The sequence below is a fragment of the Camelus bactrianus genome, chromosome 24 (assembly GCF_048773025.1).
Source record: "Camelus bactrianus isolate YW-2024 breed Bactrian camel chromosome 24, ASM4877302v1, whole genome shotgun sequence".
In the NCBI taxonomy this organism is placed as follows: domain Eukaryota; kingdom Metazoa; phylum Chordata; class Mammalia; order Artiodactyla; family Camelidae; genus Camelus; species Camelus bactrianus.
Window position 1 is genome coordinate 22,776,920 of NC_133562.1, and position 72,089 is coordinate 22,849,008.

At 36.7% G+C, this 72,089-nt stretch overlaps 2 pseudogenes; one reads left to right on the plus strand and one right to left on the minus strand.

The window, feature by feature from the left end:
* Positions 1–15,542: 15,542 nt before the first annotated feature.
* LOC123612592 (transcription factor Spi-C pseudogene) lies at positions 15,543–19,405 on the minus strand (annotated as a pseudogene).
* Positions 19,406–34,109: 14,704 nt separating this feature from the next.
* Positions 34,110–35,394, plus strand: LOC105072096 (very long chain fatty acid elongase 5-like; annotated as a pseudogene).
* The last annotated feature ends 36,695 nt before the right edge of the window (positions 35,395–72,089 follow it).

A 72,089-nucleotide genomic window follows, 5' to 3' on the forward strand; every position in this document is an offset into this window, starting at 1 on the left:
CAATAAAATTGGAGGCAAAAGCCTGTTTACCCTGGGTTCTTACTGGCTTGGGAATGTGGGCAGGGCTGGTCTCACATTCTCACATATAAATAGATTATGAAAAACAACGCAAGGTTAGAGCTGGTAGAGAGCCCAAGCTTTGGTCAAAGAAAAAGGAAGAGAGGCAAAATTCTCCATGGTGAGAGCAATGTAGTCAACTTGGGTTAATTGCGCAGCAGAAAATCCTTGCAACCCTGTTAGAATTTTCTTAGGTTGTTGCAGGGAAGTAGTACAATGAAAATTATATAATGAATAAAGGAAACCTTAAAATATCTATGAGTTGGCAGGACAAGGCAACACTGCTTTTGGAAAAATACAGTGGAGGAAAAGACTTTCTTCTATTCGGCAAAATTATCAGCTTGCCTTGGAAAAAGAATTAAGGTGGAACAATTTCCACTGAGATTAAGTAAGAAACCAAGGAAGGTATTTCATGCTGCTGCTTTTATCACGGCCACCAGTGGACCCTGGATTTTATGATAGTTACATGTTCAATTTATTTTAAAAACTGCCCAACTGTCTTCCAGATGATGTCCAAGTTTATATTTTTAACTAAATATGCCTCAGTTTCACAGGATCCACACCAGCATTTGGTAGTGTTATGATTACTCATTTTGGTCATTCTGATGGCTGTATAGTGGTATCTTACTGCTGTGTTAAAATTCATTTACCTAACGGCTGATGTTGAAAATATTTTCCAGTGTATTTGCCAATCTGTATGTTCACTTTGGCGAAGTGTCTCTTCATGGTTTTTGCCCACTTTCTAATTGGATTATTTCATTTGTTTTCTACTATTGAGTTTTTTTTAAACATTTTTTATTGATTTATAATCATTTTACAATGTTGTGTCAAATTCCAGTGTAGAGCACAATTTTTCAGTTATACATGAACATATATACATTCATTGTCACATTTTTTTCTCTGTGAGCTGCCATAAGATCTTGTATATATTTCCCTGTGCTATACAGTATAATCTTGTTTATCTAGTCTACAATTTTGAAATCCCAGTCTATCTCTTCCCACCCCCCACCCCGTTGGCAACCACAAGTCTGTATTCTATGCCTGTGAGTCTATTTCTGTTTTGTATTTATGCTTTGTTTTTTTGTTTGTTCTTTTAGATTCCACATATGAGCGATCTCATATGGTATTTTTCTTTCTCTTTCTGGCTTACTTCACTTAGAATGACATTCTCCAGGAGCATCCATGTTGCTGCAAATGGTGTTGTGTTGTTGAGTTTTGTGGCTGAGTAGTATTTCATTGTATAAATATACCACATCTTCTTTATCCAGTCATCTATTGATGGACATTTAGGCTGTTTCCACGTCTTGGCTATGGTAAATAGTGCTGCTATGAACATTGGGGTGCACATGTCATCCTGAAGTAGGGTTCCTTCTGGATATAGGCCCAGGGGTGGGATTCCTGGATCATATGGTAAGTCTATTCCTAGTCTTTTGAGGAATCTTCCACAGTGGCTGCACCAAACTGCATTCCCACCAGCAGTGAAGGAGGGTTCCCTTTTCTCCACAGCCTCTCCAGCATTTCTACTATTGAGTTTTGAGAGTTCTTTAAATATTCTAGATTTTAGTCCTTAGTTGGAGGTATGAATATTTGCCTTACTGGTTTATTGATTTATATGGTTAATGTATTTGGCAGAGTGAAATTTTTTAATATTGATCAACTACAATTTACCAGTTTTTTTCCTCTTATAGATTGTGCTTTTGTTATCAAGTCTAAGAATTCTTTGCCCACTACATCAAAAAAATTCTCCTACTTATTTTTCTAAAAGTTTTATAGGTTTACATTTTACATTGATCCATTTTGAGTTACTGTTTGTATAAGATATGAGACTTATATCAAGATTTTTTTGTTTGTTAATAAATTTTGAATTTCTCTAGCACAATTTGCTGAAAAAGCTCTCTTTCCTCCACTGAATTGCTTTTGCCCTTCTGTCAAAAATCAGCTGCGTGTATTTGAGTCTACTTTCAGGTTGTGTCTTCTGTTTAACTGATACGTTTCTACCTATTTATTTGTCAAACTACACAGTTTTAATACCATAAGTGTGTTAAATGTTGTCACTTGCTTTTTCTACATAGATTGATATGATCTTGTAATTTCACTTCTCTAGCTTATTAATATGATAGATGCCAATACTTGATTTTCAAATATTGAACCACTCTTGCATGCCTGGAATAATCTTTAATTGGTCATGGTGTGGAATTCATTTTGCTAGTATTTTGATAAAGATTTTTGCATCTATATTCATGAAAAATATTGCTTTTAAAATGACCGAAATGGTTTTTAACTACTTTTTCTTCCACTTTTATTGAGCTGTATTGACATACTACACTATATGAGTATAAGGTGTACAACCTAGTAATTTGACTTGCCGCCATCATGAAATGATTACCACAGTAAGTTCACTGAATATCTATCATTTCATATAGATACAAAATAAAAGAAATTTTTTTTTTAATTTCTTGGTGATGTGAACTCTGAGGATTTACTCTCTTAACATCTTTCGTATAACATACAGCAGTATTATAAGTCTGTTGCCTCCTGTATCCCTAGTGCTTACTTATAAGTAGAAGGTTGTGCATTTTGACCACCTTCATCACCATACAAAGATATTATATTATTATTGGCTTTATTTCTCAGTCTGCACATATCGTCCTCATGACATTTGTTTCTAACTGGAAATTTATACTGCTTAATTTCCATCATCTATTTCACTCATGCCCCCCACTCTCCTCCTCTCTGGCAGTATCATGTCTGTCCTCTGTATCTCTGAGTCTGTTTCTGTTTTATTATGTTTGTTCATTTGTTTTGTTTCTTAGATTCCACATGTAAGTGAAATTATATGGTATTTGTCTTAGCCTGTCTGACTTTTTCACTTAGTGTAGTACCCTTTAGGTCCATCCATGTTATCCCAAAATGTGTGTGCGTGTGCGTGTGTGCGTGTGTGTGTGTGTGTGTGTGTACACACGTGTCCCAGCTCTTTAGCCATTAATCTGTCCATGGGCACTTAAGTAGCTTCCTTATGTTATGAATAATGCTGTAATAAACATAGGTGTGCATATATCTTTTCTAATTTCTGTTTTTGTTTTCTTTGGAAAAACTCCCTAAACTGGAATTACTGGATTATATGGTAGATCTATTTTTCACTTTTAAGAAACCTCCATACTATTTCCGTAGTGGCCACACCAATTAAGATTCCCTTCAGCAACGCACGTGGGTTTCTTTACCCCCGCATCCTTGCCAACACTTGCTATTTGTTGGTCTTTTTCTAGTTCCTGTAGATTCAAGGTTAAGTTGTTTGAGATTGTTCTTGTTTTCTGAGTTAGTACGTAATCACTATAAACTTTCCTCTTAAAACTGTTTCTGTTGTGTTCTATAGATTTTGGATCTTTGTGTTTCTGTTTCAGTTTTTTGTAGATTATTTTTTTAATTTCCTCTTTGACTTCCTCAGTGACTCACTGATTGTTCACTAACACACTGTTTAGCCTCCGTGTAATTGTATTTTTTGCACTTTTGTTTTCCTTATAGTTTATTTCTAGGCTTATAGTGCTTTGGTCAGTGGATGCTTGATATAATGTCAATCTCTTAAATTTATTGCGACTTGTTTTGTGGACTAGTATGTGATAGTTTTGAGATATATCAAATACATACGTGAGAATGAGATACATATGTGAGACTGTTCTGAGTGCACTTGAAAAGAATATGTATTCTGCTGCTTTGGGGTGGAATGTTCTTTATATATTTATTAAGTTCACCCACGCGCATGTGTTATGAAGGCCAGTGTTTTCCAATTTATTCTATCTATTGGATAACCTCTCCATGAAGGTAAGTGGGGTGTTAAAGCCACCTGCTATTACTGAGTTATTGTCAATTTCTCTCTTTATGTCTGTTAATATTTGCTTTATATATTTAGGTGCTCCTTTGTTGGGTACATAAATTTATAATTGTCATATCTTCTCGTTGGATCAATCCCTTGATCATTAGGTAATGTCCTTCTTTGTCTCTTGTTATAGTCTGCTTTAAAGTCCATTTTGTGTGATATAAGTGTAGTTACTCAAGGTCTCTTCAGTTTCATTTGAATAGAATACCTTTTCCATCCTCTCACTTTCAGATCGGAAGTGAGTCTCTTTGATAATTTTTGTATTTCTAGTTGTGGACATTTCCTTTTTACTTAGAGAAGTCGCTGTACTGTGCATTGTGAAGCTGTTTTGGTGGCACTAAACTCTTTCAGCTTTGCTTGTCTGTGTAACTCTTTGTCCCTCCTTTGCTTCTGGGTGATAACCGTGCTGGGTAGGGAATTCTTTTTTTTTTTTTTTAACATTTTTTATTGATTTATAATCACTTTACAATGTTGTGTCAAATTCCAGTGTTCAGCACAATGTTTCAGTCATTCATGGACATATACACACTCATTGGCACATTTTTTTTCTCTGTGAGTTATCATAACATTTTGTGTATATTTCCCTGTGCTCTACAGTGTAGTCTATTCTACAATTTTGAAATCCCAGTCTATCCCTTCCCACCCTCCACCCCCCTGGTAACCACAAGTCTGTATTCTCTGTCTATGAGTCTATTTCTGTCCTGTATTTACGCTTTGTTTTTGTTTGTTTGTTTGTTTGTTTTTGTTTTTGTTTTTTAGATTCCACATATGAGCGATCTCATATGGTATTTTTCTTTCTCTTTCTGGCTTACTTCACTTAGAATGACATTCTCCAGGAGCATCCATGTTGCTGCAAATGGCATTATGTTGTCGGTTTTTATGGCTGAGTAGTATTCCATTGTATAAATACACTGCAACTTCTTTATCCAGTCATTTGTCGATGGACATTTAGGTTGTTTGCATGTCTGGCTATTGTAAATAGTGCTGCTATGAACATTGGGGTGCAGGTGTCTCTTTGAATTAGGGTTCCTTCTGGATATATGCCCAGGAGTGGAATTGCTGGGTCATTGCAGTCATTGTGGAAAACAGTATGGAGATTCCTCAAAAGACAAATGCTAGTGCTCTTGATGTTGTCTCAGAGATCACTTAAACTGTCCTCATTTTTAAGAATTCTTTATTCTTTTTCATATTCAGCTTGGGTGATTTCCACTACTCCGTATTCCACTTTTCTGATCCATTCCTCTGTATCGTCAAATCTACTGTGGATTCCTTTTAGTTTATGTATTGACTTATTTATGCATTTATGTATTTATTTATTTGTTAAATTTTAGTATTATATTTTTTAGTTCTGCATGGTTCTTCATATTATTTAACTCTTGTTAAACTTATGTTTATCCATCCTTCTCCCAAGTTCATTGAGCATCTTTATGATCATCACACTGAGCTCTGTACTGAGTAGATTGCTTATCTTTACTAAGTAGATTGTGCTAATTAGTCATTCTTTAGGCACTTTATCCTATTTCTTCATTTGGAACATACTTCTTTGTTATCTCATTCTGTCTAATTCTCTGTGTTTATTTATATGGTTAGGTTGGCTGGCTACATTTACACGTCTTGGAGAAGTGATCTTGGAAGTAGGAGCTTATGGGACTCCTCTCTGACCACCCTAGCTACATGCTTAGGGGTGCCCCCTAGGTGGACTGAGTGGGCCTTTCTGTTTTATTGGGGCCAACTACTATGGGAATGCTGGTGGGGGGGCTGATCTTGGCTCTGTTGGTTGCAAGGCCCTGCCTTTTGCAGAGGCTACTGGCTGCAGTTAAGCAATATTGGGTCCTGGCATGTCTAGCCCCATGAACCATCCTGCTGGTGGGTGGTGCTGGTCCCTGGCATGGCTGGCAGTGGGTCTGGTCATTCTGGAGCTGGTGCAGCCCCTCTTGTAAATAGTGCCAGGTCCCAGGGCAGCTGGCTGTGGGGCTTGGGCCTGGAGGTTTCTGGGGGCTGGTGCCAGCCTGCTGTTGACTGGACCTATTTCCAGTATGACTGGTTGCAGGGTGAAGGGATTCATTCTAGCATAGTGCTGGATCACTGAGGGGTGGAGCTTGATGCTCATGAGACTAGCTCCTCAACCTGGGTGATCCTAGGACAGATGCCAACTGACTGATGGGCAAGGCCAAGTCTCACCTCTAATAGTCAAGACAGAGGACTCCTACATGACACATGTTAGCACCAGTGTCCTTGTGGTAGAATAAGCTTGTAAAAATCCCCAGGGGCAATCTCAATTGCCTCCTGCCTCTCTGGGAGTCTTCTCCAAGATCAGCAGGTGGGTTTGGACCATTGCTCTTCTCAAATTACTGCATCAACCCTGAGTTCATAAGATTTCACATGTGCCTTTTAAGAACAGAGTTTCCATTTCCTACAGCCCACCATACACAAGCCCTGCTGGCCTTCAAAACCAATTGTTCTGGGGGCTCCTCTTCCCAGTAAAGGACTCCTCTCACTGTGGAGCCCAATGTGGGGCCTGAACCCCTCACTCCTTGTGGAGAAGCTCTACAGTTGTGATTATTCTCCCGTTTGTGGGTTGCCTACCCAGGGATGCAGATCTTGACTCTACTGCATCTCCTCCCCTCCTCCCCATCTTGTGGTTCCTTCTTTATGTCTTCAGTTACAGAAAATCTCTTCTGCTAGTCCTCAAGTTTTTTTTTTATCTTAATAGTTGCTCTGCAAATAGTTGTTGTTTTGGTGTACCCATGGGTGGAGGTGAGCTCAGGGTCTTCCTACACCACCATTTTCCCCCAAATCAGGAATATTATTCTTTAGTTTTCTTTTTTTTGTACAGCCTTTTCTTAGGTTTGGTATCCATGTAGTCCTAGTTTCATAAAGTACATTGAGATGTATTCCCTCCAGTTATATTTACATATTTGATGTCAATTCTTCCCATGGTATTTTAAATGTTTGGTTGAATTCCCCATTGAAACCACTTCAGCCTAAATATTTCTCCTTGGGGAGGGTTTTAAACTGTAAATATAATTTCCTTAGTACTTATAAAGCTATTCAAATTGTCTATGTCATTTGGGTGAGTTGTGGTAGGTTTTTTTTGTTTGTCAGACAGTAGAAGTTTGTCGATTTCATTCATCTTTCATGAGATAGCTTTTTGTCTTACTGATTTTCTCTATTGTTCCATTTTTTAAAATTCATTGATTTCTATCCCTTTCCTTTTGCTTCCTTTGTGTTTGTTTTGCTCTTATTTTTCTAAGTTCTTAAGATAGGAGATTACATTATTAATTTGAGACATTTGACTTTTCTAAAGATGTATTTAGTATTATAAATTTTCCTCTCAGTACTGCTTTAGCTGTCCCTCACAAATCGTGATATGTTCAATTTTCATTCAGTTCAATATATTTTTGATTTCCCTTAAAATTTCTCCTTTGGCTTATGGTTATTTTAAAGTCTTTTGTTTAGTTTTTAAGTAGTAAAATATTTTTCTGTTATATCTGTTTGATACCAGTATAGTTATCAGTTTATACCAGTTTCTTTTTCTGTTACATCTGTTTGATACCAGCATAGTTTGAGGACACACTCTATATAATTTTAATTGTTAATATTATTGAGGTTTATATTATAACCCAATATATGGTCAAACTTGGTATATGTTTCATAGGCCCTTGAAAAAGAACATATAGTCTGCTGTTGTTAGATGAATAAATCTCAGATAGTGTTGATTGATAACATTCTGGGGTTCTTCTAGATCCCTGCAGATTTTCTGTGTCATTTTATCAATTCATGACAAAGGGCTATTCATACTTTCAATTATAATTGCTAATTTTTTTATATCTTCTTTCAGTTCAATCAGTTTTTGCTTCACATAGTTATCAGTTCTATTTTTGGACATACACATCTAAGATTGTAAAGTCTTCTTAGTATATTAACCTTGTTATCATTATATAACATGCATCTTTGTCTCTAGCAATTTTCTTTGCTCTAAAGTCTACTTTATCTGATACTAATGTAGCCACTCTGGCTCTCTTTATTAAAATTTACATGACATGCATATTTTATGTTAGAACTGCTTATAGCATTAGATTTAAAGTATGTTTCTTATAGACAGAATATAGGTGGGTGATATTTTAAAACACTCTGCCAATCTCTAATTTTTTATTGAACTACAGTTGTTTTACAATATTACACAAGTTCCAAGTGTACATCATAGTGATTCATAAGTTTTAAAGATTATACTCCATTCATAGTCATTGTAAAATATTGGCTATACTCCCTGTTCTGTAAAATACACCACTGTAGTTCATTTATGTCATTATGTAGCACATATTCATATACAAAATTTGTGCCTCTTTTAATTGATGCATTTAAACAGTTTATGTTTAAAATGATTATTGATTTTTTAGGGCTTAAACTTGTGCAAGTTTACTTTTTGCTTTCCATTATTTCCTCTTTTTTAAAATATTTCTTTTTCCCCTGTCTTCCTGTACCTGACTTTTTCTTATTTTTTAGAATTTAGAGAGCCTTTTTTCTGTTCAGTTTGAGATCTTCCTGTTTTGTAGTATGATAAGTGCTTTTCATTTAAAACCTGGACATTTTGAGTATTATGTAAGGAGATACTGGGTCTTGTTAAACCTTCTGCCTTAGCTGGCTTTTTGTAACATTGCTCCAGCAAAGGCAGGGGAGGGAGATTACAGCCAGGTATGGAATAACTCCAGGTTCTTCATTCCAACCTCTGTGCTGACATACCCCTGGGGAAGAGCCCTCACTGCTGCTTGATGGAGGTGGAACTTTCTAGATCCCACTAGACTTTTACTGGTACCGCCCTGGCTGTGAGGAGCAGGGAATTCTCCTTAGTGCTCTCCTCTTGGCCTCCCCTAACACCAGGGAAGACGTGCTCTTTTGCCATTGGGCAGCCGTGAAAGTCCTGACTCTCCACCTGGCCTCCTTTGACACCTCCCCAGCAGGGAGGGTAACGGAGACACCAATTTAGTGGGATGGATAAGGGCCGCCTTGTTACTGACGGGTGGGTGTGCAAGGGCGGTCACTTGGCATGGTCTCCACGGGCTTTGAGCAAGGGGACCATTGCTGGCTAATGAGAATGAAAGCTCTAGTACCTAGTTGGTCTTGTCTGGTAGTGCTCTAACAGGGGTACGGGATGCTCTGGTACACCGTGGCAAGATGGATGTCTTAGCTCTCCACTCGCTCGTGGTAGAGTTAGGGTCGCAGTGCGTGGGGGTGGTGTTTGGCTGAAGTAGAATTGTTATTTACCTAAAGTAAACTTTACATAAATTTTATCTAAAAGTTTTCTGTCTTGCTAAGCTGCCGCTTTTCTGGTTCTTTCTCTGAAGAGAGCAGGCTTTTTAAGGGCTTCATTTGTCTGTGCCTGTCATTGTTTCCAGGTCCGCTGGCTCCTCCAGCTCCAAGTCGAGTGCACACGCAACAAAACGAAAGCCCGGGGAACTAGTCACCAGGTCAGATCGCCTCCACCGCCAGCATCATCTTGTGATTGTTTTGTATTGAATGTCCAGAGGTTTCAGCTGTACTTGGCAGGAAGAATGTGGGAAGATGTGTCTACTTCATCTTGTCAGAAATGTTACTTATTTTTAACCACAGTCTGATGTGACCTGAGAGAACAGGAATTAAATAGCAATTATATAGTCAATTCATTCCTACCTTCATTGACCTGACATTCATTGGAGATCTGCTTTAAGCCAATTACTGTGGATTACGTGGGCAATCTGGAGAATGTGTTAGCAGACAGACCCTCAAATTGGAAAACCCACCAAACATGTAGGCAAGCCCCCCACCCACCCCAGATGTGTGGATCCCTGCCCACCAACTGAGAAAGAATTCTCAATAGAGGCAGAGGGACAATGTGAAAAATAATGCTGCTTTATTACTCAGAGAGAGAAGGAAACAAAAACTGGGACAGGGAGCTGTTGGCCAGATTGCTGGTTGAGATGGCCCCAGCTCCCAGCCAGGTATCTAATGGAAGACTCTGCCACTGTTATCTTCATTCTGGTGCCAGTCTCCTTCTATTCCTGGCTCTTTCCTCCTGTGGAGTCCAGCCCTAAAGCAGAAACTTCTGTGGGGAAAAAAAGGAACAAAGAAAAAGGTCCTGGGCTATGTCATTGGGATCAATGCAGCAGTTGTGGGACATAAAATGTCTTATTGTATGGCTATGTCAGTGGAATCAAGAAGCCAGTTGCAGGATAAGAGAAGCAATCTGTTTTTTAACAGCCTGGCACTTTCTTTCCCTTGTGGTTAATCAGCCAGGATCAGTAAGCCTGCCTAGTCACCTCTCTCAAATGTACAGTACTTCTTTTCAGGGGGTCACATTTTTGTAAGAGAAGCAAAAAAGAAAAGCAACAATTAATCATAATGCATGTAAAACACTGTTGAAGTGGAGACTTGAATGGGGCATTATGGAAAAGAAATAAATTTCATACAAAAGAGGGAGGCATAAAGAAGGAGACATTTTAGCAGAGAATTATGGGACAAATACAAGTTAGCCAGATGGCCTAGGGTAGGGGTGACCAAGATCACGAAGGGCCATCCCTCCATGTAAAGTTAACAGACCTACAAAGGCACATAGACATGAAGGAACACGGTTGGGAAATGCAAGGGTCACTAGGACATGGGAGAAGGGTACTGAATAATATCATAGCAGAGGAGAAATTAGAGATCTCATAAAAAAGAGCCATCTCTATATATCATGTTACCGTGCTTTGGGTTTCAAATGTCAGCAATAATGAATTTCTGGAAAACTGTATCCATTGTATCAACTTAATATTTCCCCAAAAAAGTGATATACAAGTAAATAAAGTATATAAATGTATGTGCTAATCTAAGAGCACATAGATATATAAAAACAACAAAGTATATATTCTACTCTCCACTGTTTAAACTGGAGATGTCATCTTGTCAGAAAGGTCTTTTCTGTGTCCATTGACAGATGACTGGATAAAGAAGATGTGGTATATTTATACAATGGAATACTATTCAGCTGTAAAAATGACAACATAATGCCATTTGCAGCAACATGGAGTCCCTGCAGAATGTCATTCTAAGTGAAGTAAGCCAGAAAGAGAAAGAAAAATACCATATGAGATTGCTCACATGTGGAATCTAAAAAAAAGAAAAGACAAGACAAGAAAAAGACAAATGAACACAAATACAAAATAGAAAAACACTCATAGACATAGAATATAAACTTGCGGTTGCCAGGGGGAGGAGGGTGGGAAGGGACAGACCGGGAGTTCAAAATTTGTAGATACTGACAGGCATATATAGAATAGGTAAACAGTATTATACTGTACAGCACAGGGAAATATATACAAGATCTATGGTAGCTCACAGAGAAAAAGAATGCGACAATGAATATATGTATGTTCGTGTATGACTGAAAAAGTCTGCTCTACACTGGAAACTGACAAAACATTGTAAACTGACTATAATTCAATAAAAGAAAAGAAAAGAAAAAGAAAAAAATAACAATACAAAAATTTTAAAAAGGTCTTTTCTGACCACACTCTGAATTCATTTTTTACTATTATCACTGTTCATACCTGTCCGTTCCCTGTTTATTACTGCTGCAGCTTGTAGAATCCATTTGCTCGCTCACCTATTTACTGTAATATCTTTGTTGACTACTCCTGTCCGTGACACTTAGGACATGCCCAACACCTATCAGTGTGCTGGTGTGCAGTGAACCGCTGGCAATGATGATCAGAGGAATCCAAGGCACAGGGATTCTCTACTAGCTTGCTCAAATTTGGATCATCATTTTCTCTTTGTTAGCACCTGGAAATTGCTCTTCTCTCAACTGAGCAAAATGGCATAAACTTCCCTTTATGTTATGGCATGGGAGGTCAATGTGAATAACATAAATTTTGCATAGCTTCCTTGCCTTTTCATTGTTCTCAGAGACCCCTTAAGGAACTACCGTAAGCTTGTTATTTTGTTAATCTAAGAACATATAATGGCATCATTAAAAAACAGGTTTAATGAATGAAGGATCAAATTATGTAGTTGGAAACCACTTGGGCACATGAAATAAAATGGCACAAGCAAATATCATCTTGTGCCTTTTATTTTACTTTTCTGAGTTCCTCTTCATGTCTACCTACTTGTCTTCCACTGTTAATTCTCCCCAAGGAGCAAGCAGACTTTCTGGCTCCAGCTATTTTTCTACAGCCAAGGAATAATCAAATTTTTATTTTAACTTATCTCCAGACTCCTGAATTCTCCCTCTAGGAGTCCCACATGGCTAGAGAACAGAAGGTGCCTTTCCAGAGTGGAAGGGGCAGGGTTAGTGTCTGTAAGGAACAGGTCAGCCCCTGAGAACCAGCACGTGACCCTTTCAGAACACTCGAGGCTTAAGCTAATGTTGGCGGCCTTAACGCTTCATTTAGAAGTTGTATCAGTTTGCAACACATACAGATGCCTGATTACAATGTTGTACACCTGAAATTTATATACACTTACGTACTAATTTTAGTCTTACCTCAAAAAAGGAGAGCTGGTAATTTTAAAATAGCTTTTAAAAGGTCACTCTTCTTCAAGAGAAATTATCCATTAAATCTGCAATTCTCAGGATCTGGCTTGGGAAAAAAACCCTCTGGAGCTTATTAAAATATAGAATCACAATCTCCACTACCTCAAATTCTGTGGGTCTGGGTTTTCATAGGTCCACTGCTTAGAATTTTGCTTATAAAATAAGGACTTTAGTGATATGATGAAGTGGCTCAGTGCTCCATTGGAGAAACAATAAAAGACTAATTTTAAATAGTTTTAATTTTCCAAACCTAGTTTTAGGACAGTGATGCATGACGTATGAGTTTCAGAGCGGAAGATGGAGGTGGGGATTTGGAAAATACAAAACGGTAAATAGTTATTAACCAATGAAAGCATTTTCTTAAGAAAAACAGCACTATTGCTAATTATAATCAAATAGGAACCTTTGGCTTTAATGTTCATATTAATTTTTTAAAAGCTAAAGTATGATTTTTTCCAAAATATTAACTTATATAAAAGACTTGTTAATACATAGTTGGCATAGTCAAGAAACTAAGACTATGTGAATGTAAAAATTACAACAATTAGTTTCTCAGTAAAAACCCTTCTGAGGAAATTTAATCAGCACTTCACTTCCCCAAATATATTACATTTGCCAGGTCATTCTTGGGAAGTGAATGAAACCAAGTATTGGAAGGTAGAAATGTGGTTAAATTTGTTTTTCTGGGAATGGAATATTTTGGCATATTCTGAAGGCCGTATGAAAGCTTTCCACAGCAGTCCAAGGAACTTACCCTTTTGGTGTATTTCCCTGAAATTTACATCTCAATTACCTTTCATTTCTCTTCCTGCCAGACCAGACCCTTTCACAGTGGTCATTATATAGAGAATATGAAGAAAGTTGTTCATATTTCGGTACATATATTATTTATTTATATTATATACATATTTATATGTACCGAGATATAACAGAATTTTCCCCCTAAGGTCAGGCTTTTTGCTTTTTGGTGGTGAGTTTTAAATTACCTTTCCTGAGACCACCATTTCAGAAGAATGAGCTGTGAATTTTTGCAAGAAAACATCAGGAAAAAGGATTGCTATTCAGTTCAATAAGAGAACCCACTAAGGCTCTCCAAGGGGCTGCAGGTTTTATTTCATAATTAAACAGATATTTACTGAGCACCTACTATGTGGAAGTTTACAGGAGGTGATCCTGGTGAGACTGAAACCATACTAACTTGAGGGGCATTTAGTTCAATAAAGGGAAATACAGAAATTTCTACGCCACAGGGGAGAAAAGGTAATTGTCATATGTCACAGTTATCAAAGCCATCTGGTGGTGCAGGTGAGTTTCAGTAAGGTTACTTTCGGGAAGCATGCATGAGTGCAGTGGCATTTTTTCAGGACTGTTGATCATGGTAGGTATAAAGAGAATAGGGACCACTAAAGAGGAAAAAAGGATAGCATTTTCTGAGCATCTTCTCTGGGCCACCTTGTAAAAAGCGCTTTTCCTATACATACACAAGTGCAGATGAAAGGATGCTTAGGGAAAGGAAGAATATTTAGACTCAGCCAAAGTACATGAAAGAGATTTAGCAGTAGATTAATTTGAAAACACTTAAGGGTAATTCATAGAGTATTTTGAAGTCTAAGCTAGAAATTCATTCTTTCATATATTTAATATGGTTTCAATGTGTAGAATTGATTAAAAAGGATAAAAAACTGAGTAAGGGGGGTGACCAGTAAGGAAGCTATAAATATTGTCTTCAAACAAGAGAAGTAAGGGAAATGATAGTGGGGAAATGGAAGCATATGTGTGAAAAGATAGATGAGCATGGAAAGTAAAAAGGACACTGTCATAAATACATTACCATCTTTACAAATATGTCATGATTGACCCTAATTTAGAAACAGGAGTCAGGAAGAATTTGGAAGTATATCTACAGAATACGCTAGAGTCCTGCCAATTCAAGGAGTTAATTAACAGCCATTAACAGTTATCTGACATCTTTTAAACCCAGCTTGACCCAAAATTGATAAATCTAAGGTTGCTAAACCAACAAGTTAACAGGCACCTGTTGTGTGTCTCGTCTGTTTTAATAATAGAGACATAGATCCCAGATCTACAAAAAAAATGTTGCCATTCTTACTTTCTGGAAGAAAGTTACATTTTGACCTCCAAAGCCAAAAATACCCCAGTCTCTACTAATAGTTTCAATAAAGGTAAAAATTCAATGTCAGTATACTCAATAATCTTTATAATCAGGATGTTTTTAATCATTGACTTTCCTTAAAAAAGGCTATAAATGCAACATGTATCCCCTGTATTATATTTATCAAATACAAGTAGGTAAAGTGAAGTGAAACAAAAAAATAATTCTGTTACCCCCCAAAATAAACAAAAAAACCACAACAAAACCACTGTTAACATTTTATGTTCATCCTTTTGGGGTTTTCCAATTTAGTTCTTTGTTCACTGTGACTTACAGCTCTAGCTCTCAGCACAATTGGCCCAAAGACTTTCTATACTTTAAATTATGTTAGTTCTTGATACCAGACTATTAACGCATTCATACCCATTAAGTATTTTGTTTTTGTTTTTGTTTTTGTTTTGGATCCTAACAAATAAAAAAGGTTTTTAAATTTAAAAAATTTTTCTGTGCCTACAGCAATTCAGTTGGAATATTATAAGTCAAAATGCAATTACTTAACATGCAGAATACACATGCCAAATTGGATAATCCAAATTTTATAATCCACCACATTAAACCTCTAAAATGTAAATTATTTATAAGAAAAAAAGTAAAACCTTGCCCACATTCATTTCCTGTCCATATTAAAAATGTGTTCTTCTACAACATTTTTTTAAGAATACATTTTTTTGCTGCATACTGAGATTTACAAATTATTATCTATGCATACTAAGCAAATGTGAACCTTAATCTTATTAAAAGGAATATGTTTAAATTTATCCTAGCTCAACTGAATAAGCCAAGTAAATGAGAGAAAATAATTTCTTTTTTTTCATTTAAAAATGTTTATTTATTTAGTTTTTAAAAATATAGTCAATTTACAATATTAGTTCCAGATGTACAATATTATGTTAGTTTCAGGTATACTACATAGTGATTCAATATTTTTCTATATTATGCTCCATTTAAAACTATCATAAAATATTGACTATATTCCCTATGAGGTACGTTGCATTCTTGTATTTTATTTATTTTATACATAGTGGCCAGTACCTCTTAATCCTCTACCCCTATCTTGCCCTCCCTTTCCCCCCTCCCCACAAGTAACTAGCTTGTTCTCTGTCTTTGAGTCTGTTTCTATCTTGCTATATTCATTTATTTGCTATATTCATTTGTTTCCATTTTTTGATTCCACATATAAGTGATAATGTACAATATTTGTCTTTCTCCATCTGACTTATTTCACTAAGTATAATACTTTCTAGGTCCATCACATTATTGCAAAAGGAAAAATTTCATTCTTTTTTATGGCTAAATAATAATCCATATATAATATCTTCTTATATTTAATATATTACATCTTCTTTATCCATTCATCTGTCAATGGGCACTTAGGTTGCTTCCATATCTTGGCTATTATAAATAATGCTGCTATGAACATTGGGGTGCATTATCTTTTTGAATTAGTGTTTTCATTTTCTTTGGATTTATACCCAGAAATGGAATTGCTGGATATGGCAGCTCTATTTTTAGCCACTGAAGTTTTTAAAGCTATGAATGTTATTTAGCCCGAACACTATCACAGGCAATCATTTTTTGTTTTGTTGCTAAAGCTGTTGGTTATATGTATTACAGTGATTTGTTTGTCTGAGTTTATGACAGGAAAACAATGTTTAAATCAATATATAAATCAAATAATCTCTACTGGCATTATTAATCTAGAAGGAAGAATTGCAAAGACAATGGTTAGAGGAAGGACATTTAGTCTATACTTTCAAATGGGACTTGATCATTTTAAAGTTGTTCACTGACAAAATTTCTCAAATTAGTAGAGATTACACACTAGTTCACAAAAGTCAGCAATAATAAAGTTAGTTTTTTCTTCAGTATTTGCTTTAAGTGAAAAATCCTAAAATTTGTAGGAATTTCCAATGCTAGAAAATTGAAATATAAGAGTGCATTTAGCAATCAGGGTGACTTAGCTCAGGGTAATTTGCATATGTATAATTATAATTTGTATTCCAGTTATTTAAACTGAGACACCCTTGATCGGGTTGAACATACTGTGAGTAGAAGATATCTTTTTCCAAGAAATAAGATGGAGAAAGTCTCTGGAGAATGGCCTCACTGAATTGGTAAATTAACTTTCTCTGGACTTTGATGATTTCCCCAGTTCTTCCATCATTCCTCAGGGCTCTGGCCATTTTCTCGTAAGTCATGGTCTTCCGGTTGCCTTTCCTTTTCCCCCAAAGTAGGGCAAGTTTTTCTTTGTTTTTTGATACAAACTGAAAGATGCCTTTGGTTTCATCTGTCCACTGAACACAAGATGCCATCTCAGGATTTCACAGGGATTCATGAAGGTGTTCAAACAGTCGGAGAGTCTTCCTTCTATTACTGTTCTCCAATTATAGATGGGTTCCTCTGTAGGCAGCACACCACAGCTGCTGAAGTTTCCTTTGACATGAGAACGGTGGTTGATGAAAGCCAGGTAATTTTTGTAATCTGAGGAGTACTGAAGATCTCCAGGTGAATTTTGCCTCAGTACTTCAAAAGCATCTTCAAATGCTTGACCCAGCTTGTCTTGTTCCAGCCTGCATGCTTCATTAATAAACTGGCAATCCTAACCATCAGAGGCCAATCCAGCGTCCGCGTAAACTCCAGGTGGAAATAACTTTCCCCTCCCGAGAAAATAATTTCTTTGTCAAAAAGAATTTTAAATGGAACAAGTAAGAAATAATCTATTTCAGGAAAAATATATTTGATATGTATGCAGGTGTGTGCTGTTATTTTTTTAGTAGTTTCAGAAAGGAGAGTCTGAAGGCAAAGGAAGTAAACAGTACTATATTTCTTCAGGAGTAGGCTATAAACATACATGGTCACTGTAACTTTACCCTAAGTTGGCATAGCCTTAATTAAGTAGTAATAAGTTTCAAGAGCTTGAGATGCTAACCTGAACTCTCTGGAGTCATGCAAGTGACAGAACATAAGATTTAACCAAAATAAATGGTGTCTTCCCCAAAGGAACATGCTAATTAAATGTGAACTGAAAAATGGAGTTATGTTTACTTAAGCATTAGACAGATTAAATTTCTGTTTTTCTCTTTGAGGGTGATTTTCAGTGACTCTGTGTATATGCACGCACAGGCATTTGTGTATGTGCGTGTGTGTGTGTGCGTGTGTGTATATTGTTATTCACATGGCTAGCCTAAAGTTGAAGTCCTTCTATTATTTACCCTAAGACCGTGATCTAGGAATATATCTCACAGAGTGCTACCTATGGACAAATGCTAAGAAAGGTAATGAAGACCTTTTTTTTAACAATTTTTTATTGAGTTATAGTCATTTTACAATGTTGTGTCAAATTCCAGTGTAGAGCACAATTTTTCAGTTATACATGAACATATATATATATTCATTGTCACTTTTTTTTTTTGCTGTGAGCTACCACAAGATCTTGTACATATTTCCCTGCGCTATACAGTATAATCCTGTTTATCTATTCTACATTCTGAAATGCTGAACTTGTCAATCCAAATGTTAAAATAAAAGAAAGAAAAGGAGAAACAGGAAAATGATCACTAGTCTCTTTTAAAATATAAGAGGATAAAACATTCATACTTTGTATCACCTTGAGTTGAAAATAGTGGAAAACATTCTTCACTAAGTTCTTGTTCCCCCTGAATCAGTTTCAGGCAAAGCAGTTGATTGCATTTTAGACAATTCTTAACCACTACCACGGGCAGGAAAAGGAGGGATGAAGAGAGTGGCTACATTAAAAACAAAACAAAACAAAAACAAAAACCCTATTCCTCTCGTGGAAGATAAACCCACACAGATGGAGAAGAGAACACAAAAGCACATCTGTGGAAAACATCATGAACTTGATGTATAAAAACTAACATGATACCTTAGAAATGGCATGAGTTTCCTCACAATTGTACTGTCTTCTTTAAGCATGATCCATACTCCCACACATTAGTGGTTCTTAGAAGTGTGGTCCCTGGACAAGCAGGGTTGGGCTCGCCTGTTCCTACTCCAGGCCCTACTCCAAATCCTGTGAAGCCGATACACTGGTGGTGGGGTCCAGTAACATCTGTTCTCATAAGTCATCCCCAGGTGACTCTGACACGTGCTCATGTTTGACAAATGCTGCCTTTACCCAGACCCATGCTCTTTCCCTGCAGCACTGAAGGTTTCCATAGTGCACTGTACCTCAGAGAAAATGTCAATTTATGGCAAATTTAGGTAGAAACAACCAAACACAAAATACTTTTAACAGCAACCGTGAACATCTGCCTATACTGCATCTCAAGACAATCATAAAGGACTAGGGGAAAAATAGTTATTTATCCCACTGCAAATGAGAGGAATTACTTGTCTCAAACATCTGAAAGGGTGGAATGATGGCAGATATTAACAGGCCCTGGGTCTGAGCAGAGCCTGCCTTGTTTGGAATGATCAATTGCAGGCTACTGGACCCTCAGGGTTCTCTGGCCTTTTGAAAATTAACATCACAAGCCCTGTTGGAAACCATCTTCCTGCCGTTCCTGTAATCAGATGACCGCTCTCACTAGGACAAAGGTGTTCCCCTGTGGCTGCATGAAACTCTCCAACTTCACCTCTGTAAGAAATGTTCTAGAGCAGTTAGCAGATTATTTGCTCTGAAACTATGCCAAATGTCGCACCAAACCAAGAATCCAGAGTGGTTTTTCTCCTCTTTAGAACGTTCTTTAAGATGCTTCTCCTCCTGGTGGGATCCTGGACTCATTTCTACTCAGCAGTGATAAGCTTATGGGCAACTCAAACACTGGAAGTACTGTGCACATTTGAAGAACAAGAAATGTGTGATGAACACTTTTTAGCTTTGGAAATTTTCATGTTCTCATTCCCTCATCATGGTGTCTGTTGGTGGAAGACTGCAGTTTCAAAGCTCCAATTCAAAATACCCTGTTAATTGTACTGTTTTACTGTTTTCACCTAGAAACGTGAACAATGGTAAGCAGTTATCCTGGACACCCAGCATTGTCATAAAACTTGCTTTTACCTATTCTGACATTAGGTTAACATTCAGAATCATTGTGAGAAATTTAAGCTCACAACACTCTTCTTCTTTTGCTTTATCAATTGAAGAATGTTGGAAGAATTAGAAGGTCACATTAGGTTAGAAATCAAACATTGATTGAAAGGTCATTTCTCACATTCTTGTCTGATTTTTACCCACAATTGCCACCTATGCTATATGACAACCCACGAGTAATACAGCCCGGATAAACTGATAGCAAATGGACTTGAACTTCAGCCATTAATACATCTGGGATATTACTAATTTTTTTTCCAGTACTTTTCACTGCAATAGTTCACAATCTGTATACACTCTTTCTCTCACTGATTTCTTATGTGCTGGGGGCCGAGGGAAATCATTTCCAAATGTTTCTTTACTAAGGCACAGCTCCTTTTATGACAGATAAGATAAACTCACCAGGTTGCCAGTCTCACTGGCTTACTTCCACTCTGTGTATATGTTTCACTTACATACTTCTCATTTACTTGGTTAATCATACAATCCATAAATTTATATTAAGTAAAAATCACCTCAAGGAACTGGATTATGTGTTAGAGAAATACAGACAGGAAAATAAAATACTCTCATATTTCTTCTCACCCGACAGAGTCCTTTGTTTCCTTAAGAATTCTTACCCTTTTGATGCTGAATTCCACTATTATTTTTATAGTCAGCTGCTTGTTCCTGGAAAAAAAGTCTCTAAGTTTACTTAACTTATTATTTCTTTAAAAAAAAAATCCTGTATGACATTGCTCACTTGGCCTGGCCACCTCATTCTTGTACATACATAATCTCTATCTAGAGAGAAGTTACATATTATTTAAGCCATACATTGCAAATAATATTTTATAGACTAACTCAATTCCCATTTGCTTCCAGATCATTCTTACACTTTAAGCCAAATTCTGAAGTGACTACAAAGATAACAGACTCAGATTTTGTTGTCTAGGAGATTCTGATCTGAACAAAAATACAGTCAAGTAATTTGAACGGAGCCATGCAAGTAAATTCTCTCATAGATCATTGAGTCTTACCCACTTTTGAAGTCACGGAATTTTTAAGATACTGATGAAATATTTACAACTGAAAATACATATACACACAGAATTGTGAATATAATTTAGTTTCTACCAAAGAAACTTTGAGTCCTATTCATGATCTTGCATTGGAAGAAACAGACAAGTGCTAAAGAAACATGATGAGCAGTCACTAATTTCACTGGGAAGACGAGGCAAAGGTTTTCTGATAGAATAGATTTAATGTGATCTTAAGAACATGTTAGATTTTTTTTTTTCCAGGCAGCTATTAAGGAAGCAGAACATATTTGGGATATATTCAGGGAAAGGTAAAAGGGAGTATGTTATGGAAGCAAATACTGCAAATTTCAAGGAGATGCCATCTTTGATAAGAATTTGAATTTGTGGTATGTTTATATAATTAAATACTACTCAGCTATAAAAAGGAATAAAATAACACCATTTGCAGTAACATGGATAGACCTGGAGACTGTCATTCTAAGTGAAGTTAGCCAGAAAGAGAAAGAAAAATACCATGTGATATGACTTGTATGTGGAATGAAAAAAAGACAAATGAACTTATTTACAAAACAAAAACAGGCTCACAGACATAGAAAATAAACGTATGGTTACCGGTGGAGGAAAAGGGTTGGGAAGGGATAAATTAGGAGTTTGAGATATATATAAAATAGACAAACAGCAAGCTCATATGGTACAGCACAGGGAACTATATTCAGTATCTTGTAGTTACTCATGGTGAAAAAGGACATGAAAATGAATATATGTATGTTCATGTATGGCTGAAGCATTGTGCTGTACACCAGAAATTGACACAATATTTTAAACTAACTATACTTTAATAAAAATACATACATATCAAAAAAAACTTGGTAACAGTGACATATTATACAGCACAGGGGAATGTAGTCATTATTTTAATAACTTTAAACAGTGTATCATCTATAAAAATACTAAATCACTATGTTGTGTACTTGAAACTAATTTAATATTGCAAATCAACTAGACTTCAATAAAAAATAAATTAAAAATAAAATACTACTGTGTCTTGGAGTATATAGAAATAAACTTGTTCTTAAGCTTGTATCCATCACTTTTTAATAAATACTTGTCTCCTGAAAACAGTTAGGAATCTATGTGTCATTCCCCGCCACACATATTTTATATCTGTATCATGTCACATCTATATCACACATATGTATATCATGTGACCTCTGTTTGTATGATCAGTTCTGATCTATTCTGTTCTCTTCCATTCTATTCTGTTCTTTGTGTTGTATTCTATTCCATTCGATCCTATTCCATTACTTTTCAATAAAAAAGTAGAAAAAAAAAGGCATACTTCTAGAAGCCTTGGTTCTTTTCTGCAGAAATGTGTGTTAACCAAATGGAAGTAGACTCATCATATTTTCTTACCCCATTAAAATATTATCATAGTTATAAACATTGATAAATTCAACACATTTCTGGACTCTGAGCTTTGCCAGAGGGTGTTTAGAACTGAATCTGATGTTCGTATGAAAAAGATTCTAACATCTATTTCACCTAGCAGTGAGGAGAGGACTTTGAATCAACCTAAATATGTCAAAAAGAAAATCACCTGCTTGTCTTTAAAACTTGGCTGATGCCGCTGAAATGAAAATGTCTGCATCTGACTGGAGTAAAACACAGAGTTGTTGGAAGAGTATTAATATTTCATATGCTGTACTTGTGAAAAGCCTCAAAGGACTCTGCTCAGATTTCAAGAGAAGAAATTTGCTTTGAAATATTGATCAGTCATTTTATAAAAAGATTCCATATTGCCACCTTAGAAATATCATAGAGTTGGATTCTACATTCTTGCAATGGTTATTTAAGTTTCAGGCTGAGACAGATCTTTCCCATATCTGCTTTTGCTTGGCATAGCTACAGTGAAGTGTTCCCAGCCAGCCTGTTATATAGATTCCTTAGATGGCACTGATTTAGTAAAATATTGACATAGCATAACAAAAATGACATCATTTGCATCTTTTTTTTTAAACTTGGAATTTCATTTTTGGGTCAAGAGAATTTTTGCTTTGGTGGAGATTGTGTGTGTGTGTGTGTGTGTGTGTGTGTGTGTGTGTGTGTGTGTGTGTGTGTTTCTTTAAGGAATCATATCAGGGTTTATTCCTAGCCCCAAATATAATATTTAGTTTACTATAAATGGTGTACTTGAAAAAGACAATGCAAAATATTCTAAAATATATATAAATTGATAAAATATGTAAAAAATAATAACCTATTAAGCAAATGCATAATATCTCAGTCAGGAACTATAGAAAGCCTTTATCTTCTTTAAAATCCCTGCCTTATTTTCGTACAGCAATGTACAAGGCAAAGAAACACCTTTATGAAGTCAAGAGATTTAGATAGGCTTCTCTGATGAGATTAATGCACAAATACATAGAAAAATGTGCAAATCAACAGTGACAGATTGGCAGGATAAATTTGGAATTTGGGATTAACAGACACACGCTACTATATATAAAGTAGGTAAACAACAAGGACCTACTGAGACTGTGTGTTTTAGCTGTTGAACTAAACAGATTGAGGCACAAAACGTTATTTTCATCGCTCATTTATCCACAAAATTTTGGGTTTGGTTAACTGAAACTTACTGTGTAATACCATTTGCAGACTGCCATTTTTCAAAGAATTAGAAACTGACACAATACAGATATAATGAGTACCTATCTCTCAGACCATTAGCTATGGTTAATGTTCTTTAGGACAAAGATAGTCATTTTCTATCTTTCTGCAACAAAATAACTCTCACCTCTCTGTTCCACTTCCCTACCCTAACTAAAATCTCCTGCTCTGAGCAAGTGACAGCCTTATTTCAATACTGTAGTTTAAGAAGATCCAGACCACATTCAGAAGATAAGACCATCATAGAATTAACTTATTTTTTAAATGCATTTTGTCTTCTCCCCTCTGCTAGACCTTAAGTGCAGTTAGGGCATAGATCTTTGTCCTTTTTATTCATTGATGTATTCTGCAGACATAGAATAGTGTCCATACTTATTTCTAAAAGATTTACAGTATTTCTTAATATATAAAAAAATATTGATGATTGTTTTCCTTATAAATTTTTCTCAGTTCATAAATTGACATTTTGTGTGTGTGTGTGTGTAGAGTACTTTTATTTTTTAACTAAATATATCAATCTTTTCTTTTATGGTCTCCATTTTCTGTCTCCGGTATCCCCAAAGAAATGTGTAATCTTACCTCAGCATTTTATATTTCATTTCTTCCTGTGTGTAAGTCACTAATGCGTGAACCCAGCCAGCTGCATTAAATCATCCCAGCACTTTTTAGATGTCTGATATTTCATACAGTATGTAAAACACACTAAATGTTTCTGATACATATTCAAGGAATAAATGTGAAAACTATTAATATACAGGAGACAAAACTGATGATCCTTATAGCCGATGGTGCATTGCCAAATAGCGATCTCAGTTTCTATACGTTTATCATAAAAAAGAATGACAGTGGGCTACAGCAAGATGAGAAATTTAAATTAAACCTTAAAATTATCTGAACAATTTAATCTGTCAATGAAAAAATACTAATTTTAGGACACTAAAGCAACAGACTTATTTTTCTTAAACTCCTAGAAACTAAAAGGCTTAGAATGAACTGTGCTCAATGTGAGCGTCTGAAACTTTACAAGAAAGGAGGAAAGGTGGGAGAGAGAGAAGGAACGATGGAAGGAAGAAGGAAAGAAGACAACATTCAGAGAAGCCAACTAGATTTGTTTGTTCCATGTAAGATTTCCTGAATAGCTCCCACGGTGTTGTATATCCTAGGTGAAGTAATGCATCTAATGCATCTATCTGCTGATAACAATACATTCCTTGATTAAAATCCTTAATTTGAGAGTAAGGGCTATGAGTGCAGGGAATCACACATGCCCACCTATCCTGAGAAATCTGAATAGTTATGCTGGGGAGTGAGGTTATTCCACCAGGCTCTGAATCAGCCAGGATGGCCAATGATCCAAATTGTTATGGGGTGCATTTTAAAAGGACAAATGAGTATTGGCCAACATGTCTTCACTGTTCCTGGAATAGCTGTTAAATGATTGATTGAAATAACCACTAAGTCACAGAAAAAGTCCATTCTCACCCATGCCTCTTATGCCTACAAACAATGGAAATGATACAATTGATAGAGGCCAGACTTGATTCTTCTGGAATTAGGCATGTCTTAATGGTTTGCTAAGTGTTTACAGTAAGTCCTATTTACTGTAGCTTTGCCTAGACTGTAGTGATAGACTTTGAAAGCAAAGGACAATCAAAATAAAATTGGTACACCTTATTGCAAGTTATTTAGTGAATAGAAATAACCTAAGAGAGGGAGGGAGAAAAAGAGTGAGAAATAGCAGAAAGGATGGTATATTGCTGAAGTCACGTTTATCAAAATGTGACAGTCATCTGCACTTTTGTGTATTCTTGTTTATTCATCCCCCACGTTTTATAGAGTAGAAAATATTCATGTGGTTTACTGTGTGCTGGATCACAGAAGTGGAAAAATAAATAGGCTCAGCTTCTAAACTCACAAAGCCAAGTATGGTGAGGGAGACAGGGATATAGACAAGTAACTGTAATTTAATGTTCCAATTTATTTAAGAGATCCTAGGCAGAGTGGATTAAGTTAACTCTAAATAAATAATGATAGACTATAATGAAAGAGAGTAGAGAGTATTTCACAGGAAAATTAAGTTGTGAGTTGAGTTTGGAAAATTAGTAAGTTTTCTAAGTTAGCAAGTATGTGCCAGTCTACAACCACACCACCCTGTGCGCGCCCGATCTCATGTGATCTCGGAAGCTACGCAGGGTCGAGCCTGGTTAGTACTTGGATGGAAGAAAGTATGTGCCAACCATTTCAGGACAAAGAATCAGGGAATAAATATGTGCTACGAGACTGACCACATTCCTCGTTTGCAGAAACCCAGAGAGTTGGATGTGAAGGGACTTAAAAGTCAGCAGGGCACACAATTAGGAAGATTGAAAAGACAGATGAAGCTTGGAAGTTTGGTTCAACAAATTACTTCAATCAAGTCATTTTCACTTTGTGATGGAAGTCTGTATAGTTTCTTGATTGCTCTTCCTCTCCCTCGTGCCTGGTGGCGTTCCCCTTTTGGCACTCCCCGCTTTCCTTGGCCCAGAGGACTCCACGTTGCCCTTGGGTAGCCCAGCAGAGCTCATGTGACTTTGCCTTCCCAAGGAATTCTCACCCATCTTCAGCCAAAGGCATAAATTATGTGTGCTTCCTTTCTTTTACTTAGGTCTGCATAACTCGTATCTGGACATACATAAAAGCATAACTGAAGGCATAATGAACCATTGTAATCTTTGTTTTAAAAATAATAGGCATTGATGAAGGCAGAATAGAAATTCAAAGCCGTGGTATAGTTGTAGGCATAAGGAGCATCTTCAGACAAAAACATCTTTCTGCACCTCCGTACTTTGTTCATGAACTTCCACCTACTTCATATGCCCCCTTTGGCATTTCTTCATATTGAAAGTGCACCATCCTTTAGTCTCAAGCATCACATCTTCTTTAAGCTCCCAAAATGGGAAATGTGGCTTTTACTTCTTTGTGGAGCTTACCATGTTCTGCCCTTTATATTTAGGCACTTGACTACTTTCTACGCTAGGCATCAAGCTCCGTCCCATCACACACTGTTTCCCTATAAACCTCATTATGCCTCATTGCATTTGGCACTCGGCCCTGCACAGTCAAATAACTGAAATGAAATTGGATTTGATCTTGGTGAGGAAAAAGGGAGCAAAAAGACTCATATAGAAGGAGGAAACACTACTCCTGGGTTATAAATTATACATTTCCACTCAGAGATTGAACATTCCTGGCCCACTCTAAGATGCAAATTTCCCCTGCTGGTCTGAATCCTTCTGTACTTAATAGGTTGGAAATGATTCAGAAATCTTCATGCTTTCTAATCACTGGAAGTGGTGACTATGTGGTTAGAGCGTCCCCCAGCCCATCAGTAGCAACAAAAGGAAACACAGGTGCTCAATGAAAATAATCCCCTGGCCATGCCAAGTCAGGCCTTGGAGATAGATCTTAGATTAATGACTTACATGAAGATTTTTTTTTCCTCCTATATTGAGAGGCCCAGTTTATTTTCTTAAATGTCAAAAACTCCTCACCAAGATCCCCATGTCAGCTTGAGAGCAAGCTTGATAAAGAGTAAAGCTGAGTACACACTCAGATTACATAAAGGGTCGTCATGAATGCAGTCGTTTCATAGCTTTTGTGCTCCTAAGACTTGTTGGTAATTAATGTTTATTTTTGTACTAGGCAATGAGACCAGTGTGATGGGCTTTTCCCCCAGTAGATAAGGAAATGAACTTCAACTAGCAATGAATGAACTTTAAAATGAGAATGTAGCATTCCTTTAATTCAGATAACAAGTTGGTACTTTCAACTGTCTTAAAATTGACCATTCTAGGCCCATCTCATAGATTCTGTTTCCAATATTTCAAAAGAATTATACAATCAACCTTAAGTCTCAATTATACAGTTATACAGTCAAGTTTATAAAAAGGAAAACCTCCTGTAGTCTTTATGCTTTGACATTTAAGATATTTTTATTTTTTCAGTTTTGATTTTAATTTCTTGTTCATACGCAATGTTATATTTTATGTTAATCATGTCTGGCATGGGCTTTGACAGTTAAAAATAGCCAGTTTTTGTGCTTAAAAATATTCAGTTTGTTCAGATCTTTAGTATTAATTATAGAAATGTGACAAGTAGACAGGGATAAAGTCAATTATAGTAGATATATATTAACAGCAGAAGTGATGATAGCCTGCTGATATCAAAAACTGTGTCGTCAGCTGAAGTCCTGGAAAAACAAAATTCCTGGGAAATAACAGGCCAGGGTTGGGGGAATAATTAGGATTAGTGGCGGCTTTTCTAGAAATGACTACAGGGTAACTTTGAACATAAAAGATAACTTTACAAATATCACTGGCTTCTGCTAATAACATTTTTGAAGGACGGATGGAGTGAATGACTGCACACCTCTAAATTTTTATGCTGAAGCCCTAATCCCCAGGGTATATTTGAACATAGGTCCTTAAGGAAGGTTAGGTGTGTCCCTGATTGAATAAGAATTGTGTCCTTATAAAAAGAGAGAACAGAGAATTCACTTTCTGGAGGAACACACAAAGATGTCATACGTGGGTACCATGAGATGGTACCTGTCTACAAGTCAGGGGAAGAGACCTCAGAATGAAGTTCACCTTATTGGCACTTTGCTCTTAAACTTCCCAACCTCTAGAATTGTAAGAAATAAATTTCTGTTGTTTAAGCTACTCACTCTGTAGCATTTTGCTGTGGCAGGCTGAATAGAATAAGTGGGGAAAGGGTTAAAGAACAATTTCCAAATGTGAACAATATCAATATTTTCTGATCAAGTAAATACCATCACTTTATCTCTCTAGCCTGTGTCTTCATCAGCATACTGGATTAGATTAACTCCAAAACCTGTTCACAGTTTACGATCATATTAATGGCATTTCCTCACCATTAAGACAGATTGCATTTTTCAAAACCAGTTGCAGCAATATTTCTCATCCCACCTACTTTTCTTAAAATGTGACTTTGGCAGTTTCTCATTGCGAAGCAGGGTCTACCGCCCCTGCCCTTGGTTCTTTCTGGTGGGCTTTGTTCACAGTAAAAACCATCTTATGTGAGTTTCAAGGGGAGGTCGTAAAAGGTGATACAGTTTCCATCAGATTTTCTTAATATGTTCTCTTAGAAACCAACTGTCATGCTGTGATGAAGTTCACATAGCCGCAGGATGAGGCCACGTGTAGGTGTTCCCCCCAACAGGTTTCGCTCAGGCCTCAGCCAACAATGAGTAACAATTAACCAGACACTGCAGTGAATTAACCTTCAGATGACTCAAGCCTGCAGTCATTCGTCTCTAGCCATTAAGCCTTCCAAGTTGAGTTCCCAGACATTGTAAAGAGAAAAGCCACATCTTCTGCATTTTCTCCCTTAATCTTTGAACCAAAGGATCCATAACCTAACAAACGTTGTTCTAAATCGCTACGTCTCGGGTAGTCTGCATGTGGTGATAATAACTGGAACTACCATCAATTTCGGCCGCGTGGGATTGCTGTTTCTTTGCTTGCTGGTGTTCACTGTCGTAATCATTCCTGTCGCTGCTGTTATAACTGCTTAGGCGAAATGGGTTTGAAATTTTAAAGTAAAATCTGTTCAGTAATAAGTTATGCTAGGTCAGGAGATTGTCATTTCCCCATCACCAGAGGCTTGCAGGCTGAGACTAAATGTCTGTCTGTCTCAAATGCCTCAGAAGGCTGTTCTGTATTGATAAAGTTGATGTGTCTTGGCCGTCATGTGTCATCATCTGTATATTCATGGTGTCTAGCCAAGTGTCTACCCCTATCTGCTTACTGAGTGTGTGCTTGACTCTAAAGATCTTTCCCCACTGTATGATTCTGTGGCAGAAAAGATGACCAAAGTGGACGTATCATTATTAACAGTGATAATGACAATTATCGTCATCATCATTATTATAACTAACATGCCCTGAGTGATGACAGTAGGCCAAGGTCTGGCTGAGGGCTTTACATCTGTTTCCTACTCAGTCTTGATGAGTCTCTCTTAGGCAGTTACTGATGTATCCATGAGAGAAGCTCCCCCTCTAGTGATTTCCCCACTGCCTCTCATCCAGCTAGGAGTAGCTGGGTCTAGAACGTAGGCTGTTGACTTCAGAGCCCACGAGGGACCTCTGTATAACATGCTTCTGACTAATGGGTTGGAGACACAGGATAAGAGTACAAAACTGCACCCTGCTCATTTTGAATTGCAGTTGCTCTTTGTCTGCTCCTTTGGTGTGTCCCCACCCTAATGAGCAGCTTCTACTATGACCCTCCGGGTACAAAAGCAAGAGTAGGCAAGATGCTAGCTCCATTCTAGAAGGACAGTGCCCTGTGACCTGCAGGACAGTGAGAGCAACCAATGACCCACTAGAAGACTAAACTGACTTGCTCTGCTGAGAGACTTGTAAAAACTCAGTTAACAAGCATCAGAGCAGAAAGCTAGTAATGTTTTACACATATATGGCAATTTTCTCCCCAGCCCTCAGCCATCCTGTGATCCAGTTTATCAGTAATTCTCACAGTGGCCCAGTAAGAATCCTACATAGAAGAGAGGAAAAAAAAAAAAACCACTTAGGAATAATCAAATAAATGCCATGACATTGCAGTGGAGAATGTAATCACATCTCTTATTTTAGTTTCTCTCAATAAAAATGAATAACTGTACTCAGTGATGAACTAAACCAATTGAAATGGAAAAGTTGAATTTTGAAAGACTTATTTTGAAAGCATTATTGAATTCAAACAAACAAATAGCAATCAAAATGTGATGGTTTGTTTCTAAACAAAATCCTCATGAATCCCAAGGGTAATTGGTAAGACTACATCAGAAAAAAATTAATTTTTTAAAACAAAGCCAAGAAGAAATCTTGAGAATTTTGCTGCATTTGAAATACAGCAGAGTCAGAAGAGTAAATAAGGGCCCAAGAATCATGAGATTTGGGTCACATGCCCAGTTATTACCCCAACTCCCTCACGATCTATGACAAAAATCACTCATAGCCTCTGGGTCTCAGTTTTTTTCACTTGTAGAATTAAATGGAGGAGATTTCTGAATGTTCACTCAATTATGGAGAATTGTAAAATTCCGTGATATTTAAAATATTAAATCCTTCTGATTAAATTATATTTAGAACTGATTATGTGTTTTAGGACAAATCCTTTTGCAACATAACTTTTTTTGTTTCCTGCTTGACCTGAAGAATGAAAGAGATGAATCCTTATCTACTAATCAGTAAGAACCTTAAAGCAGGGCTTAGGAAGCAAAGGGTTTTGACGGGATGCTAGAAGAGAGTTTGTCTCTAAGTCAAATTTAACTAATTAAAATCATTTATTATCTCTCTCCCTAGGAAAGTTTCCTTTGTGTCCTCTGAGAAGATTTTGAAAAATAAGAGAAAATACGAAGTTATTGAGCATTTGCTCTGCTAGACACTGGGCTACGTGTCTTACAGGTAATAGTTTTCTTAATCATCACAATAACCCCATGAAGCAAATGGTATCATTCTTCCCATTTATAGTTGAGGCTGTTAAGTCTTGGGGATGGTAAGCCATACAACTTGCACTGTGGGTTGGATTACATATTCGAAAAACAATCATGAGGAAGCAGATTCTTCTTCTATTTTTGTGTTTTTGTGTTCAACTGTTCCTCTTGAACCTAGGAATTCCGTCTCCTAACTTTGCCATGGGGTGTCCATTCTTATATTTAAATTATAGGATTAAGGACCAATATTAGTATCTAAACTAGGAGTCAGCCAACTTTCTCTGTGAAGGACCTGATAAGAAATATTTTGGCTTTGCATGCTACGCACTCTCTCTACCACAACTATTCAATCTTCCAGTTACAGTTTGAAAGCAGCCCTACACAATATATAAATGAAGGAATGTGGCTGTGTGCCAGAAAACTTAACAGAAATGGGCAATATTTAGTGGGCAGGCTGTCGTTTCCCCGACCCCAAAACAGTATCTAAACTGTATTTTCCCCTCTAGACCTCATGGAATTGTTTCTCTTTTTATACTTTCATCCAAAACTAAAATAACAGATTGTCATGTGCAAGTAAGGAAGAGGGAGACACCTATTTTAGGAAAGTGAAAGATACATCAATAAAAAGAATTCCGTTTTTGATGGCTTGAAGAGATTCACATCGATTCCCCATTTGATTGCTTTCTTCATGTTTTATTGATGGAACAGCTATGGAACATCTCCCAGAGGTAACCCCAGAAAAAGTTAGCAGAGATTTCTGCTCTGATGGTAAGTAACATAGTGATCCATAATCCTTGAGCCCACATCATTTGCTTGGGCCAATTTTGCACGTTCTGTTGAATTCAATGATTGTTACCCAAAAATGGATCTTGGTTACTCATATATTAGAGTCCAAATATATTTCTATTTTGCTCCTTTAATTGTGGCAGGCAAAAAAAAAAAATGGTGATAAAGTCAATTATTGGTTAAAATGTAAGCAGTAGAAAAAGATATAACATTAATTGCTTCTATCATATTATCAATTCCTGTGAAAAGTGATAATTATGATTAAATTATCATCCCAACAGTTCATGGCATTTAGAGGAATATCCTTCTTTGTGACACTTTTGCTGAGATATTTCCTCAATATATTGAAATGCAAAGCACTATATTTTTGTCAACTGATGTTACTTTTATAAAAGAAGAGAGGTGACTTCTGTTGCTGGCTATACCAGAATAGCTGGCATTAGACTATCCCACTGAGAGTAATTATAAAAGCTGGACACTGTAGATATACAACACCTTCTCAAAAGCACTGGGGAACAACCAACACATTCAGAACTGATAAAACTAAGATCCCACGAAGACGGGAAAAGACTGAAATTAATCTTGAATTCTCTGTTGCTGCTGCTTCTTTGGACATTTGTCAATTTCCTGAAGGTAAAAAGATCAATAGAGCAGTCCCACAAAAATAGAGTTCAGGGCTATTTAGCAATCAGAACACGAGGGGTCAACATTTCGTGGGAAAAGAGAGCTTCAGAGCCCAAAATTCTGTGCACATGGATCTTTCAAGGCATTTGCTGATTTCTAACCCAAGCACACAGGACAAAGCACAGTGAAATCCAACAGCAAGTAGCTTCTAAAGAACTTAAGACCTAAGCAGAGAATGCTGCAGTCTTGTTCCGGGAAGATTAAAAATTAGATTCAAGTTCCCACCCAAAAAGAGGCCCAGGTAAGCACTTTAGACTTTAAGCTGTGAACTTGATTCAACCCAAACTTTGTCTTTGCAGAATCACAGATGAAAAGGAAGAGGAAGCGGGCAGGACCAGTATTTAAAGCAATGCTGGATATGAATTTTCCAAGACTGAGGGGAAAAGTACAAGCCAAATATTTAAGAATTGTATGAAACTCTAAGAAATAAACAAAGTTTAAAAAAAATAAGAAACCTATACTTAGTTACATCATAGAAAATCTGCTAACAGAAACAAAAAGAAATCTTGAAAGCTGCCGAACAGTACATTACTTTCAAAGGAGAAACTAGATACTGAAAGCTGACTTTTCAATAGAAAAGAGGTAAACCAGAAATAGGCATGGAATAATTGAAATGCTGAAACTCAAAACATAGAATTTTTTTAGCCAGCTAATGTGTCACTCAAAAATTAAATTGATTAATTAATTAATAGTGACTGAGAGGTTTTTTTTTTTTTTGCCAGCATACAAGTACTAAAATTAATCATAAATGTGTGTTTTAGGTAGATTGATAATGATCATACGTGAGCCATGGTAGTGTAGGTTTAATGAAGAACAGTGGTAAATGTAAAGGAAACTCTAAATGAATATTGACTGCTTACAATGTCCTGTGTGTTTAAAATATATTTGGAATCAAAATATACAGCAGCAGTTAGTAGGGAAGTAAATGAATTTAAAGTATTATAATACCCTTGTATTATTCATGAAATACTAAAAGTATTAATTTTATGAAGAATCCAGTAAACTAAGATAAGCCATAGGATAAAATTTAAAAGTCAAAAAGAGAAATTGAACGCATAAATATTAGGCTAAATAATATAAACCAAATAAGGCAATTATACAGATATAAATTAAGCCAATGGAAGAAATAAGCAGAAAACAAAGTGATGGGATTAAAAAAAAAACAAACAGAAAGATTACAGACATAAGCCCAAATATATCAGTGATTAAATTTAGTAGAAATAAACTTAAGTAGTCCAATTAAAGCACAGAGATTATCAGACTGAATAAAAATAAACACTCCAACAGACCAAAAAGAAACAAACAATATTTGATTCTTCAGAGAGCACATCTTAAATACAATGATACAAAAGATTAAAATTAAAACAATCAAAAACATATCCCATGCAAATAATAACTGAAACTTGTGTAGCTAAACGTATTGACTAAACAGACAAGAATTATCACCAGAGATAAGGAGGAACATTTAACAATAATAAGTGATTCAATGGGAAAGATATTATTATCATAAATTTGTATGTTCTCAAAATATAAAAGAATGACAGAAATAAAAGGATAAATAGAAAATTCTAAGTCACAGTGAAAGGCTTAAAAACAGCTGTCTTTCTTCTGCCTGCTTGGCTGCTCTGGGAGCCGCCGCCGCCGCCGCCGCCGCCGCCGCCGCCGCCGCCGCCGCCGCCGCCGCCGCCGCCGCCGCCGCCGCCGCCGCCGCCGCCGCCGCCCTCCGGCTAAGAGGTGTTAACATGCAACACTTGGATGCTTCACTCAGTACCTATTTCAAGGCATGGCTAGGCCCGAGGTCCCAGAGTAAAAGGATGGTTTCTCCTAGACAGTTACATCCCTACCAAAGTCTGCTCCATCCTGTACTTGCTGATTGTATGGCTGGGACCAAAACCCATTAAGAACAGGCAGCCAGCTCTCTTGCGGGGGCTGTGCGACCTCGGACTCACACTGCTGTCTCTCCGTATGTTCTGTGAGTCCGTGACAGGAGTGTGGGAAGGCAAATGTAACTTCTTCCGTCAGCGCACACACAGCGCGGGAGAAGCAGTTACGAAGACCATCGGCGTGCTCTGGTGGGGGGGCTTCTCCAAGCTCCCTGAGTTCATGGACACCTTCTTCTCCATCCTGCGCAAGAACCCCCACCAGATCGCCGGCCTGCACATCTACCAGCACGCCACCAGCTCAGCATCTGGGGTTCGCGGTGAACTGGGGGCCCCGTGGCCACTCCTATTTTGGTGCTGCCCTTAACAGCTCATCCACATCCTCTTGCACTGGCACTACGTCCTGCCGTCCGTCCGTCCACGCGGCCGTGCCTCTGCGGGATGAAGGCCCTCACTCAGGGGCCGCTGCTTCAGTCTGTGCCGCCTGTCACCCAGACCAGCTGCGGGGTCCTCTGGCCGTGAGCTTCCCTTTTGGGTGGCTGTATTTCCAGATCGGATGCATGATTTCTCCGATTGCCCTCTTCACAAACTTCTACGTTCAGACCTACAAGAAGAAGGGGGACTTACGGAGGAGAGCGCAGCGGGACCACCAGAACGGCTCGTGGCCGCCGTGAACGGCCACAGCGGCAGCTTTTCTTCCCTGGAAAACAAAGTGAAGCCGAGGAGGCAGCGGAAGGACTGAGGTCCCAGCGCAGAACCCAGACGGAACCACGTGGTCGGATCGTAAGCACAGCCCGACTTGTGCCCGTTGCTCGTTCACAGCTGCTGTCACTAGCCGGCCTCCATAGCGTGACTCGCGTGGGACCTCTTCCATCAGCTCCAAACCCCTAGGAAACGTGGGCAGATCACCCAAGCGGGCAGAAGATTTTTAAGTGGGGTCTCCCCGACCCCAGCGCTAGACTGGAGGCAGTGTTATCGTAGTACCGGACACTGCTGTTGCTTTATCCGTTGTAACATGATGGGTGCTGAATTGTGATTCACAACTGAAGAACACTGTAATCCAAATCACTTTTTTTTTTCCAACCTGTAGATCATTCATGTGGTTGTAAATTTGTATAATGTTACAGTAGAGAAACACACATGGCCTTAAAATTTAAAAAGTAGGGCCCAAAGCTTATTAGTTTCAATTAGGGTATATTTCAGGTTTTCATTCCTTTCTCAATAGCTCCATCCAGAAAAACCAAAGACCGTGATTTACAAAACTACCTTGTGACCCATAATGTCAAGTGACTTGTACGTGTGAAGTCGGCACCTTTGGTTTTGTAATATTGGCTTTATATCAGGCAGTCTCAAATCTAGTGGAACAGTTTAACTTTTTAACAGGTCTTTTTTTTTATTTTGAGTGCCACTATTATTAATGTAAAAAGCAAGGTGGGGGGAGGTTCTAAAGCCGTCTCGATGGAACTTAAATGTATATTCTTTGTCTTCAAGATTTTAGGAAGTGTGTGGGTTGAGTAGGCTGCTTTAAATTTCAGAATTGCTAAGTGTTTATATGGAAAACAGAGGCCGTCCTGCTTTCCACTTGTGAGAGAAGATACATACTTTTCAAGAGAGAGGATTGAATATTTACTGTTCGACAGAGTCCCATAGATGAGTGCTGGTAAACTGGTTGCCAGGGTCCAATTTTGGGCTACTTTCTGTCCTGCTAATCTGTTTTAACACAAACTTCCTTTTAAAATGTGCCTAGCTTACCAAAATGAATAAAGGGAGGGGAAGGAACCTTAGAAAACTTTAAGGTAAAATTAAACAGACAGCTACAGCACAGGAGAACTGGGGAACTGGATCATTTGTTCAGTGTAAATATAATAGCACCTGTAATTTTTTTTCTTTCTTACTTAGAAGCCATAAAGATTTGTTTAGAACTGCTTATTTAAAAATAAGACTGCTGATCATAAAATCATGTCTCATGCCCTTGAGGCAGTGGTCGGACAGATAAGGACTGTTGTGTGTGTCATTTTAAAGTGTTGGAATTTAGCCTCCGAACCACATTCTTCATTGAGGGGATTGAAAAACCACTTGTGACACATCTGAGAAGGTCACTGACAATGTAGAAACGAATTGTTGGTTTGATATTTATGTAAATATCAGTTCACCATGCTTTAATTTTGCACATTCATATTATAGGGAGACAGTTGGTCCTAATGCGTCTTGTGGGTTTTCTGTTTGGAAGGGGTTACGGCCTCTGTTTACACTTACCTTATCCGATCTAGAATGTGTATGTTTGTAAATGTGTTGTCTCCCCAAGTACTAGTTTGCGAACGGCTTTACGTATTTCAGTACAGAAACTGTAACATTCAGTAGTGTGCGATCAGTGTGCCTCAGCTCATCGGGACACATCCACACTGTTAATGTCTAAACAGTAATCATTAAAGTGTTTTAATTAAAAAAAAAAAAGCTGTCTTTACAAACTGGTAGACAACTGACAAGAAATCAGTAGACTTATAGAGAACTGAAAAACACTATTATCAAAATGAGCTAGTTAAATCAAAAAATGCAGAGTACATTTTAATTAACCATGGAGCTTTTACAATAATGGACAATGTGCTGGATCATAAAGCAAATAAAGTATAAAGCAAATTAAAATATGCAGAATATTTTCATTGTAATTAATCAAAATAGAAACTAAAAATAAATGTTTGAAAATTAAAATTTCTAAATGTTTAAAAAAGAAAACACAATTCTAAATACTCTGATGGTAAAGAAAAGCAAATAAAATTAGAAAATATGTTAAATATTAATTTATGATTAATACAGAAAATGAGATATATCAAAACTTGTGGCATGCAGTTAATGAATTACTTCCAGAGAAATTATTGTTTCAAAGATCTATTTGAAAATTATAAGGATTTACCTAAAGAAACTTTTTAAAAATATAACAAATACAGCACAAATAAAAGTAGAAGGAAGGAAAAATAAACAAAAGAACAAAAATCTATTGCATAAAAAACAAGGTGCAAAAGAAAATCTCAAAAAGTGTACATCACTATAGATTCTTAAAAACTTTAATAGATAAGCATAGAATATAAATACCTATATGACAATAAATATGAAATTTCTTTTGGTATAATTAAAATTTGCTCAAAGATCACGTAACTTTAAAAATCTGATACAAGAAGAAATTAGAATATCTGAATAATCCCTATTTCAATTTTTAAAAAGTCCATCAATCTTTAAAAACAATGTGAATCATCACATTAATAATAATAATATAAACATCTCAATACATGTAAAATTCTAATTAAATTCAACAGTTAGTCATTATTTTAAAAAATCCCATAGGCTTTGATTAAAAATAGAACAGAACAGTCTTAATCTAATAAAAAAAAAGTCTTAAAAATTAGAGATCATTAAATCTACTGAGACTAGGTAAACGCTTATCTTAGAGATTAGGAACAAAATTAAAGTGTCTGCTGTCACCAGTGCAGCTCAAAAGTAACTTAGTAGCCCTACCCGGTGCAGGAATAAATGAAAAAATAAACTCAGAAGTGGGCAACATTGTTCTATATGTAGAAAATACAGAAGAATTGAAAGATACGTGACTAGCATTAATAGGTACCATTAGTTAATATTTGGTAATAAGGTTAATATAAACACTTCAGTTGTATTTTGATATAGGCACAGCAAACAAGTGTGAGTGAAACTTTAAAACACCATTCATATAAATGTTGGAGGGGTGTGCAGAAAAGTGAACCCTTTTAGACTGTTGGTGAGAATGTAGTTTGGTGCAGCCATTATGGAAAACTGTATGGAGTTTCCTTAAAAAACTTAAAATAGACTTACCCTTTGATCCAACAATCCCACTCCTGGGCATATATCTGGAGATTATATTGAAAAGTTTAAAAGATATAGGCACTCCAATGTTCATAGCAACACAATTTACAATAGCCAAGACATGGAAGCAGCCTAAATGTCCATTGACAGATGACTGGATAAAGAAGCTGTGGTATATTTATACAATGGAATACTACTAAGACACAAAAAAGAATAAAATGATGCCATTTGCAGCAACATGGATGGACCTAGAGATAGACATTCTAAGTGTAGTAAGCCAGAGGGAAAGAAAAGTACCATATGGTATCACTCACATGTGGAATTAAAAAAAAAAAAAGACACTATGACTCACCTACAAAACAGAAATACACTCGCAGACTTAGTAAACAGTCTTACGGTTACCTAGGAAATCGGGTTGGAAGGGGTAAATTTTGGAGTTTGAGATTTGCAAATATTAGCCACTATATATAAAAATAGGTATTAAAAAGTTTCTTCTGTATATCAGAGGAAACTATGTTCAATATCTTGTAATAACCCTTAATGAAAAAAATATGAAAATAAATATATGTATGTATGTGCATGACTGGAGCATTGTGCTGTACACCATTGTAACTGACCGTACTTCATTTTTAAAAAATAAAAAAAGAGTTGCATCTGATGGGTGGCCATATTTCATCCTCTGACCCTTTTGCTGGGGAAATGAATCCAAACTTTTTTACACAAACTCTTTTGATACAACCATACAAAGTTTTCTGATTATTATTCTTTGAATATCATGACTGACATTTAGGCAACAAATTAAACTAATAATAGTTGCAAGGTTGGATAAATTAAGATTCTGAAAGATAGTGTGGGCAGTGCAGCAAGACTACAGAGGTGCAGAGTTGGATGAAGACATTCCACTGCTGTGACAAAGCAACTTTGCACCAAAAAAAAAAAAAAAAAAAAAAAAAAGACTTTATATGGACATGTTGAGAAAAATTGAGAGGGAGACAAGAATCCAGGAATAAAAAAATAGAGTTAACAAAAAATGCTGATGATGGCAATAATATATAATCTGGCAATAAATAGTAGATAATTTTGTGCTCCAATGAATTTTTCATCATTATTGAGATTGTTAACATTCAATAAATTGCACACAATAAATCATAAACAAATACATAATAATAAACTCATTTGATGAGTTTTGCTTTTGTACACGCCTGTGAAATCATCGCCACCATCAATGTAATGAACATATTCATTGACTCCAAAAGTTTCTTCATGGCTTTGTTAATCCACTCCTCTCCTAGTCCCTATGCAGCCAGTGATATTGTCAACTGAAAAAAAAAAATACACAACGTAAAAGTTGAGAATTATGTTATTCGGTGGACTTTCTGAGAACTTCAAGCCTGCAAGGCAGCCTCTCAGATAGCTCTGAGGGACTGCTCCAAAGGGGTAAGAGGGAAGCCAGGATATATAGGAGTTTTGCAACAAAGATGTTTGATGTTTGCAACATCAAAAGTTTACTGCTAATTAAAGAAACCCAGATATCTCAAGTTAATGAATTTAGAAATTTTCTAGATATGGGAAGATGCAAGAGTTTGGGCTTATCAAAAATACTCATTTGAGATGCACCTTAGCTCTCCAGAGCCAGTATCCTCCTCTTTCCCAACCTGAGCCCCCCAGGTTGCAGCATCAGGGGTGGCAGTGGCTGAAGTCTTGGCAGTGGGCGGCTGGTTTCCCTCCATCCTGAGCTCCCTCAGGCTCACCATAGAAGTGGCAGTAGTGGCTGATGGCTTGATGGCCACAGCACCATTTGTTGGCTGATATGGCAGGCAACATTTTTTCATTCACAATGTATTTTGCAAAACTATGGATTAGTTTGTATTTTCTGGAATTTTATATAAATAGAATCATACTTTTTTATGGGCTGGTTTCTTGCATTTACTATAATGACTTTTATATTCATCCGTATTTTTTGTGTGTATCCAATGACATGCTGGTAAATAACAATCATCTCTCTGGTGGCAGAGGGCAGTTGAAGAATTTGCTGATTCGCATGGTGTAAATATTTATCACCATGACTAATTTCAAGCTACCATCCTGATGTCACTGAACTCAAAATCAAATTTGCTCAGTGACAAAACAGATGCACATTATCAGAACTTGTGGGCCATTGATAGCCAAATCTAGCGCATCGCTGTATATATCTATGTTTTATTCCTTTTTATTATTGAGTAGTATTTCATTATATGGATATTTGCTTATCCATTCACCTGTTGATAATCATTTGAGTTGCTTCCAGTTTAATGATATTATAAATAGAGATGCGATGAATATTCTTTTTCAAGTCTTTGTTTGGACACATTGTTTCTTTTATCTCAGGCTAATACCTAATAATGAAATGGCTGAGTCATACTTAAGATTTATGTTTTACTTGTAAGAAATTATAAAACTTCTCCAAAATCATTGACTCATTTTACATTCCCACCAGCAGTATAAGAATGTCTCAGTTACTCCACATTTTCCCCAACACTTAGTGTCACCAGTATGTTTTATTTCTGTCATTCGAGTGTCACTATAGTATATCTAGCTTCTAGTTGTGGTTTTAATGTGCATGCACCTAGTGACCAGTGATGCTGAACATCTTTTCATATGCACATTTGCCACCCAAATATCTTCTTTGGAAAGTGTCTATTAAAATATTTCCCCTATTTAATTCTCCTTTGTTTCTAAAAAAATTTAGAATTTTAACTCTCACATATTGATCTATATTCCATTTTGAGCTAAATTTTGTGTATGATATGAGTTAAGGATTAAATTTCATTTATCTGGAAATAGCTAATCAATTGATTCAGCACCATTTGTTGAAATACTATCATTTCCCATTGCTAAATAGAACTTTAATTATAGATACTCATATATGACTCTAATAAGGTGAGACATGATGAAGCTGTATCTTTGAGAGCTTTGAATTACAGCTTAAAGAATTTAAATTTTATTGTGAGGTGTTACAGAATGAGAACAGAGATATTCTATGTAAAGAAAAATGAGATTATCAAGAATGTTATATTAATTATTTAAAAAAATCAGAGAATATACCATAGAGATTTGTAACTTTTGAGTTTTTTTTAGAGAATTTATTAAAATTAACAAACCTAAGAAAAATGCCTGAAAATATACACACACAGTTTTGCATGCAGAATCAGTAAGTATCAAAATCTACCTATAAAATATTAAAGTCCACATAAACCAGTGCAAAAAAACCCAAATGAAATAAAACAACTATGATTAACTTTTCAAAATGTTTTCCTATTGTTTAATTAAGCAGAAATTTGCCTAACTAGAGTTTCATACCAGCAGGAATGCAAAATGGGTTTATTTCCTAACCTAAAATAACTTAACATCAAAACAAAATAATTAAATGATCATTATTACTGTGGAAATCATTGCAACTCTGCTTACCTCCTTCCTGTAGAAAACTTTAGGGTAAGGGAGTTTTTGTTTGTTTGCTTGTTTGTTTGTTTTGGTTTGGTTTGGTTTTTGCCATTTTCAAATATCTTTACCTTTTCCTCATATACCATAGAAATGCCCTGAAAATTCCAATATAATGATCACTAGAATCAAACTGAATCATTTCTCTCAAAAAAAATGCTTGTTGTCCAAATTGAGTTTTCAACAAGCTATAAGTATCAGCCACAGTAATTGATTAAAGTAAATATTTTAAAAATCAGTTTAATGTAACTGTATTAGTATTTAATACTATAATCATATAAGTAAATGTGAATTTTTTAAATAAAAGCATAAGAATATGAATACATGATTTATTGGAGGAAATTTGTTAATCCCATGTTTTGGTTTGCAAATTATGGTTATTTTATCCGAACAGATGAAGACGGATTCTTAAATCTCTTTCTAGATCCTAATGGAATAAACATCAATTAAAGAATAACCTATGGGAAGCATCATTAGCTTCTGAAATTCCTGAAAATCCATGAGACCCCAAGATTCACAGCAAGAGAAAGCAGAAACAGTGGAGGAGAAATATAGCATCAGATGTGATTGATTCTGGAGCGTACGCGAGCTACTATTTGCATACTCCGAGAAGTCTTCAGGAAAGAGGAAGATGGCAAGGAACTGGGTTTTGCATCAGCAAAGCCATTTGTGCTTGCCGCAAGTAGGAATGGCCACATGCTATGTGCTTCCAGTACTGGTTTTGCACATTGTCTAGGGTCCTAGACAAGGGCCTGGTGCCTGCTCCTCCCTCCTCTCACTATATTTCTTGCATAAACACTCTTTAGTCATTGGATTATGCCTGAAATTATACTCCTAGAGTTTTATATGCCCCCTCTCTCCCTGTGCATCCTTCTCCACAGTTATATCTCAGTGTGCACAGATTATAAATCAGATTTTGAGATTCTGATGGAGGTGGTGTTGGGGATGGGGACAGTAAGAGGCAGTGGGAATCTGATGAAGAAAATGCCAGCAGGCCACAAAGCTAGAAAAATAATGGTGAGGTTGAGAACCCAAAGGGCGAGGGAGCCTTCTGTGAAGAGCTTCCTCTTACTTCCGCATCTATACCTCCCGGAATTACCCAACGACGGCATTTACAACTCTGCTGTGTTCGTCAGTGTTTGTGTACACGTCTGTCTCCTCCTGTAGCCTGTAAGCTATTCTAGATAACGAGTTGCGACACACGGTGGAACTTGATTTAACCAATAAATTCATTTTTAAAACCCTAAGTTCCAAGGTTTATAGAGTGTTATCCTAGAATGTCCTTAGGAGACAGTTATAACTCTTAGTGTTTAATATTAGAGACTGGAGGGAGAGAGGCTTGTCTTATGAATTTACTTCCCCAAATCCATAGTGTTATGTTGTGTGTGTGTGTGTGTGTGTGTGTAGATGGTGGTTGTGGTTCCACAGGAGAAGGGAGAAGTGATCCACAAAGACATTTTACCCCCAGGGTATCTGAATATCCAAATTCTTTATTTCAGAATATGACTTGAAAAATTTTCTCATCTTGCTGTAATGAACATTTGGTTCACATGCAAGTTACTCCCATCCAGAATCCATGTATTTTTCTGTAGCTAATGATGCAACTGTCAACTCAGAAATCAACATCTCCATTTTCTGTGAGGGAATCTGCCCTTCCTCACGGTGAATCATAGGTCACAACAACCTCGAAGCGTCCAGAGGATACACAAACACACATTTATTGTTTATCTGTACAACACACCCAAGAGCTGTCTCCCCTCCTTAGTGGAGGGTATAATTTGAAGCTAAGAGTCTGCAATGCTCATGGCTTTTAGATAGATTATTTCTTTGTTTTGGTTGTTTGGAGAGGACAGATGTTTCAGCTCCTGGGTAAATTGCAGGCTTTTAAGGCTTTATATAGCTATTTTGTTTTTAAGCAGACAGGATTTCACTTTTATTTTTTTCTGAGTTCATTCATATGTACAGATAGAAAGCAGCAGAGGGTAGCATTTATTTATGTTCTATCGAATATCAGGTACACATTAGCCCAAGAAGCCTAATAATGCTGACTTACATAAGCCTGCCTTCTTAGATCCCAGCCCCTGAGGTTAGTTTCTGTAAAGAAACAAAGCCCACAGAAGGGACAGCTACGTGATGTGAAGAGTAGTTCCATCACGTCAGTGGAGTAAGGTAGATGGATGGAAAGCAAAGGCAAGCATATAAAAGGGCTGAGAAAGAGATGAGGAAGGTTCTGCAATGTCTTGGCCCAGTTTCTCTTGTGTCGAGATTAAAGTAAAATCAAGTAAGTGATCATAAGAAATCTACTCCCCTAATTTTTTACATGAATGAGTTAGGACAACTGTCAGACAAATTTGAAGAACCATTTGTTTGAGCTAAAACAATGAACAAAGAGCAGTTATATCCACTTATTTTCTATAATTCGAACTGATAATAACAAGTGAAAGAGGTTATTAAGAGGAAATAATTCTCTGACAGTGGAGGTTGGGAAAAATTGGAACTGGATAACAAAAAAAAAAAAAAAAAGCATTGGAAATTTTTAAATTTTAAATGCCAAAAACAGTATGTTTTCTCTCTCTTGTTCCTCCCTGGTGTTACAGTGGCTTCACCATGTTGAACTGCTTGCTGAGACCCTGGCAACTCCTGTGGTGTCTTACCTTCAAACCTCACACTTAGCTGCTTTAAAGTGCCCTTCCACCCTTTGCCTCTCATCGAATTCCCTCTGGGTCCTTTATGACAATGTTAAAAATTCCAGTTTCTCAGCAAATCTATAGAACATTAGATAACTCACTTCTTTGGGATTTCTCCATCCCTAAAATTAGCAAATTGGAATTCATCTTTATTGTCACTTCTGTTTCTGGTCCTTGAGTTAATTCCACAAGCACAAAAATGTCCATGCCCCTTAGAAGTCTCTGCCTCTCCCCATTTTCTAGGCACAGTTCCTCAAACATTTATGCTCTTAAGTTACATTGTATAATGTATATTGTGGTTAAATAAGAGTTTTGCAAGTATTTAGTTGCCTAACTTTTCCCTCCACCGGCCTATGAGCTCATTATGATAATATAATTTATAAATTGATTTATCTCACCTCTGATGCCATGCATTTTTAAGTTCTTAAATGTTTGTGGAATGATTGAATGACCTATTCAATTTTGGGATTAGAGAGTTTTAGTAGATACAATGATGTGTCAGCACATGGTTTAATGCTTTATGTTTACCTGGAAAGGAGAACACATATGAAGAAAAATGGCTACCTCAAATATCTTCACATTTGAGCCAGACTATTATAGTTTTAAACAGATGACTAATGCTTAAAATGGTCCACAATGAGACATAAAGCAGTTAAGTTTCTGTCTTTGGATGTGCTTCTGCAGGGATTATATGGCCACTTTGAAGGAGTCACACATGGAATAAAGAGTAATAAATGTTTTCTAAAGTCTCCTTTTACTATGATTCTTGGAGTCTATCTCTGGAGTTACGTGTACCCAATACAGACGTCCTGCACCATCACTAATATTGGAGGACCAAGAACTAAGAAGATGACTTCCAGTGGAAACAATGATCAATTTTGGTGAATCCAGAAACCCTTGGAAATGACGGCTCACGCCAAGGGCTTGGAGGGCTCGGGTCACAACGTCTTTGTGCAAGTCTTGGCATCAGAAGTGTGAGTTCAGGCTCAGGCTCTGCTAATAAAGGGCTGTGAGTTTGGGGCAGATTTCCTCAATTTCCAGGGTCTTAAATGTATGCTCCAAAAAAAATTTTAAAAGGTTAGGCAAGGTAATTTAAACTATTCTTGCCAGAGTTAAGTGATTGGCTATTGATAGGGACTGAGAAATAATTAATTTCTAAAAATCCTGAGAGCTGATTATCCAAAGACACATAGCTATGAACCAATCCTTCACTTCACAAAATTATTGTTTGTTTTACAAAGGATTTCCTTGAGAAAGCATGCTCATAAATGCTTATTTATATCAATTTTATTCACACATAGTCTACTATAATGAGACAAAATTGGTCAGTATTGGGCAAGTAGGAAGTGAGGAGATTGTAAACATTATCATTACCATTATTGTACGATTTCCTATGCATAAAACTACAGTGACTAAAAATAATGATTTCACAAGTCTTTTAGTAATCACAGGACAATTTATCCATTGCTAACTTTATGCCTGCCTGCTCCATGGAAAAGCTTGCTGACTGAGAAAACATCACGGATGCTTCAAGCGAGTTTTAATTGAAAGGACTGTCTTCAATGAAGTTTATGGTTTGAGGAGGGCTTTCGTTTTATGGCTGACTATTTCTTTTTAAGAACCAAACTTTCCTTCATTTGTCTCATGAGTTACATTTTATCTTAATGAGGAAATATCTCTATCAAGAAGTAGTAAGAAATGACAGACTTGGGACAGAGATGACATGTCAAGTCAGATGACATGCTAGATCACAGAAATACTGGAAGTCAGTTTGTACGTTCCACCCTAACTCCTACTCTACTTTTATCATCCCCATCTCTTGTTCAGTTGTTTAATGCCTCAGATTATCCCAAATTTCCACACCATTATGAAAAGTAGTATTTTTTTATTGAGTTATAGTCAGTTGCAATGTTGTGTCAATTTCTGGTGTGCAGTGCAACTTTTCAGTCACACATGAATATACATTTATTCATTTTCATATTCTTTTTCTCCATGAGCTACTACAAGATCTTGAACATATTTCCCTGTGCTATACAGTAAAAATAGTATTTTAAATTCACCCACTTGGAGCTGCTCATGGTTAACCTTCTTTAAACTATCACATCTGTTATCTAAGATGAAGGAATTATAGCTACATTACTAAAGTATGTATAAATCTTTGCATTTTAAAAAGCACCTTTCCCCATGTATTATCTGATTATAACCTTGCAATATTTTCTTGAGGTGCATATGTTAGATATTATTCATATCTCTTATAAATGGCATAGGAAATGGTTCAGTGAGTTTAAGTGGTCTAATCACAGTCACTGAGCTAATCAGTGACAGAAGATCAATTCCAACTCAAGTTTATCTGTTGCAAAAGTTGCTCTATTCAAACAACGCTTCTATTGTGGTGATCCATGCCAACCATAAATTGCCCTATTTCATCTTGTCTTCTCCATGTTGTGTCCTCTTCTTTCTATTCTTTCTTTATTCATTTATCCTCTGAGCCTTCGTTTTATATTAGAAAAGTCCTAAATTAGGAAAAATAAAACAAGTAATCCTTGAGACAGACATCTATTTCTTCAGTGGAAAATAGCTCAAACACCCAGGATGACCCAGCACGTCACCAGCTATGTTCTTATAGATTGCATAGTATAATAAAAGTTGCATCTCATCAAAACCCTTCATTTAACAGGTTAAAAAACAGGATCTCAGAAAAATCTAAGTGCCTTGGACAATGTCAATATATAATTAGTAATAAAATTAAGGCAGAAACTAAAGTTGCCAACACTAACTCTTATACATATTTTTAAAATACTATGTACTATTTTTTAAATACTATTTTAAAAATACTATTAAAATGCTATTAATATTCTCTAGGAAAAGAAGTTGCACACAGTTCCTCAGTTCTATTATTTCATCTCACCAGAATCCTTTCTTTCTGTCCCACCAAACTATAAAAATTTCTAATTTTGTCTATGTTTGTCCTCCTCAGAAACCAACCAAGAATCTCACTGGAGCTTTCTGAGCATAGTACCTCTTGTAGTGGGTGGTGACCTGGGTGTCTCATTTCTAATTACTCAGGCTCGTGTGGGGAATTCACAAGTGGAAAAGGACATTGCTGCCTTTTAAAATGTGTTGGTTGGACAGAAACCAACTGAATGAAACTCAGCCACAGTGGAATGACATGACCGCACTTCAATTGCAACAGAGAACAAATCTGACTCCATATTGGTCTGTTCCTTTAGTTTTGACCACTGTGCCCTGTTTCCCAGGCTCAGTCTTGCCAGCCCTGCACCTTTTGGGAAACAATGTTGCCTTTGGCCTGAAATAGACAGGAGAGCCTATTCTCCCGGCCCTGACCTTTAAGGATGTCAGCACTTCTGCAGAGATGGCAAGTTGCAAAATAGAGAATAACCTTTGTTTTGTTGGAGGTTTACAGGGACACCAAGGCCTGACCCACATGGACAGCTGCAAGAACAAAGAATTCCTGCAGCAAGAAGTTTGCAACAATGAACCCCACCCACTCGCGCTCGCTCTCTCTTTTTTTTTTTTTTTTTTCTTTTTTTTTTTTTTGTATAAAAGGAGCTTGTTTTCTGACTGGAGCATGATGGTTCTCCAAAACATTGGTCTGCCAGCTTTCCAAATAAATTCACTATTCCTTACCCCAACACCTCGTCTCCCAATTTACTGGCCTGTCGTGCAGCGAGCAGAATGAGTTTGGACTCGGTAACACCATGAGAACAAGAGCGTCAAAGTGTGATCAACATGGAGATGCACCACTTAGATCACCTTTGAGGGAAGCTTAGCTGCCAGTTGTGAGAAGTGTAGTCAGCAGACAGTGTCCTGTCAGCCCCTGCTAAGCTCCATGCAGCCAGACCCCGCTTTCCCTGAAGTCATGTTCTCCTCACCTCTTCCAAGGCAACCCAAATCCTGTGTCTGACAAGAGGCATCCCAAAGATATAAGTCTGCCCCCTCTTCAGCCCGGTAGGGTACAGCCCTAACAGGCAATCCTCACTCCAGGGTTCTGCCAAGTTAGTGGAGGGCTGGTCTGGCATGCACCATGATTTGCCTTTTCCTCTACCCAATTCTGTTTTCTCCCCCTTTCCTTCGTAATGACTGCTGATAAATATCTTGCATCCCAGATAAATTTCATCATCTGCATCCCAGAAACGAAGTCTACAACAGAGAGTTGCTATGTAGGAAAAGCTAAAAAAAAAAAAAAAATAAAGAAAAGAAAAAAACAATTATGCAGGGAGAGGCAAACCCAGGAGTCAAAAAGAGAGTTACAATAGTTTGCATTTTCTGCTTTTATTCTCCTGAACCCAGCTATAACTCTGCCTTTTAGTTCTGCGTGCCAACTTTGCAGATCAGAATAAATCACTGTCACTGTTTTTAGTATTAGCTTAATTTAATTCAAATCAGGTTTGTTTCCAATAACTGTAGTCATAACTGGATAAATGACTATGACTGAATGCTGTATTTCGTGATAGTGGTACAAAGTACAACAAAAGCTAAAAGAATGAAAATATTACTGGGAGCTGTTAAAGACAAAGGACACAAGAATGCCAAGATTTTAGTCATTTTTTTTCCTCCAGCCCCATGTTTACTTTTTCTTTCTTCCTTTTTCACTTTCTTTTCCTTTTCTTTTTCACTTTTATTTTTTCTTTTCTTTTCTTGTTGCCTTAATTCCTCCTCTCTGTTTCTTTGTTCTTTCCTGATATCTGAATCCCTTTTTTTCCCCCCAATCCAACATCCTGAGAAGATTCCAAAGTTGCCAGAACAGCAAATGGAGTTTCTAAGGACAGGTAGTGTGTCTGCCTCTTCTGGGATATGATAAGGAACAGACAGTGATAGAATTTCAGCAGGTCTTGTATGGCATGACCAGAGGCTGGTGTTAGAGAAAAGGAAATAAGAGAACATGAACAAGAAAATGTAGGCCCTGCTGCATTTTATTCCATGTAGAAAAATTATAATCTCCAGTTTAGTTAAGGTACCTAAATCCTGGGGTTTTTTTTCACCCCCTTTTCCCTTTTATTAGGTAGAATTCTTACAGTTCAGCTGCACGTGCACATTATATTACATGTAAATACGTATATGCAGTATACTGCATTTTTTTTAGTTTACATATATGTACTAATTATTGTTTCCGTTCTTTTTAGCCTAGCATCTGTCATGTTCTTCCTCTTTCTTCCTAGTTCAATGACATTTTCCCCATCACCCAAATCCCTAATTTACCAGGTTAGAAATTCCATGAGAGGGAGAAACATATCAATCCTTTTATCTTGGTATCCCCAAAGGTAAGCATGAGTCCTAGGGAGATATTTAATTGTGGATTTGCAGAGACATGTGAGTTTCTTTATTGATAAGCAAATATTTAGCCTTTTGCGACTATAACATATTTTATAGAAGTTGTTCTATTTCACCTGATGACAGGAGTCAGACCTCCAAAAGAGTTGCCCTCAGGCAGATCCACATCGTGAAGACAATGGGGTCTCCTGCATCAGTGGCCGTTTAGCTTCCCACTGCACCACAGCTCCCCAGTTTGTTAGCAAGACCAGCAGCAGGCTGCAGAGACTGGCCCTCACTCAGCCGGCTGCCTCCAGTGGTAAGTGATAAAAGTAATATAACAAAGCCTCCTGGGATACAAGCAGATCAAAATTATAGCCTCCTCCAAAGATACGGTTTTGCTTTATTACCATGCAAATGAATGAAAAGCAAAGCAGATTCTGCCAAGTCTCATTTTGTTTGTTGGTTAGGGAGGACTGAAGACACCTCCGTCCCACTGAAGCACACCTTCAGCTGTTCCAGTAGATCTGTAGTCATGGAAACCAGATAGGTTGATAGAACCCCGGGATCTAGGGCAGCTGAATACAGCAAATGATGGCAGAATAGTTAGTGATGACTGGGCAAGACTTCAAACATCCTGGGACGTGCAAAGCAGCAACTGGCTCCAAAACAGAAAGCTTCAGTCTCATGAACTCGAGTGCAGGATTCATCAAGTGCATGGAAAGGCGGTGTGGAGTCTTTGACCTGCAATTACATTCTCCGTGCAATGGTATCTCCTGATTTCCTAGCATATTCATTTTTATCATTCTCTTTTCATCTTTCAAGAGCTGTCCAGGTGTCTGCTCCTACCTCCTTACTCACTGTCCCCCTCCTTAGTGGTCCAAACTGACAGTTGCGCATGAGCCAAGGTGGGTTCTCCCCCTTGCTCCCATGCTACGCTCCATGCCCTCTTCCTCTTTTTCTCCTAAAAATGAATTTTCATGTTATATTATCCAGTTTCCTTAATGTCTACACCACATACTTCTAAGAATCACAAATATCATCTAAATGACACAAAGTGAGTTTTAATTTATACTGTTCTTCCACTATGCCATTTTTTGGAGAAAATGTACCCACAGGGTATGTTCCTGCAGGTACGGGTTTACGTTTTATCAGTTCTTCCAGGTGAATTAGCATGTGACTAGGTCACTAGGACATACTTAATATAAAGTGACAGATTCATGTGTTATCAAGCATTGCATATGCACAAACTATACATAAATTTGTTCTCTTGCCCTATAAAATTATCTGTTCCTTACCCTTTTATAAATATCACGTGGCATTTTCAAGCTGCTTCTGGAAGTGGAAAAGGCTTTGCTCTAAACATGAATAAACATAAATGTCATCAATAAAAAGACACTGTAAATTACACACAAAGCCCCCTCTAGTGAATCCAACCATATCTAAATCCTTTTGCGCATGTTTGATACATTGACAAACTTTTTTTGCCAATCCTGTTCATATTTTAGCAGCAGACTTTGCACATCAGAATAAATGCATTTTTCATAATAAATTTACTGAATAATTTTACATTATTCCATTTTCTTTTTCAAATTGGCACTCAGGTGAGATTTAAGAAATCTTTTTTATACAAAATACTTTGAGCTACATTAAGGTAATGGAGCTGCCACGAGTCACTGGATGAGTCTGAGCTGGAGTTTAGCAGGTTGTTTATCTTCTCTTGCCTTGCCAATGATGTCTTACCATGACACGACGTAATAGACATTGTCTGGTTTAAGAAAAGACAGTCCCCTTCGGTATTTGAGGAGAGAGATTTCAATCAGCTCACAGTCTGGGACTTAATCCACTCTCATGTTGAAATCATCTTAACTTACCATGAAGCATGCTATTGAAACCATGTTTGCTTGGACTGGCTTCTGACTGAGAAAGCCCACAGCAAAAAGAAGACTAACAAGGAAGGTCAAGGACATTTTCCAAGAAGGGATGATTCCTGATCACGTCCCTCAATTTTTCATCCCCAATTTGGCTGTGGCACATGAAGACTTCCATCTAAAATCAGTCAAACTCCCAGAAGACCTGTGTCTAGAGAGAAGGCTGTCTGATGCGATAAACAGCAAATCTCCATCAGTCCAGTGCAGCTCAGAACACTCTAAAGAGAAGAGTATGAAGAAAAGAGAAACTTGGTACAAGGAGGATTCTCTGTTCCTGGCTAAGCGTCTTGCTGACTGCAAGAGTGTACAAAGTGCAAGACATCACTCAGACCCAACAAGGAGGGCTGCCCCGTCATTGTCACATCTCCCCAGAGTTACAATCCCAGACAGGCTGCTCACCCTAGGTGAGAGCCCCAACCTTCCAAGGGAATAATCGACTCCTCTTTGAGTTTGCCGCAACTGAACTCAGATCTCTGTTATCATAGAGTGAATGGTTATTGGCCTTCAGAGTAACCCATCAGACTTTCTGGATAGATCAGGAAACCCAAGCAGTCATTTCTAGGCCCCTGGCTTGTTAGTGAAGCAGGGTACGCAACATCTTTGGGCCACAATTTACTTGCCTCTCCAACACATTGCCCTATTGGGTCTGAAAACTGCCATTTCAAGGAAGAGAGAAACACTTTTCAAAGAGACCCCATTCTCTATCTCCTTTTCTCTGGCTTCCCCCAGGGAGAGGAAGAGCCATCAATACAGAGTTTCAATTCTGAAAATACTTTAAAAAATTATGTGGAATCCTCCACTTAAGACTGACCATTAGCAGATGGTAAAGTAGCTAAGTGTAGAGTGTGGCTTTACTTTGGGACCTTTGTTTTCAGCTACCCTCTCCCCTTCATTTATCACTTCCTCTGATGGAATTGCTCTGAGCCTGAGTATCCTGCCCTGCTTCCCTCATCATGCTCTTAGTAAGCAGACAAGCAAATGCAAATCTTCTCACAAAATCACTTTCAACTTGATTTGTGCATGTTTAAGTCATTATTATGTTTTCCAAGGGAACTTACTATTACCTTACTGTGAACCCAGCACCATTCTAATTGTTATGGGACATTAAAAAAAATAGTATTAGTGGAAATTCTGGACCTCAGACTTTATAGTTAATCTTAACAATAGTTAATGAATGTTCACTACGTGGTTGCCACTCTGCTGAGTGCTTTGCAAGAATCACCCTCTTAACCCTATGACATTGGTCCCCTGCTGCTACTCCTGGGAAGCTTGTAATGATAAAGAAACATGTTCTCTATGTCACACGTAGAAAGTAACAGAGCAGGACCTATTCCCAGGCTACAAGGCCTGAAACCTTGGACTTTTCACCACTACGCTGTATCAACTCCCTAAAGACAAAATACACAAACAGACCAATGAGAGATGTGTGATAAAGCCAACAGTGTGAGACGCTGAAACGTAGATATTCAAATGCCAATATCCAAATGCGTGGCCAGGAAAAGAAAACCCACAGAGGCACAACTTGCCCTTCGCTAGAATAAAAAGCATGAGACTCAAGCATTTATCTGTCTTTACTATTGTATTCCTAACCCTTACTCCACAGTTTGTCACAGAATGTAATAGCTATTTGCTGAATGAATTATTTAAAAGTAATTAGCAAATCAACAGAGAAATATATTTTGAATGTATAGAGAGGAGGGAGGGGGTCGTTACTGATAGTGGAAGATACGGCTTTTTCCTTTTTCCACTTATTCTACTGACAAGCAATTGCTGAGACTCTCTGTGCCAGTGGCCCACACGCAGGATAAAGTTGCTGTAGGCACTCAGCTGCGCTTGGTCAGACGGAAGATCTAGAACCACCCAAGTTTTTGGAGGAAGCGGACTAAAGCACAGAAGTTTGTTTGGACACAGACAGACGTCCTTTCTGATCCTGTTTATGTCCCAGAGAAGCCTCATTAACTTGGGGGACGATCATAACTTTTAAGGGCACTATATTTCATGACCCCATTTTATATATGCCGAAATGCACTGTCAAGGAAAATTCGTAGCTAGAAAGCATTTTAAAATGGACCTAATATTGGCACAGTTGATGAAATTTGAATATTGATTAGCTATTCCTTTTTATAAATATTAAATTTCTTTTTTCTTTCTTTTTTTTTTTTTTTTTTTGGTGGGGGAGGTAATTAGGTTATTTATTTATTTATTTATTTATTTATTTATTTATTTATTCTTTTTAGAGAAGGCACTGGGGATGGAACCCGGGACCTCATGCTCGCTAAGCGTGCACTCTACGACTTGAGCTATACCCCCCCCTTAAATTTCTTGATTTAGATAATGTCTTGATTTAGATGGTTCTGTAAGAGAATGTCCCTGTTTTTAGAATATACAAGCTTGAATATTTAATGGTAAAAGGCTACAATACCCTCAGCTTACTTTAAAAGGTGTCAGAAAAAAAATACAAATGTATGATCAGTTCTAAAGCAAATGCGACAGCGCACGAACAATGACGGAGTCTGTGAAGAGCATATGCAGGGATTTCGCGGACCGCTTTGGCAACTTTTCTGTGAATTTGAAGTTATATCAAAATATGCAGTTTAAAATAAAGTAAGACCTGCAGATAGCCTCCCTAAGTGAGGTTCCTTTTATCTCCACCTAAGATTTGGCTTCAAACCACTTCATTGTTGAATAGGCAATGCATTAACAGGTTCTCATATTCATCATCATTTCTAAACCACTTATCGACCAAACAGCAATTTTTTTGGTCTTATTTGTAAATGCTACTGAGGCAAGTAACCAGTTGATTATGGGAAAATAAGGCACTGTGATAGACACATTATATATATATTTAAAGTGGTGCTAAGTTTTGAAGAATGAATATTTAATTTTTTTTAATAGTCAGTTAAGTAGAGATAATTATTCCTATTTTTAGACAGGTAAAATTCACACTAAAAAAAAAAAAAAAGTTAGCTGTATTGACAGTTATTCACTGGCATTTACCAGTCTGCCATGGAACAGATATTCTCCATTCTGGCTGTGAAGTAGATTCATAGGGAGAATTCTGAAAAATTATCATTGTCTGAGCCTGATCTAGAAATTCTAGTGCAGGTCCTGGGCATCAGTGGTTTTTAGAAGTTCCTAGGTGATTCTAATGCACATCTTGGGCTAAGAAACACAGCTGTAAAGGTAAGATTTGCATATAAATTGGTAGTCTGACTCCCAGTCCTGTGATCTTTTGACAACATGTGTGCTAAACTAGAGTGATAATTGCAACTTATCTGAACAGATTTAATGGGTTTGCATCCATAACAGTTAGAAAACAAAAGCATAGATAACTTAAAAGCAGCTTAAAATTAATTTATGAATAATAACTTTTGCACATATTACTCTCAAGCTATTAGGTTTTTTATTTGATATTTTTCTATGGCTTTAGTACAGTTTCTTATTCTAAAGAATTATTAGAAGGTTAAATTAAGATTAAAATAATTATCAGTGGTACAATCTCAGGTTTTGTTCCACAAATGAAAACCATTTTTTGAAATCTCATTTCCTAATGTATAAATTCTCTAAAGAACTTATTAATGAGCTGGTCCTGCATGAACCCCAGCATTCACAATTCATCCTCTACTCCAACAAACTATTAAATAATTTCCTCAGATACCCTGGATCACACTTCCATCCCACCATTTATCTCTATCTTTCTGTGCTGAATTATTCTATGGTAAATAATTAAAAAAAAAAACTCTAATATCTTATGGAGTTCATCCAGCAAGGTCTCATTTCTTGTGTACAATCCACATTCACTACATTAGGGCGTGGGTATCAGGGAATGAGCAGGCAGAGTAGCCGCCATTTTGAGTGTTACTGGTCACAGAGCCAAAGAGAAAAGGAAGAGATCAGCTTACTGGGCAGAACTGGTCCAATCCCTGTCTGCCCTAATAGACAGAAGGAGGGGGAAAGTATGTCCCAAAGAGGAAGAAAAAACTATGTATATATGGCTAGCAGCAATGACTTCCACACACTGCTCTTCTGGGGTTCTTTCAAGTCTTTCAAAACTCAACTCAAATGTTTCTATGTTTCTTGATTGCCACCTTTTTGTACCCATTATCCTCACTTGTCCTATCATACTGAAATTATTCATTTACATGCCAGCACCCCAACTAAATTATTTATTTCTTGAATATAGAAAGTGTTCCTTATTCTTGTATTTGGCACCTATACCAGTGTGTCTTTTTATAATTGGTGTGTGATTGTTGTATCAATGCAAATAAGAAAAAATACTAGCTCCGTTTCTGGCTGACCAACTCTTCATCAGTGTGTGCCATTTTGTCACTAGAAACAGAAGTTGTTGGTATAAGGCTATATTCTCTAAAGAGGTCAAAGTATGCCATTAAAAATAATGTATTTCTGCATCTTTGTAAATGAACTTGCTAGATTTGCTGTCTAACAAACATTTATGTAACCTTAAACTAATACCAGGTATATTAACTCATTCAGTCTGCACGTAAACCCATTTTTCTGACAAGAAAGGTAAGGCACAAGGCAAAAGGAAGGTGGTTAAGTTATTTGCCACAGCTAGAGAAAGACAGTGCTCAAGTTAGATTCCAGGTCATCTCGTTTCAGCCTACTTGCCCTTGACCACTAGACTATGCTGACTGTTTCAGCAGCATGGCTTCCTGAAAGTATAATTGAATCCTTTTTGTGGGAAATACTAATGAGATGGGTTTAAGTTGATCAGGGTTCTTAAGCACTTATCTGTTTGTGGATTAATACTGGGATTACTGTGTGAGAACCTCTCTGGGAGCTAGAGATTCCATTTTATATATCTAAAATTCAGAATTAAACAAAACTCACAGGTTATTTTGATGCACAGTCATACTTATAAATCACTGATCTAACTTATTTTATCAAAATTTGTACCTGTAGAGCAATAAGGTTATTCACTAACTCGTACCAATAATAGCAGAGTAAGAAATAGTTTGCCACAATGGGTAATAGTCATCTTAAAATGGAGGTTTTTTTCCCCCTAAAGAAATCTGTTCCAGTCATGTAATGAAAGCTGAAAAACCCCAGGGATATTAGCCAGCCCTCTTGTTAGTTTATGGAAATGTTAATACTGTACTTGAGAGCAGGTAATAATTCTAAATAGAAATAGCTGTCATAATAAAAATGTACTTATATTAATTCTTGACATAAAATTTAAAACTTACAGTAGACTTTTTCTTTATTTCATCCAGTATATAAAATATTTTTAAAGAACTCTAATGTATTAAGTAAACTGAATAAAGATTGAGCAGGTGCTTCAAAAATCATAGGGTTGTTTTAAGCAATAGGATAAAATGGTTCAGCTGAATTAATGAATATTCACTTTATTCATAAAATCTTCATGCCAGCTTTCCTTCTAGGAGCCTTAGGTATCACTTATGTAAGGTGCTCAGCTTAAAATGATCAGATGGTAATAAAACAATAAATTATATTGCTAGCTGAAAATGGACATAATCTAAGAGAGTTTACCTAGTGGTCAAATAATAAGATAATTGACATCAAAAGTCCCTTTTACATTTTAGTCCTGAAGTAGTGATTAGCAAGACTGCATTTCTGAAAAAGAAAAACAAAATCAACACACCCGGCAGCTGCATTTATGCATATGTATTTCCAAAATACCACCAATTAACTCTAAGATGATAATTTGACCTCAGGGATATATATTGAAAAGTGTTGTTTCAATTAGGAATAATTGATGCATTTATATACATTTTAGGGGTAGGAAAGTCCCAGTAAAGATTCACTGACTCCATATGACATTTCCCAAGTCATACTGAGTGAAAGCTAATGACACTTATTAAAATAAAATAGCATTCAAGGAGCCTTCAAGATGATGGGACAGAAGGATGTGGGGCACACCTGCTCTCACAAGAACATCAAAAGTACATCTTCATGTGGAATAATTTTCACAGTAAACCTACTGAACTCTAGCAGAAGGTCTTAAACAAAACTACAAGAAAAATCACTGCATAACTGGATAGGCTGGGAAAAAAGTAATCAGAGTGGGACCTGTGCCCCTGGGAAGGAGCTGTGAAAGAAGAAAAATTCCTTTACCCTAGAAGCACCTTTTACCAGCAAAGAGATCAGCCAGGACAGATAGGGAGTTTCAGACTCCAGAGGAGAGCCCAGCAGCCAGTTTGCAGCAGGTGAAACAGAAAGAAATAGAGGATGTGCTGACAGAGGGTCCCTGTTACCTCATTACACTCCCCAGCTCAAGACACATGTCTGCCAGTGCATGCAGGGGCTGGGCGCTGAAACTTAGGCTTTAGAGGACAGACCTTGGGAAGAGGACTGGGGTTGGCTGCATGGAGACAGCCTGAAGGGGCTGGAGCATGGTACAAGCACACCTGGAGTGTGTGCAATGGAGCCTGAGTCCTCCATAGAAAGTTCCATTGTTAACATGTGTGAAAGGGGTGAACAGGGTCCTGTCATAGCGACTTCCTTCTCAGCCTGCTCACAGCCAGTACGGCTCTGCCTCTATGAGCTCTGAAAGCACAAAAGCACTGGCAGGTTGCCAACAAGCAAAGATGGGGCTAAAGTATGAGTCCATTCTCGGGGCTGCATGACTTCAGAAGCAGGGCTGAAATCTGAGTCATGTCCCAGGGAGCTTTGGCCAATTTATGCTGCCAGTGCCTTTCAGTTCACCACCTGTGAGATATCCAAGCAGGATACTGGTGCATGGCTGGGGCAAGTCCAGCATTAGCAGCAGGCATGTGCATGCAAAGGTGGGGCAGGTGTTTGGGTTGACTCTGTAGCTTTCACAGGAGGTCCAGGTGAATGACTACACATGAATACGGCAGGTCCTGGTGCTTGACTCCACTGGATCTGCCCTGGTGGCTTTATGAGCACAGTGCCTGAGGACACTTGGGCAGATTGCCTGCGTTTCACAGGGGTGTGAAAACCATAGAGTAAAGAAGAGGTCCCACTCAACATCCAGTGCAGGCTCTGGTCAACACAACACCAATCACACCCTCTATCAAGGGGATAATAACCAACACACATGGAGGAAAGATATGGCAGGCATTCATACTAAAAACCACCCTAGCAACAAAAACATTAGACTCAGGCTGTACAGGAGTACTCCCACATAAAAGCAGCTTTCAAGAACACAGTCAATAACTGTTACTCCTAAATTCATAGAGTCAGAGAAATGTAAGTAAAATGAAAAAGTAGAGGAATCACTCCCAATTAAAGAACCAGAGAAATTCCCTGAATGAACAAACAATGAAACGGACCTCTCCAGTATACCACATCCAGGGTTTAAAAAGAAGGTAATGAAAATATTGATGGAAGTAAGAAAGATTATCAATAGAAATGCAGATCACTGTAAGAAGGAATTAGAAACTATAAAGAGGAACCAATTAAAAAAAAACTTATTTGCTGAGACAAAAGTCAAGCTAAGACAATAAATATCAAACTAAATAAAGCAGAACAATGAATGAGTTATCAGGAAGATAGAATAATGGGAATCACCCAATCAGAACAGCAGATAGAAAGAGAAATTTTAAAAATGAAAGCAATATGAGACCTATGGGATAATAAAATCCATGCCAATCTACACATAATGGGGGTCCTAGAAAGAGAAGAAAGAGAAAAGGGGATTGAAAATGTATCCGAAGAAATTATGGCTGAAAGTTTCCCAAACCTACGAATGGAAACGAATATCCAGGTACAGGAAGCACAGAGGGCCGCAAACAAGATGAACCCAAAGAGACCTAAACTAAAACATATTATAATCAAAATTTTAAGAGTTAAAGATACAGAGAGGATTCTAAAGGCAATAAGAGAGAAACAAAAAGTTAGTTACAAAGGAACCCCCATAAGGCTATTAGCTGATTTCTCTACAGAAATGTTGCAGGCTATAAGGTCCTGGCAAGATATAGTCAAAGTCCTGAATGGGAAAATCTTGCAGCCTAGGATACTCTGCCCAGCAAGGTTAACGTGGAGAATAAAAGAAGACATAAAGATTTTCTCAAACAAAAACTGAAGGAATACAACAATACTAAACCTATCCTAAAAGAAATATTAAAAGATCTTTTTTAAATAGAAAAGACTCAAGAATCTATAGAAAAAAGAAAACCGCAATTGGACATGTAATAATAACTATAATGAAGAACAAAATAATAAACATGAAGATGTAAAAGAAGACATCAAAATCATAAAATGTGAAGGAAAGGAGTGGAAAATGTAGATTTTTTCCTCATCTAAAAATGAGTTTATGCCTATGTGATTATCACTCAAGTAACTACAATAAAGTGTTAATATACTTGAAAAACAGGGTAACAATAAATTAAAACCTTACAATAGATTCACAAAAATCAAAAAGAAAGGAACTCAAGCATAATACAAAAAAAAAAAAATTAGCAAACCACAAAAGGTAAAACAGAAAGTACAAGAAAGGAATAAAGAAGAAATACAAAATCAACTGGAAAATAAGGCTTAAAATGGCATTAGAAACATATTTATTAATAATTACCATAAATGTCCATGGAATAAATGTTCCAATAAAAAGAAATAGAGTAGTAGACTGGGTAATAAAATGAATCTACAAAACGCTGCCTTCCAGAGACCTATTTTAGGGTGAAAGACACACATAGATTGAAAGTGAAGAGATGGAGAAAGATATTTCATGCAAGTGGAAATAACAAGAAAGCAGAGGAAACAATACTCATATCAGACAAAGTAGCCTTTAAAACAAAAGCCGTAAAGAAAAATAAAGGAGGACACAATTTAATGATCAAAGGAGCAATATAAGAAGAGGATATTACACTTATTAACATATACGCACCCAATATATTAGCATCTAAATACACAAAACAAATACCAACACACATAAAGGAAGAAATTGATGGGAATACAATAATAGTATGAGATTTTAACATCCCACTAACCTCAATGGACAGATTTTTCTGACAGAGAATCAACAAAGCAATGGAGATCCTAAATGATGCAATAGACCAGTTAGACTTAATTGATATACTGAGGTCGCTGCAGCTAAAAAAAATAACAGAATATACATTCTTTTCAAGTGCACATGGAACATTCTTTAGAATAGATGACATACTAGGACAGAAATAAAGCCTCAAAAATTTAAGAAGATAAAAATTATTTCAAGCATCTTTTCTGACCACAGCAGCATGACACTAGAATTCAAGCCCAGAAGAAAAAAAAAATGAGAAAAAAAAATGAAAGAGAAAAAAAAGGGGAGGGGGGGGCTCTATGGAGACTAAACCACATGCTACTAAAAAACCAATGGGTCTATGATGAAATCAAAGAGAAAATTTTTAAGTACCTTGAGATAAACAACAATGAAACATAACCATACAAAATCTGTGGGATGCAGCAAAAGCAGTCCTAAGCAGGAAGTTCATAGTGGTACAGGCCTTACAAACAAACAAACAATAACAACAAAAAAAAAAACCACACAAGAAAAACTTCAGACACACAGCTTAACTTACCATCTAAAAGCATTAGGAAAAAAGAGAACAAACAAAACCTAAAGTTAGCAGAAGGAAAGAAATAATAAAGATTATGGAGGAAATAAATAAAATAAAGATTTAAAAAACAGAAAAAAATCAATAAAAATAAGTGCTGGGTTTTTGAAAGATTAAACAATATTGACAAACCTCTGGTTAAACTCATGAGGAAGAAAAGAAAGAAGACTGAAATAAACAAAATAAATAAAAGAGGAAAAATAGCAATTGATACCACAGAAATATATACACACACACACACACATATATATATATATATAATATGAGAATACTATGAAAAATGACATGCCGAAAAGTTGGACAACCTAGAAGAAACAGACAAATTTCTAGAAACATACAGTCCACCAAAACTGAATCAAGAAAAAAGAGATAATTTGAATAGACTCATTACTAGAAGTGAAATACAGTCTGTAATTAAACAATAACAACAATTATAAAAACCTCCCTGTAAACAAAAGTCCAGGACCAGTTGGCTTCACTGGGGAAGTCTATGAAACATACAATGAAGAAATTTTACAGGTCCTTCTCAAACTTTTCCAAAAGAATAAAAAGGAAGATAACACTCCCAAAGTTATTCTATGGAGCCACCATCGTCCTGATACCAAAACCAGACAAAGACACTACCAAAAATGAATATTACAGGCCAATATATTTGATCATATAGATGCAAAAAATTATCCACAAAATATTAGCAAAGTTAGAGGCATAACCCTCCCAGACTTCAGACAATACCACAAAGCTATAGTAATCAAAACAGTGTGTTACTGGCACAAAAGCAGACATATAGGTCAAGGGAACAGATTAGAAAGCCCAGAAATGCCTACACAGATGGTCAATTAATCTTTGACAAAGGAGGCAAGAGTATATACCATGGAGGAAAGACAGTCTCTTTGGCAAGCGATGTTGGGAAAGCTGGACAGTCAAATGTAAATCATTGAAGTTAGAAGACTCCCTCACACTCTACACAAAAGTAAGCTCAAAATGGATTAAAGACTTCAATGTAAGACAGGGCACCATAAATTTCCTAGAAGGGAGCATAGACAAAATACTCCCTGATACAAGTCATAGAAATGTTTTCTTAGGTCAGTCTCCCAAGGCAATATAAATAAAATTTAAAATAAACAAATGAGACTGAATCAAAGTTATAAGCTTTTGCACAGTAAATGAAGCCAGAAACAAAATAAAAAGACAACCTTCACACTGGGAGAAAATATTTGCAAAAGGTGTAACTGACAAGGGCTTAATTTCCACAATATAAAACATCACAACAACAACAACAACAACAAAAAAAAAACAGTCAAAACATGGGCAGAAGACCTAAACAGATGTTTCTCCAAAGCAGACATACAGATGGCCAATAAGCACATGAAAATGTGTTCAGCATTACTAGTTATTAGAGATATGTAAATCAAAACTAAAATGAGACACCACCTCATGCTAATAAGACTGGCCATCATTAAAAAGTCCACAAATGATAAATGCTGGAGAGGGTGCAGAGGAAAGGAAATCCTGTTACACTGTTGGTGGAAATCTAAGTTGGTGCAGCCATTATAGAAAACAGACGAAGATCTCTTTAAAAACCAAAAATAGAGTTACCATATGATCCAGCAATCCCACTCCTGGACGTATATCCAGAGAAAACTAATTCAAAAATATACACCCCAATGTTTTTAGTTTTATACCACTTTATCCACTCCACATTCAAGAAAGAATAGATTTTCAGATATTTCTTTCAATATGCTGTTAATCATTTTTAGCAAAAGGAGCATTCAAACAGTGTAATTGATTTATCAATCTGCAATTATACAAGCTTATACACAAATCATTTATTTCTAACAAACGTATACACTAAGGGAAATACACTCTCACTGCCTGTAAGGATAAATCACTCATAGTTCTCTGGGAAATGAAAAGTTGAAATACGGTTGCACATTCTGAAATGCGGGTGGTTTCTATGACCAGGACCTATGCAAGTTACAAAGTAATCATGACAGGGAACATTCTTATGACCACAGGTAGATGAGATAAGAGGCAAGAGATGGAGGAATGTAGGGGAAATGGTGCTGTATATGCCCTTCTATTCTTCATCTTTTGCCATTTATGGGAGAACCATGCCTGAGTAAATATATTTATATAAAATTACACTTTTTTAGTGGTTAAAGAGATTCCATAAAGCAAAGAAGGCAAGGATGTACCTATAAAAAGAGGAATTAGAATCTATATGTGAGCACATGGAGCATACGGAACTCTCTGAATTTGAGTACTGCATAGTGGCTTCCAGAATCAGACACAGTACGTGGAGGTAACAGAGGGTTCCAACAGCATGAGGTGAAACCACTCTGGAGTAAGGATTGTGTTTGGTACATTCATTATCTATTTGAACAACCCAATGCCATTGATGCTCTGACAACAATTCTCCAATACCGACTTGGTGATCTGCAATTTAATTCTAGTCTGACACTAACTACCCAGAGTTACTATCAAATGCCACACAGATTCAAGTTTTCTCATAAGGCTATTCTTATCTCAGATGCCAACCTCAAGTCTCAGAGCCACCTGCACTTCCAACAGACTAGCTGGAAATTAGAGGATTTCCACAACTCCTTCAGGTTTTATAATTTGCTAAAATGACTCACAGAACTCACTCAAAGCACTATACTTTCTATTGCAGTTTTATTATAAAGTCTACACATAAAACAGGAGCTGGAAGTGTCCAGAACATAACGTCTTTATGACCTTTCTCTGTGGAGTCAGGGCATATCGCCTTCCCTGCACATCAGTGTGTTTCACCAACCTGGAAATTCTACCAAATCTTCTGTCCAGTGTTTGTATTGGGCATGTGAGCATGATTAATTAAATCATTGACCAAGTGATTTAATGCAATCCCCAGCACCCACTCCTCTCTTTGGAGGTAAGGTTGGCCCAGAGCTCCAAACTTCTAAACATGTACTTGGCCTTTCTGTTGACCAGCCTTCACTCTGAAACTAATTAGGGGTCCAACTTGTCGCCTCATTTGCATAAAAGACTCCTGTCATTCAGGAAATTCCAAGAGTTCTAGGCGCATTGTGCCAGGAATTCCATGGGGGACAAAAACCAGATATATTTCCCATTATACTTCATCATTTTTCCATCATGGAATATATTATATCACTATTTTAAAAAACATTCTACTTTTTCAACTAGCACAATATGTCAGAAGTAAAAATAGTACAAGGAGCATCCATTTACTCTTTACTCAGTTTTATTTATGTTTTATTTAACATTTAACCCCATTTGGTTACTTTATTATTTTCTCTCTCCTTTCCTCACTTTCTATATACACACACAGACACACACACATACACACACACAAAATAAAAAGACAACCTTCACACTGGGAGAAAACATTTGCAAAAGGTGTAACTGACAAAGGCTTAATTTCCAGAATATAAAACATAGCAACAACAAAACATGGGCAGAAGACCTAAACAATTTCAGGGGACATTACATGCATCATCTACACTCCTCTTAATATTATGATAAAATATTTCTTTATTTAAAATATCTTTGTTTGTACAAATGTGATTGTGTTTATTAAAGCATTTTTTTTTTCTGTTTTGTATTGCTGGTAGCGTAGGGAAGCAAAACTTGCCACCCAAAAATGTCCCTTTGACATGCAGATTATTTTGATCTGAAAATAACAAGGCCCAAAAGACTCAGGAAGAAAGGCTGACCACCTCCCTAACGTCTAAAAGAATGTATATAGAGGACCTAGTCTGGGAAGGAGCTACTGCCATAGATAACTATAATGCAAATTAGGTATGTTACACAGGGAGGAACCTAGCCAAGCCTGTTACAGTTCCTTTCTGTGTCCCATTGTCTCTGCCTGGCTTAACAAACACGCAGTTACTGAACATGTGCTGTTCTATCTCCATGTCAATTTCCTTACTCCCCTTTGGAGTCCCAAGCCCCTCCCCCAACATCCTCTTGTATCATTAGCTGAAGATGGCTTTTAAGCTACTTCAGCCATTGTGGTGAGTTGCTGAATTTCTCTGGGTGTCTCCCATGTCCACATGTTATTAAACTTTGTTTGGTTTTCTCCTGTTAATCTATCTTATGTCAAATTAATTCTTAAACCAACAAGAAGAACCAAAGAGAAAAATTCCTTCTTCCCTGACAGCAGTGATTCTTTATTTCTGTCTGTCTGAAGGATGGTAGGTTAAAATGCTATTATTTTACATATATATTCCTAGAACCCGCTCCCTACTATTCTGACTTGTAGGCCTTTAAGGACCTAGGCATCTCAATTAAAAACAAAAAAAATCTACATTAACTTGGCCAAGGTAATCTTTTAAAAAATGCTTTGAGTAGAGTGATGTTTCTAAATTATCCACATATCCTTCAACAAGTCTGTTTATCACTCAATAAATATTTTCTGAATGGAAATGTTTCATAAATGAAATTATTTAATGAAGTTCTCTTGGTCTTGTATTATGTAAACACTGATGAACTGCATTATATTGACTGTATACTAAATTCTCCCTTATAATGAAAAATGACAGACTGAGATGCTAGTAGGTTACTGCATATTCTCCATAGAAATACTATGCATAAGTACTTTAACTTAGTCTGATTTCTGTCTTAATCTAGATCCCCTTGAAGATAAACATACAGCAAAGAAAGAGTCAAGTCAATGTGATTTTTTTTAGGGCAGTGTCTTCAGAAGAAAGAGCGTGAGGGAAGCAGAAGAGGGCAAGGAAAGAGGCGAGGCCAATAGGTGTCTCAGTTGGAGTCTAGCTTTAGCGTAGAAGATCTGGAGCATAAGTTGTATTACACAGAGGAAAAACAGAAGCAAGGAAGCTGGCTATTTGTATTTTTATGTCAATGAATCATTTAATATCATCCATTATGGGGATAAGAAACACAATCTCCCAGGCAAGGTGGCTGCCATTTGGCTGAGGTTAATTTTCTAGAGAAGAGTGATGCTGTGAGCATTAGCAACCCATCCTCACAGTAGCTGGGGTACAGTGCCCCAGCCTGGTACAGGGAACTGAGGAAGGACATCAACAGTGCCCCTGCAGTCTAAATAGTCAATTAGTTATTGAATACTTAGCAGGGATTCAGTGTGTTCTGAACACTGTGAAGTCTCCTCAGATACCCAGATACATTTTAAAATTTAATAATTCAGGGGTAGTCCTTTAAATATGTTCACTTTTATTACTCTAGTAATTAAGCTTTAAAAAGGACCAGGAAGTAAATGTCCATCAACAGATGACTGGATAAAGAAGTTGTGGTATATTTATACAATGGAATACTACGCAGCCATAAAAACAACAACATAGCGCCATTTGCAGCAACATGGATGTCCCTGGAGAATGTCATTCTAAGTGAAGTAAGCCAGAAAGAGAAAGAAAAATACCATATGAGATCGCTCAGATGTGGAATCTTAAAAAAAAAAAAAAAAAAAAAAGAAGGAGAAGAAGAAGACACATGAACTTAAATATAAAACAGAAACAGACTCATAGACATAGAATACAAACTTGTGATTGCCCAGGGCAGTGGGGTGGGAAAGGACAGACTGGGAGTTCAAAATTTGTAGATAATGACAGGTATATATGGAATAGATAAACAAGTTTCTACTGTATAGCACAGGATAATATATACAAGACCTTGCGGTAGCTCATGGTGAAAATGAATATATATATATATATTCATATATGACTAAAAAATTGTGCTCTACACTGGAAATTGACACAATATTGTACATGGACTATAGCTCAATAAAATAGTAAAAAGTAAAACAAAATAAATAAAATAGGCCAAGCAGAAATTGACACAACATTGTAAACTGACTATACCTCAAATTAATTAATTAATTAAAAAAAATAAAGGCAAGTTTATTTTCCAGTGGTATGAAAATATGGTGGTCCAGACTGGATACTTGAGGAAGTTTATCTATATTCTCAATGTCCAGAAAACACTGCTCTTCCCTTCTTTTTACTCAACATGTTTAACTGAAGCCACTTATGCAAGTCTCCCTCTTCTACTTAAATGCAACCTTTCTTGTTTTTTGCATTTTATTCAGCTATATATTACTCTTGCATTTCTATTCCATAAATGCTCAATTAATGGCTAATGAGTAAGTAAACATATGTCTGAATGTATACAGCTATAGTGACATGATGCTTAGACCAAAAAATATATATATTTTAGTGCATTTGAGAAGGAAGGCAAACATATGGGAAGGTAACTAGCTTAAATAAGATATAATTTATGGTTAAATTGGTTAGAAGGGCTGTGACTAGGAAACTAATGAAATAATGAGACTGTCAATTTTGGTGAAGGAAAATCAACAAGGATGAATAATCTGGTTGTTGAATCATATAAATAAAACAAATAATGCTCTACTTGTAGGGAAGTTATAAGAATGAATTGAAATGGTTCATTCTTTAATTCTATGTAAATATATATTTTCAGGTGGTAGATTAAATTTGAAACTGGAAGGGGATATTGTTTTACTTCTAAGTTTACATATTTGTGCATCAATTTTTTTCATTTTGTCAGATTATTTGTGCAGATGGTGTACCAGGTGGTTCAAAAATGTAACAACAAAAATCTAGAATCCTTGCTCCATTCTGCAGCTGTTGATTTTTTTTCCTCATGGCAGCTACCAAGAGCAATATTTCTTTAGCATCTAAAATAAAAACACACATTTTATTTTTAGTTTATTTGTGCTCAAACTTTATCCAAAAAAGATTTTAAACAGCTTATAAATATATCTCAAAACAAACACTTTGTTCTTTTAGCTGTGTTCTGTGTTATGTTGGCTTTTATTTTTTGAATATTTTAGCAGTTTCCTAAATATTAATTGTCAAAGCTGGGATCAAACTTTAAACTCTGTACCTGATATGAATTCACATTCTCCGTCTTATACCATCAGGGGCCAGAGATTAAGATTCAGGACTCGTTCTTTAGAATGAAAGCTCTAATGCATACGCTTGTCATTTGTAGACATGATGTTGGGACTCTGCCAGCACTGGTACATTGGAATAGTGGAGGAGCATTGGGACAAGCATGGAAGATGGAAATGAGATAGCCCTGATAAGCATCAAATTGGACCTCTAGACAAGTTGATAAGACAACAACCAGGCACTAGACCTAACTGGACAATTACAAAAACATGTCAACAAAGTACCACATTCAGTTCAATTACTTCTTTCTTTTTTTAAAATTTTTTAATGATTTTTTTGTGGGGGGAGGATTACTTTTTTCTTTAATGTTATACCTATTTTTATTTCTAGTAGCAAACACTATCTTTTATAGAAAATAAGCATTTACATATTAATCTTAGTACATGTTTATTGAACAGCAACCGTGAACTAAATATTTGAACCATTAGGAAGGACTTTTTATTAAGTTGGATGTTGCATTAAGTTCTCTTGAAATACAACAGTATATACTTGGGATTCAAAGGCTATGAGATGAAGGACAGTTATTTCCCGTCACTCTCATTTCATGGATACTTACATGGTCTGCACTGTAAGATTCCGGGGGGAATGTGATGATCTTCATAAATATTTGCTAAATAGGAATCACTTAAACTTGCTCTGTTTTGTTTTAAAAATGACTAATTAAAACATTATGTTATCATGATATTTAAAATTCATGTTAAAATATTAAAATAATACTATGAAAATCTTACTTTAATAAGGAGAGACGCCTTCTGTGTGGCAGATACTACACTGTGTGCACAGGATTCAGTAGTGAAATAGTCAGGCATGGTGTTCTGATTTCTTGGGACTTACAATCATGTGGGTCTCAACCAGAGCTGAATTGCCCCCTTAGGCAGAGTGTGGAAAAGTGGCAAGTTGGGGATGGGAGAGTCTGGCTGCTACAGATTGACATAATGATTGTGCAGTGCTATAAATCTTTGATGATTAAGATCCAGGCATGGTAACCATACTGTACCACCTGGGAGAGACTCATATAATCACGAATGGTTTGCCCAACATGCTTATAATGCCTATCTTGTAAAACATTACAGGAAAGGAAGATGATGAATGTGCATTTATTATGACATAATTCATATAAAATTAAAGTACAGAATTGCAGCTCCTATGAGAGATTGACAACATATATATTTGAGATGCCTACACCAATTTCAGAGCTTTAGAAAATTAGGGAACTTTTTTCAAAAGAAATGGCAACTGAAAAATGACCAAGAGCTAATCACATGAAATGGGATTGAAGGGAGGTACTTACAGACTCGTGCAACAATCTGTGGGCAGAAAAGAATATGTCCTGTACAAGAAATAACAAGAAGTTTGCATAAAGATTATGTAACTGCTACATGGGGAGTGCAGACATGAAGCTTGCACAGAGACAAGGGCCAGCTTATGCAAGGCCTTCAGGCATGTGGTGGACCCTGAATGTTATCCTGCTGAAAACAGGAATTCACTGAAGAATTTTCACTTAAAGAGTGTCATAACCATCTTCTTTCTTATAGTTTGTAGAATAAGTTGAGTGATTTCTCAATATCAATTTAGCTTTACAATAAATTATTTTTCCTACCACCATTCACAAGCACTAAAAGCAATGAAGAAAGGAGTAGAGAAGACGTTGTATCAGAAGACTGACTGGATACTCAATATGGACACAACACTTTTCCTGCCTGGACCCACACTGCCCAATATAAATAATGCAAGCTGTATGTGTAATTCTAGATTTACTAGTAGCCACATTAAAAAATACAAAGAAGTAGATAAAATTGATTTTAATAATATATTTTTATTTAATCCAATATAATCAAATATCATTTCAATATGCAACATTATAAAATTCAGTGAGTTTACACCCCTTTAAAATTTTTACCTAATATTAGAAACTCAGCATGGATTTTATACTTTTATCACATTTGAATTTAGAGTAGCCACATTTAATGGGCTAACCACATGTGGGTAGTGAGTATCACATTACACAGCACAGGCATGATGTTTGTTAATAAAGAAAGAATAACTTCAGGATGACACCTGCACCCCAATGTTCATAGCAGCACTATTTACAATAGCCAAGACATGGAAACAGCCTAAATGTCCATCAACAGGTGACCGGATAAAGAAGAAGTGGTATATTTATACAATGGAATACTACTCGGCCATAAAAACTGACAACATAATGCCATTTGCAGCAACATGGATGTTCCTGGAGAATGTCATTCTAAGTGAAGTAAGCCAGAAAGAGAAAGAAAAATACCATATGAGATCGCTCATATGTGGAATCTAAAAAACAAAAACAAAAAAAAGCATAAATACAAAACAGAAATAGACTCAGACATAGAATACGAACTTGTGGTTGCCAAGGGGGCGGAGGGTGGGAAGGGATAGACGGGATTTCAAAATTGTAGAATAGATAAACAAGATTATACTGTATAGCACAGGGGAATATACACAAGATCTTATGGTAGCTCACAGAGAAAAAAATGTGACAATGAATATAGATATATGTTCATGTATAACTGAAAAATTGTGCTCTACACTGGAATTTGACACAACATTGTAAAATGATTATAAATCAATAAAAAATGTTTAAAAAGAAAGAAAGAACAAAAAAAGATGATTGATGTGTAATTGAATAGACCTTAGGTAATTCAAAGGCAGGAGTAGGAAGTGAGCAAAAACAGAATCCCTGTTTGTATGACTTGATTAAATGGGGGAAAGAAGGAAAGCATTACATAATGACTCATTGTTTTCTGTCTGTCTGTGGATAACGCTATTGGGCTAACTTATGTAACAAATTGATGATTGTTCTCTTCATAAGTCAGGACCCTATAATTCCATTGTTTTTATTAAATAAGTATTGTAAATCTGAATAATAAGTAAAAATTCTAATTTATTTTAGTGCTTTACTTGATGTGAAAGTTGAAGTCCTGTCACGGGTGTAGATAGGTTTGGAAAAGGACTCATTCAAAGCTCAGTGTCTTGGGATACAAACAATTCTTACTATCATTTCAATTCAAAATATTGCACAATTTGAAGACTATTGTGAAGAACAGAAGCAAATTGCAAGCTCTGTGCTCTATTTCAGTGACAGGGCTATGTAACAGGAACTGGAAAAATACAAAAATGTGTAAAACTTAAAGCGTGCAAATCAGGAATTCTTATAAACACATTATATTTATTCTTTCATTTAATTTTTACAACAATGCTATGATATGTAAATTACCATTAAAGTCATTTTACAGGTGAAAAAGCAGCAATTCACAGGTTGTGCAACATACTCAAGGTCATATAACCACTAGGCAGGAGAGCCAGGATTTGAACCCATGCAGAAGAGCTCCAAGGCCATTCTTCTTTATTATTACTGAATACTGAATAAAATGGTTATTTCTTGAATAAATAAAAGCATAATTTTACCACAAAATGTGTTTTATCTGCATTTGACCCATGGTAGGTTAAGAAAAGGAAAAATGAACTGAGCTAAATTGGTAACAGATGGCGTCAAGGAAGAGGCAGGATTTAAATGATGTCTTGGAAGATAAGTAAATGTTAAAGATGCAGAGTGTAGTAGCAAGTAAATTTTTTTCATGGGGGAGAATGGGAACAGAGACTGGGGGAAGGGATTCATTTGGGCTTTAGGAGATAGTTCAGTCACAATTCAGAACAGCTCACATAAAAGGCCAGACGGAAACAGTCACGCTGGTGATTCAAGATGTGGCCTTGACAATTCCTACAGTTACTCCCTATTATCTCTTTGTGTAGTCCAACATGAGAAGCTATTTCAAGGGGATGATTTCCTCAATCTATAAACTTCCTGAGTGAAGAATATGTTGGCCCAGCAGTTGATCCTTACTTCGTATATTTTTAGTAAAAATCTTTCCAATATGAAATGCATAACCACATGATAGCAAGGGGGAAGTTTAAGTAAATACTGGGGCTTAAAACCTGTAAGAAATTTAAATCTGTTAGGAATTCTTCTCACCCCCAGGCTGCATTTGAAGTTCTAGGCTTTGTGTTCTAGCTCACATCCATCTTTGCATTCCATGATCAAAATTTTATCTTCCAAAGCAGATTCCCCACATACCCAGTTTTACTGAGATATAATTAGCATTAAAACGTTGTGTTAGCCCGAAGT